General features: G+C 37.8%; 1 protein-coding gene across 5 annotated transcripts; it reads left to right on the top strand.

Annotated features, from left to right (window-relative positions):
* The first annotated feature begins 21869 nt into the window (after nt 1–21869).
* On the top strand, nt 21870–66741 carry LOC111167648 (uncharacterized). 5 transcript variants are annotated; one of them, XM_022560697.2, is made up of 6 exons: nt 21871–22011; nt 23789–23832; nt 24630–24688; nt 30195–30321; nt 30580–30675; nt 37693–66741. In XM_022560697.2, the coding sequence occupies exons 3-6, from the start codon at nt 24674–24676 to the stop codon at nt 40029–40031; spliced, it is 2577 nt and encodes an 858-aa protein (XP_022416405.1). In that variant the 5' UTR covers nt 21871–22011; nt 23789–23832; nt 24630–24673; the 3' UTR covers nt 40032–66741. The 5 variants fall into 5 exon arrangements, with proteins under 5 accessions (XP_022416404.1, XP_022416405.1, XP_022416403.1 ...); XM_022560695.2 differs by having other exon boundaries at nt 30565–30675; XM_089912937.1 differs by having other exon boundaries at nt 23612–23832; nt 30565–30675.
* Nucleotides 66742–72089: the final 5348 nt, after the last annotated feature.

The following is a 72089-nucleotide window of genomic DNA, read 5'->3' as shown; positions in this document are numbered from 1 at the left end:
TACGGAAACGGATGCTGCCGGGAGGAATCTAGGAGTCCTGAAGAGCTTCCAACCCTTCAAGTGAAGCAGAAGAGAGAACTAAGGCCTCACGGAAGCTGCTGCACTCCTACCCTGCTGCGTGGCGTATCAGGGTGCTCCTTCGAAGCTAGGCCTCACTTGGAGTTTCCCCTTAGCTATACAACAGGACAGGATGAGCTCTGACCGAGAAACTGCAGTACCCCGGTTCCGTGTGAAACCGTCTTCTCCCTCTCACAGCCATGCCTGCCGTGAGTAGAGGCCCGGCGACAGCAGTGTTTCTCAGGGAGCTTCAGGGCGCAATAGAGGAGTCTTCAAGGTGCGAAAACAAGGCTAGTCCCGTCAGGCACCGGCTCCAGGTTGACACGGAGCGTAAGTATCTGTGCTTTCTATCCAAGTCCAAAGCGACCTAGTACATACTTGATTCAAGCGTTCTTCACAGGGTGCTCTGTGTGTACCAAACTGCCGAGATCAAGGAATGCCTTTGGTCTCCTAGGGTCCCTTGCATCTACTGAAAGCCTGAAGTGTTCCACAGAGACCTGTGCTTTAGTGGAAGTTGGAAGGCAAGCCGCCTTTCCCCCTGAGATACGGTGATTTCAGGTATGAGTTCCTAGAAGGGCATGTAAGCAGAGAGTTTCTCCCAGTGTATCTCAGACTAGGGCAACGAGGCCGACTTGCATGGTATGCTGGACTTGCGAGAACCGTGTTCCTGAAGCCGTTGGTGAGCCGAAGATATCTAGCTCCCCCCCAGGAGAGAGTGCAGTGCGTTACGCTTCACTCGGCCTAGCCAGGGGCACCCTGAAGGGCCTACGTGTCTGAGTGTGGCCCAGCAGGCCCAGGGGAGCCTGAGGGTACTCAGAGTTCTCGTAGGGAAACGGGTGCTGACGCGAGGGGGCCAGGAGTTCTGACAGGATTAGTACCTTTACACGAGGGAAGGAGGGCGACCAAGGCCTCAAGGAAAAGGCCGCAAAACTACCCTTTGGATGGCAAATCAGAGCCTTAGGTAGAGGCTACGGCCCACCTTGGGATCCCCCTTCGCTCTAGAGCAGGGCAGGATAAGCTCCCGCCCGGGGCCTGAAAGCACCCTCTTCCTTTCGAGAAAACTCAGTTTCTTCCAGAGCCATGCCTGCAGTGAGTACAAGCCCAGCAACCAAAGCGTTGTTCAGGAAGCTGCAAGGCCGCATGACTGGAGCTTTCAAGCCGGGAAGACCAGGCTTGCCTCAGAGGGCTGCCTTTTCCAGGTTTCCATGCAGAAGAAGCATCTGCGCTTTCTAACAAGTCCAAAGAGACCTGGCTGCTCGCTGGGTCCTTCGAGGATCACCTTCTCTATGCAGGGTGCTCTGCGTGTAGCGAACTGCTTAAATGAAAGAATGCCTTAGGTGTCGTAGGCTCACGTGCATCTTCCAAATGCCTGCAGCGTTACCCTAGAGACTGTGCTCTAGAGGCACTTGGACGGCAAGCCGACTTACTCCTTGAGGTAGGTTGACTTGAGGGATGAGGTCCTAGAAGGAACTGTGAGCAAGACGTTTTGCTCAGTGCAGCTCCGACTACAGAAATGACACAGCCTTCCATGGCCTGCTGCACAGGCTACCGCAGTGTTCCTGAGGCTGTTGGTGTGCTGAGGAAATCTAGCTCTCCCGAGGCAGTGTGCAATCTGATGCCCTTCACTCGGCACACACACGAGTATTCCTGTCTCCTGGTCTGAATGTTGCTCTTCAACTCAGGAGAGCCTCGGGGTACTCAGTGTCATTGTATGGAAACGATCAGTAATCAGACTAAATCAAATTAAATCAAGTTTAATTAATAATCAAGTCAAAAACTTCCAAACAAAGAAAAGCCCAGGACTAGATGTCTACACTAGTGAATTTCACTAAACATTTAAAGAAAAATTTACACTAACCCTTCTCAAACTCTTCCTAAAAAATTAAAGAGGATGGAACATTTCCTAACTCATTCTAAGAGGTCAGCATTGCCCTCGTATCAAAGCCAGACAAATACAGTATAAGGAAAGTACAGACCAACATTTCATATGCATGTTGATGCACAAATTCTTAAGAAAATACTATCAAACCAAATTGAGCAACTTATTAAAAGTATTATGCACCATGACCAAATGGGATTTAATTTTATAATGCAAGGATGGTTCAGGATATAAAAATCAATGTAATACACCACATTAACAGGACAAAGAAAAAAATCACATGATCATCTAAATTGCTATATAAAAAGGATTTGATAATATTTGAAATCCTTTAATAATATAAAAACTCAACAAACTAGAACTAGAAGGGAACTACATCAAGAAAACAAAAGCCATATATGAAAACCCACAGCCAGTATCATAGTCAATGGTGAAAGACTGAAAGCTTTTCCTCTAAGATAAGAAACATGACAAGGATACCCTTGCCACTTCCATTAAATTGACAATACTTCTATTAACCAGTACTGTGAGTCCTAGCCAGAGTAATTAGGCAACAAAAAGAAATAAAAAGCATGAAAATTGGAAAGGAAGTAGTTAAGTTATCACTCTTCACAGGCAACATGAACTTATAAGTGGAAAATCCTAAAAATTCCACATTAAACTAATTAGAACTAATAAAAAGTCAGCAAATTCAGTATGAAGAATACAAAATTAACATGCAGAAATCAGTTGTGTTTCAATACGCTGGTAATGAACAATTGAAGTGGAAATTTAAAAAATTAAATTTAGGGGCTTCCCTGGTGGCGCAGTGGTTGGGAGTCCGCCTGCCGATGCAGGGGACGCGGGTTCATGCCCCGGTCTAGGAAGATCCCACATGCTGTGGAGTGGCTGGGCCCGCCGCTGAGCCTGTGCTTCTGGAGCCTGTGCTCCACAATGGGAGAGGTCACAACAGTGAGAGGCCCACGTACCTCAAAAAAAAATTAAAATTTAAAAGTAATTCCACTTACAGTAGCATCAAAAAAATAAAATTAAAATATGTAGGAATAAACAACAAAGGTGGTGAAAACTTGTAGACTGAAAACTACAAGGTGGCTGAAAGATGTTAAAGAAAACACAAATAAATAGAAAGATATCCCATGTTCATAGCTTTGAGGACTTATTACAGGCATACCTCGGAAACATTGCAGGTTCAGTTCCTGACCACCATAATAAAGTGAACATTGCAATAAAGTGAGTCATATGGATTTTTTGGTTTCCCAGTGCATAAAAACTATGTTTACACTGTATAGTAAGTGTGCAATAGCATTATGTCTAAAAAATATACATACTTTAATTTAAAAAATTTTATTGCTAAAAAATGCTAACCATCATCTGAGCCTTCAGCAAGTGGTAGAAGTAACGTCAAAGATCACTGGTCACAGATGACCACAACAAATACAATAATAATGAAAAAGTTTGAAATATTGTGGGAATAACCAAAATGTGACAGAGACATGAAGTGAGCAAATGCTGTTTAAACATGGTGCTAATAGACTTGCTAATAGACTTGCTCAATGCAGGATTGCCAAAGTGCAATAAAACAAGACATGGCTGTATTGTTAAGGTGACAATACTACTCAAAGCTATCTACAGATTCAATACAATCCTTATCAAATTCCCAATTAAGGCAAGAGATAGATGGGCCACCAGGCTGAGCAGCTGGAATCTGTCCCCTGTGGACAGGTACTCCAAGATAAAGATAATGGCAGGAGCAAGGAAGAGCTGAATCCCGCTTGGATAAAAGATAAAGAAACCACATATTTTTCATATTTCTTATCCTTGAGGTCAAGGAAACCTCCCCAACTACATATGTTCAGAAATACACCCTTGGGGGGCCAAGAAGGGAGGGAGTGCCACCCCATAATAGGTGGTGTCAACCTCCCCATAGGCCTCTGTGCTGGAATCCATCTTGGCAAAAAGATGCGCATGCATGTTGGACAGGGCCCTAGGAAAAGAAATGAGATAAATGGCCAAAGGTAAACAAAGACCCAGAAGAACTGCCCCATATAAGTGATTTGAATAACTTTTCTGGTGTGCTCCTCCTCATTAGGGAGGACACCCACACCATTTCTCTCCAGGTATGTATCTCTGCCTTGCTTCTGTTTTAAATAAACAAACTGTTTCTCTGTGTGTTCTCCCACATGTTGTGTTGTGTCTCTAACAATAAACTTTTTTTTCTGTTTCTACAGTTTTTGCCTCCTTAAGAAATTCATTTTTCAATGGGGACAAGAATCAGGGCAACTTTGCTTCTAGCCTCTAGCGCCTGGTGGACTGGTGGCTAGGATTCCTGGTTTTCACCCAGGCTACCCAGGTTCAATTCCTGGGCAGGGAACTAAGATTTCACTTTAAGCCGCCACTCACTGCTGTCTCCTCAAGATCACAATGACTGTTTTTTGCAGAAATAGAAAAATTAATCCTAAAATTCATATGAAATCTCCTAGGTTCATCTCCTAGAATTCATATGAACCCTGAATAGCCAAAATAATCTTGAAAAACAACAAGTTGGAGATCTCATACTTGCTGATTTCTAAACTTACTACAAAGCTATTGTAATCAAAATAGTGTGGTTCTGTCATTAAGTCAGACAAGTAGACCAATGGAATGAAATGGATATCCCAGAAATAAACCCTTGCACACATGGTCAAATATTTTTGACAAGGAAGCCAAGAGCATTTAATGGGACAAGAACAGTCTTTTCAACGGATGGTGTTGTGAAAACTGGATATTCACATACAAAAATAAAAATGAAATTGGTCCCTTATCTTATATACAAACATTAACTCAAAATGAATCAGAGACTTAAATGTAAGCTCAAAAGCTATACAACTCTTAGAACAAAACAGGGGGAAATCATGACATTGGCATTGGCAACGATTTTTTGAATATGATACCAAATGCACAGGCAGCAAAAGAAAAAATAATTGGAATTCATAAAAATCAACAAGTTTTGTACATAAAGCATTATCAACAGTAAAAAGGCAACCCATGGAATCAGAGAATATATTTGCAAATCATGTATTTGATAACGGATTGATAGCCAGACATATAAGGAATTCTCAAAACTCATTAACAGAAAACAATCTTATTTAAAATGGGCAAAAGACTTGAATAGCCATTTCTCCAATGATGATATACAAATGGTCAATAAACAAGTGAAAAGATTTTCCATATCATTAGTCTTAAGGAATACAAATTAAAACCACAATGAGATAACACTTCATACTCATTAGTATGGTAATTATTCAAAAACAAAACAAAAAACCACTGGAAAATAACAAGTGTTGATGAGAATGTGGAGAAATTGGAATGTTTGTACATTGCTGCAAAGGTGTAGCTACTGTAGGAAAAAATATAGTCGGTCCTCAAAAAATTAAACAGCATTACCACATGATCCAGAAATTCCACTTCTGGGCATATACCTAAAAGAATTGAAAGCGAGAACTCGAATATTTATATACTCATGTTCACAGCAGCATTATTCATAACAGCCAAAATGTGGAAGCAAACCAAGTGTCCATTAACTGATAAACGGCTAAACAAAATATGATATACACATACAATCAAGTATATTCAGAATGAAATTCTGAGACCTGCTACCACATGGATGAATCTTAAAGACACTATGCTAGGTGAAATAACCAATCATAAAAGGACAAATATTGTATGATTTTACTTATACAAGGTACCTAGAGTCATCAAATTCATAGAATCAGAAAGTAGAATGGTGATGTCCTGGGCCTGGGTTGCTCTTCTCCACTTGAAGCTCTATACTCATTAAATAATAACTCTCCATTTTTACACTCACCTTCCATGGAAGCCACAGTCACTTGACCGGAAGCAAGAGAGCAACATCCAAACGCAGAGGCACAGGGCCAGGTCTGGGGCTCCCCACCTGGTTTCTGCTTCTAAGGACAAGTTCTGGGGACTGGGGATAAGTGGGGAGAGCCCAGAGAACTAGGTATGATCTGCTGGGTTTGTAGTCCTTGCCCTTTTCCAGTACCACTTTTCTTCTTCACCCTCTATAGTCCCATTCTCACCAATTTCCCTCTATCCACACTGATTCCTCCAACACACACGTATGCATGTATGCATGCATATAAACACCCTCATCTTCCCCACTTTCCCAGTGGGATCTCAGGGCTCTGGGCATTTGCAGGAGGGGTTGGAGGTAGAGGGAATCTAGAGGTCTCTCATTCTTCCCCCCACAGTTCCCTTCCATGATGGTGGGGTTTTAAAAGAAGCCTCACTTAGAGGGGGAGGCAGAGAAAGGGATGTGTTGGGAGGAGTGAAATGCATGAAGAGCTCTGGGATAAGGGCAGGGAGTAGACTCTCCTCTTTTCGCCCATGTCAGGCAATTTAGAGAAAGTGCCAAACAACTAAGTGATGCACCTTTTCACGTCTCTGCCTGACAAACCCCTTCACATGCCCCGGTTATCCTGGAGATCTGATCCCTGCAGGAATTTTTTCCTACATCCTGGGAAAGACAGGGTGTGGGGTACATATCTCTTCCATTATATAAATGCTAAATAACTCAGAATGATTCTCCAAAGAGCTAAGGCCAACTTATATCCCACCAGACTTCTAAATAGCCTCCTTTCTGGTGGTACATAACAGGATTTTGGTATTCTTTCTCACTAGTTCTTGCTCTTGCCCTCCATTTCTTTGATTATCATTGTCTTGGTCTAGTTAAACTGGGAGAGATGAACATTTTCATATATTGAACTTTTTAAAAAATAAGAAGTAGTGACTTTATAAAGGAAAGAAGTGCACATTGCTTTGCATTCTTTATTACTGAAATTTCCTTAACAATCTAGCTGATACAAAAGAGGAACTAGTTCAATAGTCTGACTTGTTCTCTTTGAGCAAATCAAAGGAAAATTGTTAAAGGCCTCAAGTTATATACAGTTATTTTCTATAACTGTAACAAAATCTCCTATACAGGGACTTCCCTGGTGGTCCAGTGGTAGAGAGTCTGCCTTACAGTGCAGGGGATGCGGGTTCGATCCTTGGTCAGGGAACTAGGATCTCACATGCTGCGGGGCTACTGAGCCCACACACCTCGACTAGAGCCAGCGTGCCACAAACTACAGAGCCCACATGCTCTGGAACCCGCGTGCCACAGATAGAGGGAAGCTCGTGCACCACAGCGAATATCCCATGTGCTACAACTAAGACCCAACGGAGTCAAAAATAAATTAAATAAATAGATAAATAATAAATAAATCTTAAAAAAAAATCTCCCATACAGGGCTCTTGCTTTTCCTGCCTAGGGGCTTACTACTCCATTCATCGCATGGTTTTCTTCTTCACATGGTTTCCTCCATGTCATCCTTCAAATCTCAGTTTAAGTGCCACCTCTTCAGAGAAACCTTCTCCAACTACCTTGAGAATTCCCGTCCTTGTCTTCTGCTCCCAACATGGTCCTTATCTCCACCTATAGACTCTAAGTTCCAGGAAGGCAAGCTATGTCCTGTGTATCACCAGGAATCAGCTTTTTAGTAGTATCTGGCAGATGTAGATAGTTTTTCTTTACTGAGGAAATATTTTTAAATACACATCATCAGTGAAACAGAGACAAGATCCCTGTCCTCAGGAAGCTGACCTTCTGTTGCAATAGACACAATTAGGAAATTTTATGAAGCGAAAGAACTAAGGGAAAAAGAAAGATAAGAGTAACTAAGGAGTGTAATGCTACTATGAACACTCGCCAACTCAATTAGCTTTACTTCTATGAAAATATATTTCCTGAAATAACTAGAAACCTGGAGGTAAGTCACTCAGGATTTGGTAATTCAATGAACTAATGACAACAAGACTCTTATATCTACTCATCATGTTGGCTTAACCTTAGAGCTCTTCTTATGGTTATGAGAGACTACACTACAGTCTATAATAATGACTAAAGGAAGCAAAGGACAGTTTATTTCTTTTGAGTATTTTTCTGTAATAAAGAGTCCGACACCATTTTTTAATGTTTGATGACAGCTTTTAAGCTTCACCTCTCTCTCTACCCTTTGTGCCCACATCTAGGTAAGCTGATAAGAAAGCCTGAGTGATTCTTTTTGGTACTGGCAGCAAAATGTACCCTACTGAGGCTTGGAAATTTTCACCCTAACCCACTCTCTAACCGCCAATAATAACCCAGGCTGGTCTCCTTTCCTTGCTCTCTCAAGCCATTTTAGATCTTGAGAGGCCTGTTCTTTTCTCCCCAAGGACCTCATTTATGTAAGTAATAAACTTTTCATACAATCTTGGTGTGTCTGTGACATCATTGATCTTTACATCCAAATCAGTATTTGGATGGGGGACCATCTGTCTCTGCAGACCATACCACTGTCTGTGAGGAAAAGATTTCTGAGAACTCTCTAGAGCCTGTTGCTCATAGTTGATTGCCCGAATCAAGTCACATTTTCACATGTAAGAAAATATCTGTTAAAGGAAAGGAGGTCAACATGATTGGCTTTAGACCAATGACTATTAAAGCCTTAGGCAAGGTCTTGATCCCCATACCTTGTGCAAAATGAAGCAATAGCATCCTCCAGTGGAACAGTCATTCCCAGATAGTTCCAGGCTCAAAATTAAATTGGCCCCTTTGGATTGAGTAAGCTGTGAGCATTCTTGGACAATTAAGGCAGAAGGAGATTGTTTGGGGAAGAGATATCCTGGGCTCTCTTTCCTCAGAGAATTGTAGCTTAAGTGATGGAGAATAAATATGCTGCTATTCATTCCCAAGCTGTGGAATGGTCACATGGGTCTATCGAGAAATATTTACGTATATAGACACAAAAGTGTGGTGTTAATAAAACAAAAATTTAACTTTTGACAGATGGTTTTATGATTATTTTATCAATCTGTCTAAAAGTCCTTCACACTGTATATAGGCATTGAAACAAATGTTTAACTGACTCTAAATTCAGGGTTTATTTCCAAATCTTACCTAGACGAGGAAGGCATCTAACTCAGATGGTCCTAGTGGCAGAATTCCCCATCTTATAAAGAGCTATCAGATTTCTAGAAAAATATCCATAAGTGAGAGACCAAGATTGATGAATGTACTAAGAAAATATGAATGTATATGTTGTATTTATGTTTTTATAACTGTATAGGGAAGGCATAATGTTAAGTCTGTACTTGAACAAAACAACTATTTGGGATGCATAGAAACAATAACATCACAATTTTAAAAAGGGGAAAAAAGAAAAGATAACATTTCCCCGTGGTCATATAATTTTAATCAGAAACTATACAATTCAAATGCGCAAGGACTTGCAAAAAAATTCAGATTTAAAAATACTGTGAATAAATAAATAACTGCCCAGTTTTACCTCTTGAATAGGAAGTCCTAGTCTATGAAAACAGGGACAAATAGTAATCCACCCCAGAACAAAAAGAAATAATATTTGAGGTAGATAACTAATCATCCACCATTGACTAGGCAAGTACAAGTTTTAGAATTCAACTTAATTTACTAAAGTTTTAAAAGTATGTATTTTAACTTAAAATTTCAATAAAAGTTGAAATAAGTAAATAATAATTTCAATAAAAGTTATCTAGTATACACTAAATTAGAAATATCTGTATTTATGAGTCAGGAATTTTTCATTGACTTTCCTTTACATTTAACATGTATATTGATGATATAAATTGTGACAGTGTGGATTCAGATCTTTGGAGTGTGTGTGTATGTGTGTGTGTGTGTGTGTCCAAAAATCGTTAAAATAAAAGTGTAAATGAAAAGGTATGAAAAAGAAGTCCAACTGCAAGTTGATCTTATACAAAGAATATATAAAATGTGATTCTGAGACAAGTTGGGGCCATTTCTTGGCACTTTACTCTGTTGCAGTTACCTTTTTTAAAACTTTACTTAAAGGAGAACTAGTAGCCAATCATTCTGCTTCAATTCACATTTTAGCTTATGTCTGAAAATAATTTTTGCCATTTTGCTGCAAGAGTATTTTTCTATTTGCTAGTTCTAGGGTATCATTCTAATTCAAAGCATTAACATTAGCATAAAACAATGACAAAATATTCAATCATTTTTTTCCCTCCTGAAAACTGCTATGCTATCTACACTGAAAATAGAACATCCAGGTAGGCTTTTTCTGTAAAAAGGATAAAAACACATCACAAGGGATCATAACGTACACATCCTAAAGCAAACAACCTACCTGAGGTAACTATTAGTGTACATATTTAAAATAATTTCCCTTATTAAAATTTCCATGGTCAGAGAATGTGTTTCAGACAAACCATTATTTTCTTCTTGCATTTCACTACTTTACACATTATGCCAAAAAAATTGTTAATATCACAAATGCCTATTTTCAAAGTCCAGCTTCTCAGCATTTTTATTGATCACATTTGGAAAGCCTTATGCTACTATTTAAAAGTCATCATAAGCTAATTCATTTGGTCAAGTAATTCTACATCATTAGTTTGAAATAATTAAATGGCTACAGCATCAAGAGATTGAATTTTAATTGTAAACTACATAAATGACAAAACACTTCATACTACTTTCTAAAAAATACTGAAGACTAACAAAAGAGATCCTGAGAGGGCTTCCCTGGTGGCACAGTTGTTGAGAGTCCGCCTGCCAATGCAGGGGACATGGGTTCATGCCCTGGTCCGGGAAGATCCCACATGCCGCAGAGCGGCTAAGCCCGTGAGCCATGGCTGCTGAGCCTGCGCGTCCGGAGCCTGTGCTCCGCAACGGGAGAGACCACAACAGTGAGAGGCCCATGTACTACAAACAAACAAACAAACAAACAAACAAAAAAAGAGATCCTGAGAATTACATCAGCACCCCAAGGTAAGCATAGAGCATCATGTATGGAGTTTGAATAAATTTCAAAAGATATGTTCATACAGCTTAAAAACAATGAAATTCAAAATACAATAAACAAAAATAAACTTCTGGTTTCCATCTGATATGTAAAAAGCCTGAAAGTCATCACTCCCATCCTCACAACAAGAATAAAGCTGAACAAACTGAAACCCAACAACTCTTCTTAGATCTACCAGAAAATTGAGATCATAAGACAAACTATTGTCCTGGAAACTGAAGAAACAGGCAGTTATAGAAAATTATAGCTTACCAAGAGCAGAAGACCAGAGCTGAAGTTGGTATATTTAAACTGTAATTGATGAATTGCTGGAGGCTCAGTGTGAACAAGATTTAGAGTTTAAAACCCTAAGGACCCTAGTGTTAGGGAGACTCCCAGACTTTCCATAGTTTCTCTTGAAAGAACCCTACCAGTTTCTCACTATGAAGATCAGAGAAAGATCCTCTAATGTTTCCCACAGAGAGAGAGGAAAAGTCACCATTTTTGAAATATGTCTCTTCTCCTTAAACAAGACCTGCCCTTGAAGGAAACTATTTACTAGAGTCTAACGTAATGGGGTTTCACCAAAGCCTAACGAACCTGGGAAAGGGAAACACCCCACTCCAATCCTCTTTAGACTTCGACAAAGAGGACGGGAAATACATAACTCAGGCTCAGACATAAGAGTCTGAGACCTAATCATAAAACTATAGAAGGCTTGCCCTCCTCCCACTATCATATCACTAGGGCTCCTGCACAACAGCAGAAGATTATAGATCATATGCCCACAAATTTAATAACCTAGATGAAATGGACCAATTTCTTAAAAGACACAATCTATCAAAATACACACAAAGAGAAATATATAATTGAATAGCTCTATATCTATTAAAGAAATTGAATCAATAAATAATAACCTTTCTAAAAAATGCTCCAGGCCCAGATGGCTTTACTGGTAAATGTTACCAAACACTTACATGAAATGATACCAATTCTCTACAATCTTTTCCATAAAATAGCAGAAGACACACTCCTAACTCATTCTATGAGGTCAGCATTACCCTAATACTAAAACCAGTCAAAGACATTAGAAGACAGGAAAAGTGCAGGACACAGGAGTATAGATGCATAACCCCTCAACAAATTATTAGCAAATTGAATTACATAAGCAATTATGTACCATAATCAAGAGGTATTTATCCGAGGTGTGCAAGGCTGCCTCAACATTTAAAATCAATTAAAGTAATCAATGATATCAACAGGCTAAAGAAGAAAAGCATATGATCATATCAATACATAAAATACACTTGCATAAAATACAACTGACAAAATCCAACACTCATTCATAATAAAAACTCAAAGGAAATAAATTATGGAGAGGACTTATTCAACTTGATAAAGAACATCTACAGAAAACTGACAGCTAACATCATACTTAATGTTGAGAAAATAAATGAGCTCCCCCAAGATAGAAAAAAGGAGGAAATGTCCTCTGTCATCACTCCTATTCAACAATGATACTGGAAATCCTGACTAATGGAGCAGCAGAAGAAAATGAAATAAAAGACACAGAGATTGGGAAAAAAGAAACAAACTACTTTTGTTCATAGATGACATTATTGTCTATGTCAAACAATTGAGCAAAAAATGTCCTGAACTAAAAAGTGATTGCAGCAAGGGTGCAGGATTTAAGGTTATTATAGAAAAGTCAATTGTCTTCCTATAAACCAGCAATGAGTAACTGGAATTTGTAATAAAAAACACAATACCATTTGCATTCACCAAAACAATAAAATATTTAAGCATAAATCTAACAAAACATGTACAAGTTCTATATAAACTACAAAACTCAGATAAAATAAGTTTAAGAAGAACTAAATAAATGGAGAGATGTTCCATGTTAATGGATAGTAAGTTTCTTTCTTCAGACCAGCCATTCCTTCATTGTCTGTTAATCTTGTTTACAATAATCTAGACAGAAATTTTCTCAAAATGATGATGACTGTCAGATAATCTCTAGGCTTAGGAGGAAACAGAACACTGTCTAGGAAGGTAGCAAAAGATTCACTTTGGTCTTTCACCATTTCTTCAAATAGCCAGTCCTTATGCCAGTTTTTACCTGTTCATTTTATTTTTAAACATCTTTATTGGAGTATAATTGCTTTACAATAGTGTGTCAGTTTCTGCTGTAAAAATAAGTGAATCAGCTATATGTATACATATATCCCCATATCCCATCCCTCTTGCATCTCCCTCCCACTTTCCCTATCCCATTACTATAAGTGGTCACAAAGCACCAAGTTGATCTCCCTGTGCGATGCAGCTGCTTCCCATTGGCTATCTATTTTACATTTGATAGTGTATATATGTAATTGCTACTCTCTCATTTCGTCCCAGCTTACCTTTCCCCCTTCCCTTGTCCTCAAGTCCATTCTCTATGTCTGCATCTTTATTTCTGTCCTATCCCTCGTTTTGACAGAACCTTTTTTTTTTTTGATTCCATATATATGTGTTAGCATACGGTATTGTTTTTCTCTTTCTGACTTACTTCACTCTGTATGACAGACTCTAAGTCCATCACCTCACTAGAAATAAATCAATTTTGTTTCTTTTTATGGCTGAGTAATATTCCATTGCATATATGTGCCACACCTTCTTTATCCATTCATCTGTTGATGGACACTTATGTTGCTTCCATGTTCTGGCTATTGTAAATAGTGCTGCAATGAATATTGGGGTACATGACTCTTTTTGAATTATGGTTTTCTAAGGGTATATGTCCAGTAGTGGGATTGCTGGGTTGTATGGTAGTTATATTTTTAGGTTTATAAGGAACTTCCATACTGTTCTCCAGAGTGACTGTATCAATTTACGTTCCCACCAACAGGGCAAGAGGGTTCCCTTTTCTCCATACCCTCTCCAGCATTTATTGTTTCTAGATTTTTTGATGATGGCCATTCTGACTGGTGTGAGATGATACCTCACTGTAGTTTTGATTTGCATTTCTCTGATGATTAGTGATGTTGAGCATCCTTTCATGTGTTTGTTGGCAACCTGTATATCTTCTTTGGAGAAATGTCTGTTTAGGGCTTCTGCCCATTTTTGGATTTGCTTGTTTTTTTGATATTGAGCTGCATGAGCAGCTTGTATATTTTGGAGATTAATCCTTTATCAGTTCCTTCACTTTCAAATATTTTCTCCCATTCTGAAGGTTGTCTCTTCATCTTGTTTATGGTTTCTTTTGCTGTGCAAAAGTTTTTAAGTTTCACTAGGTCCCATTTGTTTATTTTTGTTTTTATTTCCATTTCTGTAGGAGGTGGGTCAAAAAGGATCTGGCTGTGATTGATGTCAGAGTGTTCTGCCTATGATTTCCTCTAAGAGTTTGATAGTGTCTGGCCTTACATTTAGGTATTTAATCCATTTTGAGTTTATTTTTGTGTATGGTGTTAGGGAGTGTTTTAATTTCATTCTTTTACATGTAGCTGTCCAGTTTTCCCAGCCCCACTTATTGAAGAGGCTGTCTTTTCTCCATTGTATATTCTTAACTCCTTTATCAATAATAAGGTGACCATATGTACGTGGGTTTATCTCTGGGCTTTCAATCCTGTTCCATTGATCTATATTTCTGTTTTTGTGCCAGTACCATACTGTCTTGATTACTGCAGCTTTGCAGTAGAGCCTGAAGTCAGGGAGACTGATTCCTTCAGCTCCATTTTTCTTTCTCAAGATTGCTTTGGCTATTTGGGGTCTGTGGTGTATCCATACAAATTGTGAAATTTTTTTGTTCTAGTTCTGTGAAAAATGCCATTGGTAGTTTCACAAGCATTGCATTGAATCTGTAAATTGCTTTGGGTAGTATAGTCATTTTCACTATGCTGATTCTTCCAATCGAAAAACATGGTATATCTCTCCATCTGTTGGTATCATCTTTAATTTCTTTCATCAATATATTATAGTTTTCTGCATACAGGACTTTTGTCTCCTTAGGTAGGTTTATTCCTAGGTATTTTATTCTTTTTGTTGCAATGGTAAATATGAATGTTTCCTTTATTTCACTTTCAGATTTTCCATCGTCAGTGTATAGGAATGCAAGAGATTTCTGTGCATTAATTTTGTATCCTGCTACTTTACCAAATTCATTGTGTAGCTCTGGTAGTTTTTTGGTAGCATCTTTAGGATTCTCTATGTATAGTAGTATCATGTCATTTGCAAACAGTGACAGTGTTATGTCTTCTTTTCCGATTTGGATTCCTTTTATTTCTTTTTCTTCTCTGATTATTGTGGCTAAAAACTTCCAAAACTATATTGAATAACAGTGGTGAGAGTGGGCAACCTTGTCTTGTTCCTGATCTTAGTGGAAAAGCTTTCAGTTTTTCACCATTGAGGATGATGTTGGCTGTGGGTCTGTCAAATATGGCCTTTATTATGTTGAAGTAGGTTCCCTCTATGACCACTTTCTGGAGAGTTTTTATCATGAATCGCTGTTGAATTTTGTCAAAACCTTTTTCTCCATTTGTTGAGATTACCATATGGTTTTATCCTTCAGTTTATTGATATGGTGTATCACATTGATTGATTTGCATATATGGAAGAATCCTTGCATTCCTGGGATAAACCCCACTTGATCATGATGTATGATCCTTTTAATGTGCTGTTGGATTCTGTTTGCTAGTATTTTGTTGAGGATTTTTGCATCTATGTTCATCAGTGATACTGGCCTGTAGTTCTCTTTTTTTGTGACATCTTTGTCTGGTTTTGGTTTCAGGGTGATGGTGGCCTCGTAGAATGAGTTTGGGAGTGTTCCTCCCTCTGCTATATTTTGGAAGTGTTTGAGAAGGATAGGTGTTAGCTCTTCTCTAAATGTTTGATAGAATTTGCCTGTGAAGCCATCTGGTCCTTGGTTTTTGTTTGTTGGAAGATTTTAAATCACAGTCTCAATTTCAGTGGTTGTGATTTGTTGGTTTATATTTTCTATTTCTTCCTGGTTCTGTCTCAGAAGGTTGTGTTTTTCAAAGAATTTGTCCATTTCTTCCAGGTTGTCCATTTCATTGGTATATAATTACTTGTAGTAATCTCTCATGATCCTTTGTATTTCTGCAGTGTCAGTTGTTACTTCTCCTTTTTCATTTCTAATTCTGTTGATCTGAGTCTTCTCCCTTTTTTTCTTGATGAGTCTGGCTAGTGGTTTATTAATTTTGTTTATCTTCTCAAAGTACAAACTTGTAGGTTTATTTATCGTTGCTATGGTTTCCTTCATTTCTTTTTCATTTATTTCTGTTCTGATCTTTATGATTTTTTTCCTTCTGCTGCCTTTGGGTTTTTTTGTTCTTCTTTCTCTAATTGCTTTAGGTGTAAGGTGAGGTTGTTTATTTGAGATTTTTCTTGTTTCTTGAGGTAGGATTGTATTGCTATAAACTTTCCTCTTAGAACAGCTTTTGCTGCATTCCATAGGTTTTGGATCATTGCGTTTTCATTGTCATTTGTTTCTAGATATATTTTGATTTCCTCTTTGGTTTCTTCAGTGATCTCTTGGTTATTTAGCAGTGTATTGTTTAGTCTCCATGTGTTTGTATATTTTACAGTTTTTTTCCCATAATTGATATCTAGTCTCATAGATTTGTGGTCAGAAAAGATAGTTGATATGATTTCCATTTTCTTAAATTTGCCAAGGCTTGATTTGTGGCCCAAGAAATGACCTATCCACGAGAAAGTTCCATGAGCACTTGAGAAGAAAGTGTATTCTTTTGTTTTAGGATGGAATGTCCTATAAATATCAGTTAAGGCCATCTTGGTTAATGAGTCATTTAAAGCTTGTGTTTCCTTATTTATTTTCATTTTGGATGATCTGTCCATTGGTGAATGTGTGGTGTTAAAGCCCCCTACTATGATTGTGTTACTATCGATTTCCCCATTTATGGCTGTTAGCATTTGCCTTATGTATTCAGGTGCTCTTATGTTGGGTGCATAAATATTTACAATTGTTATATCTTCTTCTTGGATAGATCCCTTGATCATTATGTACTGTCCTTCTTTGTCTCTTGTAATAGTCTTTATTTTACAGTCTATTTTGTTTGATATGAGAATTGCTACTCCAGCTTTATTTTGATTTCCATATGCATGGAATATCTTTTTCCATCCCCTCTGTTTCAGTCTGTATGTGTCCATAGGTCTGAAGTGGGTCACTTTTAGACAGCATATATACAGGTGTTGTTTTTGTATCTTTTCAGTTAGCCTGTGTCTTTTGGTTGGAGCACTTAATCCTTTTACATTTAAGGTAATTATCGATATGTATGTTCCTATTACCATTTTCTTAATTGTTTTGGGTTTGTTTTTGTAGGTCATTTCCTTCTCTTGTGTTTCCTGCCTAGAAAAGTTCCTTTAGCATTTGTTGTAAAGCTGGTTCAGTGGTGCTGACTTCTCTTAGCTTTTGCTTGTCTGTAAAGGTTTTAATTTCTCCATTGAATCTGAATGTGATCCTTACTGGGTAATCTTGGTTGTAGGTTTTTCCCTTTCATCGCTTTAAATATGTCCTGCTGCTCCCTCTGGCTTGCAGAGTTTCTGCTGAAAGATCAGTCCTTAACCTTATGGGGATTCCCTTGTATGTTATTTGTTGTTTTTCCCTTGCTGCTTTTAATATTTTTTCTTTGTATTTAATTTTTGATAGTTTGACTAATATGTGTCTTGGCATGTTTCTCCTTGAATTTATCCTGTATGGGACTCTCTGCACTTCCTGGACTTGATTGACTATTTCCTTTCCCATATTAGGGAAGTTTTCAACTATAATCTCTTCAAATATTTTCTCAGTTTCTTTCTTTTCCTCTTCTTCTTCTGGGACCCCTATAATGTGAATGTTGGTGCATTTAATGTTGTCCCAGAGGTCTCTGAGACTGTCCTCAATTCTTTTCATTCTTTTTTCTTTATTCTGCTCTGCAGCACTTATTTCCACTATTTTATCTTCCAGGTCACTTATCTGTTCTTCTGCTTCAGTTATTCTGCTATTAATTCTCTCTAGAGACTTTTTAAGTTCATTTATTGTGTTGTTCATCATTGTTTGCTCTTTAGTTTTCCTGGGTCCTTGTTAAACGTTTCTTATATTTTCTCCATTCTATTTCCAAGATTTTGGATCATATTTACTATAATCATTCTGAATTCTTTCTCAGGTAAACTGCCTATTTCCTCTTCATTTGTTTGGTCTGGTGGGTTTTTAACTTGCTCCTTCACCTGCTGCATATTTCTCTGTCTTCTCATTTTGTTTAACTTACTGTGTTTGGGATTTCCTTTTTGCAGGCTGCAAGTTCATATTTCCCATTGTTTTTTGTGTCTGCCCCCAGTGGGTAAGGTTAGTTCAGTTGCTTGTGTAGGCTTCCTGGTGGAGGGGAGTGGTGCCTGTGTTCTGGTGAGTGGGGTTGGATGTTTTCTTTCTCGTGTGCAGGGCCGCGTCTGATGGTGTGTTTTGGGGTGTCTGTGAACTTAGTACGATTATAGGAAGCCTCTCTGCTAATGGATGGAATTGTGTTCCTGTCTTTCTAGTTGTTTGGCATGGGGCGTCCAGCACTGGGGCTTGCTGGTCGTTGGGTGGAGCTGGGTCTTAGTACTGAGATGGAGATCTCTGGGAGAGCTCTTGCTGATTGATATTACGTGGGGCTGGGAGGTCTCTGGTAGTCCAACGTCCTGAACTCAGCTCTCTCACTTCAGAGTATCAGGCCAGAGCACCAAGACCCTGTCAGCCACACAGCTCAGAAAAAAAGGGAGAAAAAAGGTAATAATAATAATATATTTTTTAAATTATTAAAATAAAAAAATATTTAAAAAGGAAAGAAAAAGAGAAGGAAGAGAGCAACCAAACTAATAAACAAATCCACCAAAGATAACAAGTGCTAAAATCTATACTAAGAGAAACCTAAAAATCAGAAGCAAATCAGTCACAGAAAGCAAACCCCAAGTCTACAGTTGCTCCCAAAGTCCACTGCCTAAGTTTTGGGATGATTCATTGTCTATTCAGGTATTCCATAGATGCAGGGTACATCAAGTTGATTGCGGGGATTTAATCTGCTGCTCCTGAGGCTGCATGGAGAAATTTCCTTTTCTCTTGTTTGCAGAGCTCTTGGGGCTTAGCTTTGGTTTTGGTCCCACCTCTGCATGTAGGTTGCCCTCAGGCATTTGTTCCCGCCCAGACAGGATGGGGTTAAAGCAGAGGCTGATTAGGGGGCTCTGGGTCACTCATGTTGGGGGGGGAGGGGTACGGTAGTTATAATTAGAATGTGGGGTGAGCCTGCGGCGGCAGAGGCCAACATGACATTGCAACAGTCTGAGGCACACCGTGTGTTCTCCTGGGGTACTTGTCCCTGGATCATGGGGCCCTGGCAGTGGTGTGCTGCACAGCCACCCAGGGTGGTGTGGATAGTGACCTGTGCTTGCACACAGGATTCTTGGTGGCTGCAGCAGCAGTGTTAGCATTTCATGCCAGTGTCTGGGGTCCAAGCTGATAGCCACAGCTTGTGCCCATCTCTGGAGCTCATTTAGGCAGTTCTCTGTCTTTTGTGGGCACACAGGGAAGGAATCCCCTTTCCTCATGCACCCTGAAACAATGGTCTCTTGCCCCTTAGGCAGGTCTAGACTTTTTCCTGTACTCCCTCCTGGCTAGCTGTGGTGCACTAGCCCCCTTCAGGCTCTGTTCATGCAGCCAACCCCAGTCCTCTCCCTCAGGTTTGACCTCCAAAGCCCAAGCCTCAGCTCCCAGCCACCCCCCCCCCCGGTGGGTGAGCAGACAAGCCTCTCAGGCTGGTGAATGCTGGTTGGCACTGATCCTCTGTGCAGGAATATCTCTGCTTTGCCCTCTGCACCCCTATTGCTGCACTCTCCTCCATGGCTCTGAAGCTTTCCCCCTGCCCCCCCATCCCCGTCCCTGCCAGTGAAGGGGCTTCCTAGTGTGTGGAAACTTTTCCTCCTTCACAGTTCCCTCCCAGAGGTGCAGGTCCTGTCTCTATTCTTTTGTCTCTGTTTTTTCTTTTTTCTTTTGCCCTACCTAGGTACGTGGGGATTTTCCTGCCTTTTGGGAAGTCTGAGGTCGTCTGCCAGCATGCAGTAGGTGTTCTGTAGAAGTTGTTCCAAATCTAGATGTATTTTTGATGTATTCGTGGGGAGGAAGGTGATCTAAACGTCTTACTCCTCTGCCACCTTGAAGGTCCCCTTGTAAGTTTCAATATTGTTAAGAAGTCAGTTCCAACTAACTTGATCAATAATTTCAACTCAATTTCAGTCAGAATCACAGCAACTTATGTTGTAGACACCAAAAACTTGATTCTAAAGTTTACATTGAAATGGAAAAGATCCAGAATAGCCAACTCAATATTTAAGAACAAAGTCATAGAACTGACAATACCTGACTTCAAAAATTATTATAAAGCTACAGGGTCAAACCAGTGTGATACAGGAGAAAGAATCAACAGAAAGATTATTAAAGCTGAATAGAGAGCCCAGAAATATATTCACACAAATATTATCGACCAAGCTTTGACAAAGAAGCAAAGACAATTCAATGAAGAAAAGATAGTCTTTTCAACAAATGTGCTAGAACAATTAGACATTCATGTGCAAAAATAAATAAATGTAGACACAGACCTTATACTTTTCACAAATATTAACTCAAAATGGATGATAAATTTAAAACTAAAATGCAAAACTATAAAACTTTTAGAAGATAACACAGAATAAAATGTCTAGGTAACCCTGAGCTTGGCAATGAAATTTTAGATAACATCAAAAGCACAAACCATGAATGAATCGTTTGAATTCATCAAAGTTAAAAACTTCTGCTCTGTGAGAGAATGGAAAGACAAGTCACAGACTGAGAGAAAATATTTGCAAAAGACAGATCTACTAAAGAAATTTTATGTAAAATATACAAATAACTATTCAAATGTAATATCTTCACAAAGGAAGATCCACTTATGGCAAATAGGCATATAAAAAGAATCCCAGCATCAGATGTTATTACAGAATTGCAAATTATGATATATCACTACACTCCTATTAGAATGTACAACAGCCAAAACACTGACAACACCTACTGCTGGTGAGGATATGGAGCAAGAGAAGTTTCATTCATTGCTGGTGAGAATGCAAAATGATACACCCACTTTTGGAAGATAGTTTGGCAGTTTTATAAAGCTGAACATAATTTCCACTATACAAGCCAGATTAGTAATTGATCACAATTATTAATTGATAATGATTTCCTCATTTTGGGTTGTACATACTTTCAAGTATTACTTGTATAATTTTGAACAACTAGCTTACTCCCTCCTCCTCCCTGCTGCTGATCACAGAATTTACTCTTTTATGTTAATACTGGCTCCATTTTCTAATATTTGTTCTATTTCACAGTCGTATTCATAACAGATAGTTGTGTGTAACTTCAATGCTCCTGGCAGCTTGATTTTAAAAGGTACACTTCTGGAGGGGCAGTAAATTCTCCCTAACCCTCCTCCCCAAGGTTCCCAGCCCTAGCCACACGTCTTTTACGGTATGTTAAAAAGAAATTCAAACATTCAGAATAATAGAAATAGTAAAATGAGCATCATGTACACAGATTTAACGATTCTTAACCTTTTGCCATATTTGTTTCCTCAAACTGTTTTGATAAATTTTTCAAAAGTAAATTACAAATACATGATTTCATAATTGTAAATATTTCAGTATGTATCTTTAAAAAATAAGAGCAATTTCCTACATCGTCCAAATATTGTCACACTTACCAAAGTAATGTTAATTTTCCTTAATATTTCTTATACCTAGTCCATATTTATATTTCCCAAATTGTTGTCTATTGCACTGTTATTTTTTTCCAACCAAGATCCGATGGAACACCACACTGCAATATGTTGTTATGTCATAAAGTTAAAGTCTAACTCATACCACTGCGAATTCAGGCAAAGTCGCCACGAATCAGCTCCAAACATTAAGACTTTCAGTTTACTAACCAAGCGGAAATGCTTCAAAAATTACTTCCTACGCTCTCAAAGACTTATGGGAAATGTAGTCTTGAATGTTATGGGCCCACATCTCAGGCCTCAGGGAATGGGTTTTCAGAGCTCACTCTGCGCATGTGCACGTCCCGACCCGCCTGCTGCCGTACGACCTCTCCGGCCTAAAAGGAGCGAGATCTTCCCGTCTTTGGGTCGGTGCTGAAGCCAAGGCTGCCCACTGGAGGTGAGAGCACGGGGTCCGGTTCCGCGCGGCTTGGGGTCCTGCTGGGTCCGGTAGGCTTGTGTGCGGGGGACGGGAGCGGGAAGTCCCGGGAACCTCTAGGCGGGCCCGCCCCTCCCCCAGCCCGCTAGCCCGGGCAGGTCCGGCCCTGCCTGCTCCAGGAGTGCAGGTGAGGCTGAGTCCTTGTCTAGAGGAGGTGTTTGGTGCCGGCCAGGCGCGGGCGGAGAATGCAACTTTATAACGTTCACGATGAACAGGAGGCTACTAATAGTAGCTTGTGCAGTTATTCTGAGAATTAAATAAGGTGTCATCTACAAAACATTTTGTCAAGTGATTGTAATAATCACTGTGTAAGCTGTTATCATAAGACACTTTGTTTCCTTTGTCTGGTATTTCGTTTAACCCTCACAACAAGTCTACTTGTCTTTATAAACACTCCATTTTTTAAAAATGAAAGGAATTTAGTGTGTGCGGAATGATATAGCCCAGGATACAAGCTGGTAGGTGAGAGTTAGGATGCAAATACAAATAGATTTTACTCCCTATCTCTTGCTCCTTCTGATATCCTCCCTGCCTCAGACCCAGAATTGCAACCTACGGAGTAGCTCCTGGCAGCCTGTCCTCAAATTCCCAGGGACATGATTGTGAAGTGAATGCAGACAGAATGTCGCCATGTGGGAAATATATACTGGGATTTGTGGATTCTCAGAGTGAGGCCCTTGAACCTTACTGAACTGTCCAGGCTGTTTCCATTCTCAAAAGAATAGTCTGATAATGTAACGCAGTGCTGGCCAGTAGAAAGATAATGCAAACCAAATGTAATTAAATTTTTTTCAGTAGTAGCAGTAAAAATTAAAAAGGTGAAAGCTGTTTCCATTCTCAAAAGAATAGTCTGATAATGTAACGCAGTGCTGGCCAGTAGAAAGATAATGCAAACCAAATGTAATTAAATTTTTTTCAGTAGTAGCAGTAAAAATTAAAAAGGTGAAGTTAATTTTACTGGTGTATTTAATTAAGTACATCCAAATTATTATTTAGACTTGTGTCACTAGCCACACTTCGGGTGTAGTAGTTGAACGCAGCTAATGGCTCCATACTAGATAGTACATTTCTAGTGAATGCCCAAAGAGATTTTGAGTGTTAGGTGAAGGTTTCAAATAAAGTGAATTTGTTTCTCTGGCCCCTTTGGGGCAAAGTAGCTCTTTTAAAGCAGGAAAGAACAAATGCCACTTGGAAGAACAGCTCTTCTGACAGAGCTTCAGAGCAGAGGCAAAAAGTTCTAGAAAGGAGAGGGTTCTGAGTTGCTCCACCAGAAGCAGTTCTTGATCCTTGTATAGCATGAGTCAGATTTGGTCAGTCAGACTTGATGATGTTGTTGCATCTAGAAGCCATCACAGACTGTGACAGTGGACACTTGTGGACCAACTTGCAGAAGGTGGTAACCTGGGATTGAGAGGTATGGGTGACTGTCAAGCTACACAGGAAAAGGCACTTTACTGGATGGCTGGTAAGGACATGATGTCCAGGGAAGGTATAAGCAGCCAGAGTTGATGAAATCCTAAACAGCACCCCATTTCCTTCATTTTCCCCTCACTCTTTTCAGATTCTGAGCTGCTCTCACACCATGAGCATTAGATGCCACATTTGGTGATGGACGTTAACATAGAGAATTTTTTCTATGTATTTGAACATAGAGAATAATAAAATGGTAGTAGAAGAAGGTTTTCTATATTGGACACTTTTGGAAGCCCCAAAATACTGAAATGAATGTTTTTTGTAGAGTCACCAGGGCAGAACCAAGCACAATGATATTTACTTACACAGGTAAGTACTATAAGCATCTTATCAAAATATCTTTTTTTTTAGAAATAGTAACTATTTTAGAACAAAGCATTAAAAAACATATTTCTTGCATAGAGCATTCCATCTTTATTTCAGCTCTAACTCAAGTTGTAAACTCAACAAGAACTTGATTAACAATCCAGCCTGAGTAGTTTTTTGACAACATTATTATTATTATTTTTTTTTTTGCGGTACATGGGCCTCTTACTGCTGTGACCTCTCCCGTTGTGGAGCACAGGCTCCGGACGTGCAGGCTCAGCAGCCATGGCTCATGGGCCCAGCCGTTCCGCAGCATGTGGGACCCTCCCGGACCGGGGCACGAACCTGTGTCCCCTGCATCGGCAGGCAGACTCTCAACCACTGTGCCACCAGGGAAGCCTGACAACATTATTTTTAATGAAGGTAGAGGATGTCACCCCTGGTGTACCTGAATTTGTTTAACCAATCCTCTGTTGTTTTACTTTTGTTGTTGTTGTTTTTATTGTTGTTTATTATTAGAAGGGAATATAAATTGTTAATTCATTGATAAAAAGCAGTTTACCTTACTCAGTGAAAATGCAAGGTTAAGACCAGCATAATCATATCAGAGATGCACATGTTCAGGTGGTGCTACCTTTGTATGGTCTTTCATGTCCCTTCTCAAGAATGTTGAAAGGAACATTCTCCCATGGGGAAGCCTTTTCTCCGGCTGGTGTTATGAGATTGTTAGGCAGATGAATATAGGAGTTGTAAGGCAGAGTAGGTTTTTCATGACCCTGTTTCTTTTTCCTCTTCCCCAGCTGAACCTTCACAGTTCTTTACATTTTTCCAGAAGCAGTAGAAAATGAACATAGCTCAGGTGAGTTCAGTTTTAATAACCTGTTTGTTTTGCATTGGATTTTATAAGGGTTTAAGTGTCTATACATTAACATGGAAAAGTAGAAATAGAAATGAATCAGATGTATTCAGGGAACGTGTAGAAATACAGTTGACCCTTGAACAACACAGATTTGAACTGCACAGATCCAGTTATATGTGGATTGTTTTTTTTTGTTTTTAACGATAAACTATGGTACTACACGATCTGTAGTTGGTTGAATCCAGGGAGGTGGAACCGCAGATAAGGAGAAACTGTGTATACAGAGGACTGACTATAAGTTATATGCAGATTTTCAACTCTGCAGAGTGCAGGTGCCCCTAACCACCGAGTTGTTCAAGAGTCAGCTGTACAGATGCATAACAAAGCAAAGAGCAAAGGTGGTATTGGATATAAGCAGATCCTCTGATATTACAAATTTATCAAATTGGAGCTCCAAATTTATTTCTGAGGTTTTTGGTAGCCATGTCAGAGTGTCAGATAGACAACACTTCTTTAAAGGTTCACATTGGTGGGAAGATAAAGCCAACTGATTCCTCATAGAAAGTAAAGACAGTCGAAGATAAAAACATATCTTTGTTATTCTTCAAATAGGTGACTTAGTTAACAGCTTCCTGGTGATAACCCTAGGATTGATAGAATGTTGCCTTCACATGTTCTTCAATAAAAGTAGAAGGCATAAAGCTAAATGAGGACTCGGTTAGTACTGTTTTTTTAGAAACTCAGACATGGGTTGAATTAGACATTTTTCTGATGAATCAACTGAATATTCTTAAATTTACTCTCCATAAATATCTCAAGTACCCATGATATTCAGCTTTTTCAGCAGACAGTTTAAAATTCTGTTCTCTTTCAAATGTTTCAGCGCTTCCCATTCACACTTCAATTCTCTGCATGATGCCTTGGTTCCTCTCACCACTTGCCTGTGATCTCCAGTGACCAGACACTTGATTATAATCAAATCCATTGAGTTTTGTCTAATCATTTCCCTTGGACTTCTCTGTAGTGCTTGCATCTACTTCTCACATTATCATTCTGGAAAGTTTCTCTGTTAGTGTCTGACACCCTCCACTGGCTCTTTCCTTCCCCTGCTAATGTCTTCATGGAGTCATCTTGTTTTCCATGTCCTTTTACATGGCTTATCCCATTTCCATGCTTGGCCCTTTAATCTTCTCTTTTGTCTCAGAATGATTTCATCCTCTCTCATTTTTTTAAAAAAACAGCTTAATTGAGATTCAAATCATATACCATACAATTCACCCTTATTTAAAGTATAAAAAAACTCATTTTTTTAGTATGCTCACAGATGTGTGCACACATCACAATCAGTTTTAGGACATTTCCATTACCTTAAAAAGCAACTGTATACACTATAGTGTATATACACTACATACAACTATCCCCCTCCTGTAATCCCATTACACCCCTTACCCCCAGGCCACAAGCAACCACTAACTTACTTTCTGTCTCTACAGATTTGCTCAATGACTTCCTGTATTATTTCTTATAGGGCCGTTTTGTCTGTGACAAATTCTGGTTTTTCTTATCTAGGAAAGTTTTAATTTTTCCATTTTTGCTGGGTGTAGAATTCTTGGTTGACAACCTTTTTCTTTCAGCACTTTGAATATGTCATACCACTGCCTTCTGTCATCCATGGATTCTGATTAGTAATCAGCTTTTACTACTCTTGTACATGATGAGTCACTTCTTTCTTAATGCTTTTCAATATTGAGTTCTTGTCTTTTTGACAGTTTGATTATCCTGTGTCCAGGTGTGGATCTCTTACTCGAGGTTTATACTGCTTGGAGTTTGTTGAGTGTCTTGGATATGTAGATTATTGTTTTTCATCAGATTTGGAGACTTCTTGGTCAATATTTTTTTCAAGTGTTCTTTCAGACTTTTTCTCTCCTCTCTGTCTGGGACTCTCATTATGCATATGTTTGTAAACTTGATGCTACCCCATAGTTTATTTTTTGTCATTATTTTATCTTTGTTTCTCATATTGTAGAATTTCAATAGGCATATTGTCCAGTTTGTTCATACTTACTTTCACCTGCTCAGATCTTCTGTTGAACCCTTCTAGTGAAAGTTTTGTTTCAGTTTTTATACTTTTCAACTCTTCAGCTTCGGTTTAGTCTTTTTTATTTATCATTTCTGTTTCTTTACTGATATTCTTTAAGTAGTGAAATATAGTTCACATACTTTTCCTTTGGTCCTTAGACATTATTTCCTTTACTAGGTCTTTGGCCATATTTAAAATAGCTAATTTAAAGTCATTGCCTAGTAAGTCTAACATCTTCCTCAGGAGCAGTTTCTATTGATTACACTTTTTCCTGCATATGTGTCTTACTTTCTTATTGTATTGATAATTGGACATTTTAAATAAAATAGCAACCTCAGGAATCTGAGTTTCTCCCCTCCATTGTGGTCATTGTTGAAATGTATTTGCTTAGTGACTTTTGTGAGCTAATTATGTACAGCCTGTATTTCTTGTCATCTGTGGCTGTTGAAGTCTCTATAGAAATTCCTTAAATGCCTGGAACCAGGAGGTCTCCCAGTTTTTGCTAAGGGGCTCTGTGCATGTTGGGGCATTCTTTCAACAGTCAGACAGGCAGTTTACAACTCTGTATCAGCCTTCACTTCCTTCTTACACCAAACCTCAAGATTACCTAGAGGTGAGAGCTTAGGGCCTTCTCACATCTTTCTGGAGCATGCTCATAGCCCTGGGCATATGCACAGTTCTGTGCATGTATGTGCCCTTTTAGATTCTCAGGAATATATGGGAGTTTTTCAGAACCTTTATAGACATCTCATTCCTTAGCTTTTCCTTTTAAGCTTTTTGATTAGGCCATTGGTTGCCCCAACTGTTAAACACTGCCTCAGGTAGCCACTAAGTTAAACAAATGCCTTTAAATGTTTTTGACAAATGCCTCTGAGATAAGACTTTTCATACTATGTGAGCTCTGAGTTAGCTCAAATAAAGACATACTTGCAAGTGAGGTCTTTCAGGGAACCTCCAAACAGAAGCAAGTAATGAGTTTTCTTGGAGTGAGGCTTTGACAGAACTCCAACCCACTTCTGCTCCTGTGGTTGCCAGGCTGCTAATTTTAACTGTGATTGCAGACTGTTGGTTCTTAAACTACTTCAGAGGTGGCGAGAGAGGAATGGAAACAGGGTAAGTTAGAAGGACACAATATCACTTTCTTAGTGTGCTTCAGCCTTTTTTTCCCTTTGTATAAATGATCCGTAGATTGCCTTTATTAACTTCTACAATTTTTGCCATTTTTTTCATTGCTTTTATGGAGGAGAAAATTTTCTTGGATCCCACTTCATCATTTTCACTTATGTCACTTGTTAGCTTATTTTTTTTAATTCAGCTGAGTTTTATTTTTTAATTCGTCTTCGAGGCAGAGAGGCAGAGATAAGGCAGAGGGAGAGAGGAAGAGGGAGAGATGGAGGGAGAGGGAGAGGGAGGGAGAGGGAGAGAGGGAGAGAGTGATGGAGGGAGCGAAAGATGTCTCTCCCTCCCTCCCTCTCTCCCTCCCTCAGATATTAAAGAGATTGGCAAAAATGAAGACAGTGACACTTTTCTCATTAATTTTTTTCATTTTGGGAAATACAGTTAACTTGTCTTTATTTTTCTTTTAGATTAAAAAAAATTTATGAGAAGTGTTTCTGTTCTTTTATTCATTTATTTTATTGATAGTTACCAACTGCTAACACTGAGCTTCACACAGGAGGTAACTACTAAGTAACACTGAAGACATGAATGAACAAATAATTGCATAAATAACACTGGGGAAAGGCTATTTCTGTCCTTTTACCTCTTAATCTAGTTCTGTTTCTTCCTTTTTTTTTTTTTTGCGGTACGCGGGCCCCTCACTGCTGTGGCCTCTCCCGCTGTGGAGCACAGGCTCCGGACGCGCAGGGTCAGCGGCCATGGCTCACGGGCCTAGCCGCTCCGCAGCATGTGGGATCCTCCCGGACCGGGGCACAAACCCGTGTCCCCTGCATCGGCAGGCGGACTCTCAACCACTGCGCCACCAGGGAAGCCCTCTTCCTATTTTTAATTGTGATAAGAACACTTAACATGAGATCGACACTTTTTTTTGCGATATGCGGGCCTCTCACTGCCGCAGCCTCTCCCGTTGTGGAGCACACGCTCCGGACACGCAGGCTCAGCGGCCATGGCCCACAGGCCCAGCCGCCCCGCAGCATGTGGGATCCTCCCGGACCGGGACACGAACCCGTGTCCCCTGCATCAGCAGGCAGACTCTCAACCACTGCACCACCAGGGAAGCCTGAGATCAACCCTTTTAATACACTTTACATGTACAATACAGTATTGTTAACTATAGGCACAACGTTGTACAGCAGATCTCTAGAACTTAATGATTTTGTATAACTGAAACTTCATACCCATTGAATTAGCTACTTACTATTTCCCCCTTCTGCCAGCCTCTTTGAAGTCTTTTGCTGTGGAAACTTTCCCTTTTCTCAGTTTCTAAGACTCTGTTCTCTCATAATTACTTTCCAGAAAACTTCTCCTCTGGCTTTGTGACCTCTACTTTTTCTGCCAGCCTCTTTAATATTCATGGTTTCTCAAACGCTGTTTTTTGATACTTTTCTTTCCTCAATCTGTATGTGCTCAAGTTGTTGTCTGATTGCCTTGGATAACTTCAATTACCACCTAAATTGCTAGTAGTTCCTTAAAGCTTGTCTTCATCCTTGACCTCCCTTCTGTGTTCTAAAACTATGTGTATACTCGCTTAAGGGACTGTTCCAGCTTTATGTTTCACAGACCCTTTAGTAGCAACATGAACAGATCTATCTCACTAAAACTTCTAACACATTTCTTTCCCTTTATTTCCCAAATATCAGTGTTTGGAACCAGCATTAAGGAAGCTGCTCATACTGCTAGATGGGTAGCTACACAAGAAAGTAGTTATCAGATTGGTTGCTGTTTCTGCTGTCTGATTATATCCCTGTTCCTATATCTGTTACTTCAGTGTTGATAGTGTTCTTTCACACCCATCCTTGGTACGTTGTTCTTCACTCTTCATGAGTTCTATACATTTATTTATACATAAATTCTATCATGTCTAATATCTCTACAACTTATGTATATCTCTAACGTGTCTCCCATTATTTACAGTGATGATGTCCAAAGAGAGATAGACATTCTAGAATTATCTAGAATACCCAGTATAATCCCTTGGGATATAGAAGAAGAGTTGTAAGAGGTCTCTTTATATTGAGTTTTTTTAATCTTAAAAAAATCTGTAATTCGTAAATATATATAAATGAATTAAGTTAAAAATGAATTGCTAAAATCTTTTTAACAAATTGGGTAACTCCAAAGTTAGAGACAAACTAGGTCAAAAATAAGCATTCTTTATAATGATTTGGTTTAAAGCCTTAAAAGTAAACAGGATAAATAATAATTTTCAACTAATTTTGAACTTTTGAACAAAATTTGTTGTTACAGGGATCAGTGTCATTCGAAGATGTGACTGTGGAGTTCACCCAGGATGAATGGCAGTATGTAGGCCCTGCTCTGAGGACCCTGTACAAAGATGTGATGCTGGAGAACTACAGCCACCTCGTCTCATTGGGTGAGCATACCTTACCATGTGACTCCCTCTGGAATATTTTCTTTTTTTTTTAAATTATCAAAACACATAAACCATTTATAGAGATTGTTGTTCAGGTTTTGATTAAGAAGTTTAAGGTAACTGAGACCTTTACAGAAACAGAAACAGTGTGTCATTACTTTCCCTTTGAAAACTTCAAATGAGCACATTCATTTTGCTTCACCTTCAGAAATGCCCATGGTTCTGGTCTATATATAGCTTTAGTTGTTACATTTGCAGGGTACTGCATTATCAAACCCCAGGTGATCTTCAAGTTGGAGCACGGTGAAGAGCCCTGGCCCTCAGAAGAAGAATTCCTAAACCAGAAGTATCCAGGTGAGTGAGCATTGACACAAGGAAGTACCTGGGGTAGTTAGACTTTAGAAGGGACCACTTTTGAAAGTTTATTTTATTTTCTTTTAAACAGCTTTACTAAGATACAGTTCAATATACAATTGTATATATCATACAATCCACCCATTTAAAGTGTACAATTCACTGGCTCTTAATAGACTCACAGATATGTATAAACATCACCACAGGGCTTCCCTGGTGGCGCAGTGTTTGAGAGTCCGCCTGCCGATGCAGGGGACACAGGTTTGTGCGCTGGTCCAGGAAAATCCCACATGCTGCGGAGTGAGCCATGGCCGCTGAGCCTGTGCATCCGGAGCCTGTGCTCCGCAACGGGAGAGGCCACAACAGTGAGAGGCCCGCGTACCGCAAAAAAAAAAAAAAAGAAAAAAAAAACCCATCACCACAGTCAGTTTTCTTCACCTCAAAAGGAAACCCTATACCCTTCAGCTATGACCTCCCTCTCTCCCTGTCCCCTTCAGCCCTAGCAACCACTAATCTACTTTCTGTCTGTAGATTTGTTTATTCTGGACATTTCATATAAATGGAATCACACATTATATGGTATTTTGTGATTGGCTTCTTTCACTTAGCATTACAAGGTTCATGTTGTAGCTTGTGTCAGTACTTCATCCTTTTTATGGCAAAATAATATAACATTGTCAGGATATACCACATCTGTTTGTCCATTCATCAGTCAGTGGACATTTGGGATCCTGCCTTTTTGCTATTATTGAGTAATGCTGATATAAACATTTATTAACAAGTGTTTTCATGGGCATATGTTTTTATTTCTCTTGAGTTTATACCTAGGAGTAGAATTGCTGGGTTATATGGTAACTCTGAAGAACTGCCAGACTTTTCTAAAGTGGCTGCACCATTTTTCATTCCTGATGATAGCATGCGAGGGCTCTAATTTCTCCACATCTCCACCAACACTTATTTTTGTTCTAGCCATCCCAATGGATGTGAAGTGGTATGTTATTAAGGTTTTGATTTGCAATTCTGTATTAGTCAGCTGGGCTGGCATGACAAAATACCATAGCTTAAACAAAAGAAATTTATTTCTCACTGTTCTGGAGACTGGAAGTACAAGATCAAGGTGGCAATAGGGTTGATTTTTTTTGTGAGGTCTCTCTTCCTGGCTTGCAGATGACCTTCTCACTGTGTCCTCACATGGCCTTGCCTCTGTGCATGCATGGAGAGAGAGAGAGCTCTGATGTCTCTTCCTTTTCTTATAAGAACACCAGTCCTGTAGAATTAGGACCCCACCCTTATGAACTCATTTAACCTTAATTACCTCCCTAAAGGCCTTATCTCCAAATACAGTTACATTGGGGTTAGGGCTTCAACATATTGAACAAATTGTCCATAACAATTTCCGTGATCACTAATTCTGTCAAGCATCTTTTCATGTGCTTAATGACCTTTGTCTAAACTAATAAACAATTCCAGGAATTTCAAAAGTTATAATTTCAAAATAATTCCTGGAGTAAAAAAATGAAATCACCTTAAGTGTATTTATTGAAAGTTTATTTATTGAAAGTTTGTGAAGCCATTTTTTTTTAACACCTTTATTGGAGTATATTTTCTTTACAATGTTGTGTTAGTTTCTGCTGTACAACAAAGTGAATCAGTTATATGTATACATATATCCTCATATCCCCTCCCTCTTGCATCTCCCTCCCACCCTCCCTATCCCACCCCTCTAGGTGGTCACAAAGCACTGAGTTGATATCCCTGTGCGATGCAGCTGCTTCCCACTAGCTATCTGTTTTACATTTGGTAGTGCATATATGTCAAGGCTACTCTCTCACTTCATCCCAGCTTACCCTTCCCCCTCCCCGTGTCCTCAAGTCCATTCTCTATGTCTGCGTTTTTATTCCTGTCCTGCCCCTAGGTTCATTAGAACTTTTTTTTTTTAAGATTCCATATATATGTGTTAGCATACAGTATTTGTTTTTCTCTTTCTGACTTACTTCACTCTGTATGACAGACTTTAGGTCCATCCACCTCACTATAGGTAACTCAATTTCATTTCCTTTTATGGCTGAGTAATATTCCATTGTATATATGTACCACATCTTCTTTATCCATTATGAAGCCATTTAAATAGCCATAACATAATGATTGACATTATTTAGATGAAGAATATCTCCCAGTCACTAAATGTAAATGATTGGATCATACTGATTGGCTAAAAAAGTTGTCCCTAAATAAGTATCTTAGAAAGATTGTAATAAAAAAATGATAAAGTTATTCAGTCAATAAAAATAATTCAGAGTTTCATATTCTATTATTCAAGTTTGAATTTAGGCAATAAATACATTAACTTAAAAGAAAGTCCTCTAGCTCAGGAGCACAGGTTAAAATAAACCTTTAAGCATTGGAGTGACTGCACCAAAGAATACTATATTAGTGATCATAAAACACAAAATAGGGGGCTTCCCTGGTGGTGCAGTGGTTGAGAGTCCGCCTGCCGATGAGGGGGACGCGGGTTCGTGCCCTGGTCCAGGAGGATCCCACATGCCACGGAGCGGCTAGGCCCGTGAGCCATGGCCACTGAGTCTGCATGTCCAGAGCCTGTGCTCCACAGCGGGAGAGGCCACAGCAGTGAGAGGCCTGCGTACCGCAGAAAAAAAAAACCAACACAAAATAATGGAGTTCTAAGAACTTAAAATTCACTAGGAGTAGGATATTATATCTCATTAAATAATAAGATACTGTGGACATTAAAATGTATGCCTATAGAAGATATAAATGATAATTTTATTAAAATGAAACATTTGTGTATATGTATGCTGAAATCAAATAACAAGTCTTTCAGCTTCCCATAGAATATAATCATAAGATAGTGAAAATATAGTTAGTCTAAAAAGAAAATACCAATAAACCGAACAAGTTAAAATCACCACAGATAATATTTTCTCTACATAGTTTGATAAATCTAGAAATTGATAAAATGAGTAAAAAAAAAATTATTTGGACATGAAAATTTAAAAAATTATCTGTTTAAATAATAGTACATAAAAGAAAACCAAATGCAAAATTGCATGACATTTATAAAATAGTAATAAATGTTACATGTTAGAAACCTTATGAGATAGCTAAATAGTTAACAGGTAAATTTTTAGTCTCATATTTATGTTAATAAATTAAGCAAAAACAATAACAAAAATATACTAATGAAAACAGAACTTAAAAGTGAAGTTAAAAGTTAATAAACTGGGGACTTCCCTGGTGGTCCAGTGGTAAAGAATCTGCTTTACAATGCAGGGGACACAGGTTCAATCCCTGGTTGGGGAACTAAGATCCCACATGCCATGGGGCAACTAAGCCCAGGCGCTACAACTACTGAGGCCACGCACCTCAGCTAGAGAGCCTGAATGCCACTAACTACAGAGCCCATGTGCTCTGGAGCCCACATGCCACAACTAGAGAGAGAACCCGCATGCCACAATGAAAGATCCCACATGCTGCAACCAAAGATCCCGCATGCTGCAACCAAAGACCCCGCATGCTGCAACGAAATATCCCGCATGCTGCAATGAAAGTCCACATGCCACAATGAAGATCCCGCATACCACAACTAAGCAAAATAAAACAAAAAACCGACGCAGCCAAAAATATTAAACTGGAAAACTGAAATTGTAGAATGGTTCTTAGAATAAAAATCAAATAGATTAAACTTTAGCTAACCCTAACAAAGACAAAGGAAAGGAAGAACTGAATAAGTTCAAGTGGGGGTATATTAGTAAAGATTTAATGCAATATCAAACTAAATCCCATTCATAATGAAGAGTGATGTGGGAAGGACTTGCTCTTCCAGATATCAAGGCTTTATGTAAATCTCAGGGTAGTTAAGTATTATGGAGCCCGAGAGTGGGATAGTTTAATAAATTAGTGAAACAGAAGAGAAAGCTCAAGAAAAAAAATGTACTTTATATACAGCTGGTCTTTGACAGGTGGCACTACCCCACAGAAAAGTGGAGAAAGAATCCCAAGGTAACCTTATGGATCAAATCAAAAAACTGCATTAAGGTGGCTTAAAAACCTGATTATCAAAGCAAAACTAAAAATATTCTATATGATAAGGAAAACATGTTTATGACTCTGTTTAAGGAAGGCATTAATAAGATATGAAAAGCATTAACCAGGGAAAAGATGGAGTAAATGTATTCTTTCCTACTGCATCCACTAAGTACAGTTAAATATGTATATTTATATATACATATGTATGCATATGCATACATATGTATGCATATATATAGTACATATATATATAACAGATATAAGATGCTTAAAGTTTTAAGGAAGAATGAAGATGGCATCTTAACAATATAGAGTCTTCCAATTGATAGACAACATATTTATTTAGGATTTATTTAGGATTTCTTTGAATTCTTTTATCACTGTTTTTGCAGCATACAGATACCAAGTTTTTTGGGGCTTTGTTTTTTTAGTGCTATGGTAAATCGTGTTATTTACCTGGTTTCACATTTTAATTGACCATTGTTTGTATGTGATTGGATTTTGTATATTGGCTTTATATTTTGCCCTTGCAAAACTTATTAGTTCAAGGAGCTTTTTTAAAGAGCTTCATGTGATTTTTCTGTGTAGACCTACTCAGTATCTTCATTTTTATTCTTGCCTTATTGCATTGTTTGAGTAGAAGTGCTAAGAGTAAACACCCTTGTCTTTTTCCCAATCTTAGGGTTAAAGTGTTCACTCTCTCACTCTTAAGTATGATGTTAGCTGCAGGCTTTTTATAGATTCCCTTTATTAGGTTAATGAATGGATTTTGAATATTGTGAAATTTTTTTGCCAGAATTTGTATGATTTTGTAGTTTTAATTCCATAGATGATTAATGTAATGGATTATATTGATTGGTTTTTTAAAAAACATGCTAACAGTTTGCATTCTTGGGATGAATGTCACTTGATCCTGATTTATTATTTTTATATATTGCTGTTCTTTTGTCTACTTTTTTTTTTTCAGGACTTTTGCACTGATGTCATTAGGGATATATTGGTCACTAGGTTTCTTTTCTTGAATTATTTTGTTTGGTTTTGCTGTGAGGATAGTACAGGCCTCAAAATATTTAGGAAACATTCCCTCATCTTGTATTTTCTAGAAGAGACTATATAAAATTGGTATTATTTCTTATTTAAATGTTTGGTGGTACTCACTAGTTAAAACAGTCTGATCCTAGAGCTGTTTCTTGGAAGTATATGTTTTTTTGACCACATATTCAGTTTCTTAATTACTGATCTATTTGGGTTATTTCATTTTTCTTGAGTGAGTTTAGTTGTTTTGTTTTATTTTTCAAGACGTTTGTCTATTTCATGTAAGTTGTCAAATTTATAGGCATAGAGTTTCTCTTAATCTTTTATTATCTCTTCAATGTCTGTTGTGTCGGTAGTTATATCCCCTTCTGCATTCTTTCTGATATTGATAATGTATGTCTTTTTTCTTCTTTTGGTTTTTATCATTAAAAAAATATGTTTAAATAAATAAGCTTTGGTTTGATTGATTTTTCTCTGTTGTTTTCCATTTTATTGTTTTCTCTAATCTTTATTATTTTTTCTTTTGCTTTCTTTAGATTCACCTTCTCTTTGTCTAGTTTCTTAAAGTAGAAGCTTAGGTAATTGTTGGAGGGCTTTCTTTTCTCATATAAAAATTTTAAGCTATAAATTTATTTCTGAGTACTACTTTAGCTGCATCCCACAAATTTCTATATGTTTTTGACAGTTTTGTTTTCATATATGTAAAATACTTTAATTTTCTGTGAGACTTCCTCTTTGACCTATGGGTTAATTAGAAGCTTATTAATTTACAAATATTTTGTATTTCTCCAGATAATTTTGTGTTACTGATTTCTAGTATGATGATTTCTCTATGGCTTGAGATTATACTTTATGTGACTTCTTTTATATTTGTGAATATTTGTCTTACAGTCCAGAATATGGTCTATCTTCATGAATGCTTCATAAACATTTGAGAATAATGTGAATTCACCTGTTTTTAACTATGCTGTATTCTTGAGTTTGAGGGTGTAATTTTTACAAGTCCTACTTCATCTTTTCTAGCTGTAATATTGGGCCTACCATATATTCCTGCTTCTTTTCTTGTTTCTGTTCTTTATTTTCCTTCTCTCCTTCGTGTACCTGCTATGAGTTGCTACCAGTGCCCTAAAACAACAGATTTGTTACTCTTGACTTTGCAGAGTCCATAGAGTCAGTAGGAATATGGTTCCAGGCAGAATTTTGGTGGTGGCTGCTGTTACCATCTCATAGAGTGTCCCATGAATTGAACTTTCTCAGAATTCATGATCTTTCTTGTGAGCTGTTGGTTTGGCTCATAGAGGAAAATTTTGGAAGAGTGTACGAATCCTTTATATCTGTAGCAGAACCATAGGGAAGAGTGTTCCTTTTTCTTTTTGGCTTGAGTAGGGTGAATATTGTCAAAAAGTTTTCTGTTCTGTGGGACCACCTTTTTCTCAAATGTTTGACTGAGAAGGAACAGATTTTTCTTGAAGCTCTTATTATCTCCCCCTATTGTTGACTTTGTTTTTTAGGCTCCTCCAGCACAACAGTACCCCATATAAGATATATCGGAAGCAGAAAGAAAAGCCTTGGAATTCTTTGCCATGTCATTTCTAAAGTTCACCTCTGTTCCATTTTGTAGCATCTTCATTTGTTTGTTTGTATGTTTTTTTTTGTCCAGGAAATTTTAATTGTAAGAGGGTGGACCTTGGAAAAATGAGGCTTCTCCATCTCGGCCAGCACTGGAAATAATATCTTTTTTTTTTTTTTTTTTTTAATAACATGGATGAGGAGAGATTGAGTGTATGTGTCTGTCTTTCTCTGTGTGTGAATTATTAATCTTTGGAAATATGACTAGAAACAATAGATACAATAAATAACAAAACATATGACCTTAAGCTTCTCTCCATAAGAAATGTAGGGTTCATAAGATGTTTTCAATTTTTCTCATTTTAGGATGTTACAGAGTTGATGTCCATATTGAGGAGAACCAGGAAAAACAAGAGAAACCTCTGTGGCAAGTAGTATTCACTGATAACAAAATATTGAGTAAAGAAGAGCAGAAAGCTTTAGAGAAACCATTTTATCTTAGTATAACTCCAGATTTTTCAGGAAAAATGCCCTCTAAACGTGACTCATGTAGAATGAATTTGCCGGTTGTTTCTGAATTAATTCTTAGTGATAGGAATTATTCACGAAACAAGACTGACTACATAAATGTATGTGAGAAGTTGCAGCTGGATATTCAGCGTGAGAAAACTCATACTGGAGAGCAGTGTTACAAATATAATGAAAATATGAAAGCTCTCAGTTATGTGAAAGATCTTCATAAATTTCAAACTCTGGAGCAATCTTTTGAATGTGATGAATATGGAAAAGTTTTACATGATAAGACCATCTGTGTTACAGCTAAGAGTTCAGTAAAAGGAGAGGAATCCTGTAAGGATAATGAATTTAGGGGAAATTGTGATAAAGCAGCTCTTTTTAACCACATGAGAACTGGCACAAGGAAGAAATGCTTTGATCTTAATGAATGTGGTAAATCCTGTGAATACAATGAGGTTCACATGGCTTTGGCACACTATGAATGTAATGAAAGTGGGAATAACTTCAGTAGGAATTCACCCCTCACTCAGCCTCAGAGAACTGTTACAGGACAAGGTGCCTTTGAAAGCAGTAAGTGTGAAGAAAACTTGAGCCAGAGCTCAGGCCGTATAGTACATCAGAAGACACAAACTAGAGATACATTCTGTGTTTATAATGGATTTACAAACACCTTCTACCGGAAGTTAGACTTTACAGTACATCAGAGAATTCACAAAGAAGAGAAATTCTATCAATGTGATAAATATGAGAAATCCTCCCATCAGAACTCAGCCCTCAGTGTACATCAGCAGTGTGACACAGGAGAGAAGTCATTTGAACTTAGTGAATGCAGGAAATCATTTTACCAGAAAGCACACCTCATTCAGCATCAGAGGACCCACCCAGGGGAGAAACCTTATGAATGTGAGGAATGTGGGAAATCCTTTTGTTCATATTCACATCCTATTCATTATCCTGGAACTCATATGGGAGTCAATCTGTATGACTGTAATGAATGTGGGAAAACTGTCGCTGATAATTCAACCCTCAGAGCACATCAGAGAATTCACACAGAGGAGAAACCCTTCAATTCTAATGACTGTGAGAGGTCTTTTGCCCATAATTCAGCCTGCAGAGCACATCAGAGAATTCACACAGGTGAGAAACCATATGAGTGTAATGACTGTGAGAAAACTTTTGCCCATAATTCCACCCTCAGAGCACATCAGAAAATTCACACTGGGGTGAAACTCTACAAATGTAATGAATGTGGGAAAACTTTTTCCCAGAAGACACGTCTTAGTACACATCAGAGGATTCACACAGGTGAGAAACCCTATGGATGTAGTGAATGTGGGAAAACCTTCTCCCAGAAATCATACCTCAGTGGACATGAGAGAATTCACAAAGGGGAAAAACCTTATGAATGTAATGAATGTGGGAAAACTTTTGTCTATAAGGCAGCCCTCATTGTCCATCAAAGAATTCACACAGGAGAAAAACCCTATGAATGTAATGAATGTGGGAAAACTTTCTCCCAGAGGACACACCTCTATGCACATCAGAGAACTCACACAGGGGAGAAACCTTATGAATGTAAGGAATGTGGGAAAACTTTTGCAGATAATTCAGCCCTCAGGGCACATCAGAGAATTCACAAAGGGGAGAAACCCTATGAATGTAGTGAATGTGGGAAAACTTTCTCCAAGACATCACACCTCAGAGCACATCTGAGGACTCGCACAGGGGAGAAACCCTATGAATGTAATGAATGTGGGAAAACTTTCTCCCAGAAGTCGTATGTTAGTGCACATCAGAGAATTCACACAGGGGAGAAACCTTACGAATGTATCATATGTGGGAAACCTTTTGCCCATAATTCAACCCTCAGAGTACATCAGAGAATTCACACAGGTGTAAAATCCTACAAATGTAATGAATGTGGGAAAACTTTCTCTCAGAAGTCACACCTTAGTGCACATCAGAGAATTCACACAGGAGAGAAACCCTATGAGTGTAATGAATGTGGGAAAGCTTTTGCCCAAAATTCAACTCTTGGAGTACACCTGAGAATTCACACAGGTGAGAGACCCTACAAATGTTATGAATGTGGAAAAACCTTTGTCCGTAAGGCAGCTCTTAGAGTACATCACACCAGAATGCACTCCAGAGAGAAAACCCTTGCATGTAATGAATTTGGGATGTGCTAAGGGAAGTTACACCTTATTAACACAGTAGAAAAGCTCAAATCACATAGACTGGCAAATTATTTTCCTTAACTGTTTCCTTTTCCACTGAGCACATAGCTTGTCTTAGTTTCCCAATTTTTCCTTCGTCTGGGTGGGGCTGGTCATGGAGTATGATGCTATTACATTTAAGTAATAAATGGCCTTAATAAGTCACCTTACATTCTTCCTATCCTGTGTTATACTGGAATTGAGAGATTTCCATGGCAGACTTGGGTGCTGTGTATTAAATATGGCAGAGCACAAGGTGAAAGAAGCTAGAGTCAATAACTGAGTGAAACAATTCTCCACTGACAGATCTTCACCAATTGTTTTTTGGGGTTTTTTTGTTGTTTTTTTAAGCCAGAATTAAGTTTTTATTCTGTTGAGCTCTTAAATATTTTGGCCTGTTGTTTAAATGCATATAGCTTAGCCAACTGTCTGTTGAGTTGGATGAAACCAATGAATATAATAAATGTCAGAAGACCTTTAAGAATTTAACCTGTAGGTTTGTATCAGAGATTTTTCATGGGGAAGAAAACTTCTGTCAATATCCTAAATGATCAGAAGGCTTCAATAAAAATCAGAAATCTCAGGGAAAAACACAAAAGTCTTTTCTGCAGAGTAAACTTCTTTAAACATCAAATAGTTAAGATTAGACTAAAATCTTATATTTTGATAAATGACATTTTTTAACAATTACTGAGTTTGCTTCAGATAAATTTTTTCTGAGGGAATATATGAGTTTCAGAATTGAAAATAAAATTCTCAGAACTGATGTACCAAAATTTGTGTTTTATATGTAATATCAAGTTTTATAGAAACTATGTAAGAATATATTTTCCTGTACACAAACTCATTATGGAATGTGAAGTTTTTGAGATGGAGGGATAACTTGAATTCTGTGGACAACACCAATAAATATTTGACTAGTCTCCGAGCTATGTGGTACATCTGTATGAGTCTGTGTAACAGAGGATTCATTATTGCTGGTGAGTTCTAGTAGAAGGCAGTAGCCAAACCTGCTCTGGGCCTGTCCCTTTCCTTTTTTTGAGTGACAGTCTATGTCCTTCTGTCTTTTGCTCTAAAAGCTTGATGCCATATATATGTATCTAATATAGCCTGCCTGCTATGTCTGAATATTAGTCTGGCCTTGTTTTTCTGGGACATCCATCAGATTTCTCAAGCATTCTTGTGTGTTTAGGGGGAGGGGTGGGTGTTGATTCTTAAAAGGTTTGGGGGCCTACATTTTATGCCACTCTTGTGGTTCATTTTGTAATTATAAAGCAAGTCCTCTTATATGCATGTAGCCTGAGCATCCTGTCTAGGGTGCTTTTCCAATCTCAAGATGCTTGCTCACACTGCAGCATTGCAAACCATTGATATTTTTGGAATTGGAATGAGAATAGGGACTACTTCCATGTCATATGCACTGCACTGGTATTGAAAAGCAGACTCACTTTTGGGGAAACAATATATTATATGTGCTATAGTCTTGGCCAAGAAAATATTTGATCAATCTGCTGTCATTTCAAGCTGCATGGTTTGGTCAGCACAGAAAAGAAAGTAAATGAAATCCTCATTTTAAAACCTGAACCACTAAGAATTTCTACCATGAGCATGTTGCTTTCTGCAAATATTATCTGGTAGATTGAGCATGAGGACAATAAGTTTATTCCCTGAATTTTCTATTCCATATATGTTAATACTTTGTGAGGGAAAATGATGGTATATCTTTAGCATTAATTGGATAATAGACATTTCTTTGACACTGCGTTGCTATCACTTAACTTAGTGGCATCATTGTCAAAGAAAAGATCCAGGATCAAGAGTCCACCATTGGATGAGTGCTGTATCATACCACCAGGGCTAGCACACAAGAGATTGGACCAGCACTCGTGGTGGCAGGAGAGGTCTAGCCACTAAGAGAATATGTTTGCCCCTCCTCAGTCTCTGACACCTTGATGCAACTTTAGCTTATTTCACAATGCCAAAAAGGGAAATAATAGTCAAAAAGCATATCTTTCTACATGCTTGATTTTTTCAGAAAATTATAGACAAAAAAATTAACCTGGAGCATTTTTTAAGAAATTTAAAATTAACTTCAAATAGTTCTAGATATAAAGAAAAGTTACAGGGATAGTTCCTATATACTGCTCACCCAATTCCCATTATTAACATTTTATATTACTCTGGTACATTTGTCATAACCCAGTAACATTGATACATTATTAACTAAACACTAATTTTTCAGATTTCACTGGTTTTTCCCCTAATGTGTTTGTATTCCAAGATCCCATTCAGGATACCACATTTAATTGTCATGTCTCTTTAGCTTCCACCGGTTTATGACTGTTTCTTAGACCTTCCATGTTTTTGTTACCTTGACAGTTTTGAGGAGTACTTGTCAAGTATTTTGCAGGATATCCCTCAGTTTTGGCTTCTGATAGCTCTATATTTGCATTGCTGTTACAAGTTTTTTGTTGGAAGACCACAGAGATAAAATGTCATTCTCATCATATTAAAAATATATGCTATCAACATGAATGATCACTGAAAAGGCTAATCCTGATCACCTGGTTGAGGTAGTGTCCCTAAACTTAAAAGCATCTGTAGCAAGCATCATACATGCTACTTGGTAAAAATGTCTTTTATGAATTATTAGTCTGTCAATTGTATATAAAATAAGATCAGAATCCTTTTTATATGTTTTTGATTTTCATGTTAGGAACAATATAAACGCAGATTGGTTAAAAGTGATAACACCCAGAAAAAGAGCCTCAAGCTGATTCAGATCACAGTCCACATTTTTGGTTTTTAGTGTTTACCGAAGTATGAATGAATCATTGCCCTTTTCTTTGCTCCTCAGGACTTCGGGATTTTATTTGTCTTAATATCTCATCATGAGAGTGATGCCACACTCTTCTTACCTCCTAATTACAGGAGTTAAGACTGAGTAACGAATGGACTGAAAGAAAGTTTGTCTGCATTTCATGCACCAGTTAACCCAGAGGTTATTTATATTAACCCAGATAATGTCGGGAGATACAACGAATGACCAGCCATGGTAACTAAGAAATCTCCGATGATAGAAGAAATAAGTCAGGCTTGAGAGCAAGATGGGATATCAAAAACCAACTGCTGGTATACAGTTTCTGAAAAGTACTGATAAATTTTGTGGTGCTAGTAAGATTTAAAAGGAATGGCCATGTTATAATTAGAAAAGTTTAGACATGTAGGCTATAGGTGGATGACATAATGAGATAGATGTAGGAGCAGATGGTGACTCCCAGATAGTTGCTTAATAGTAAACTATGGAAAGATTATAGAGAAGCAAGAGTTACTAACGAAGCAAGAACATGTGGCCATATGTTATTGCACACATACAATGGGTGTTGTGTTGGGAGGTGGAGATATTGAATAATATCCTCTGAGCTGAGAAGGAACTTTGAGACCAAAAAACGCAGTAGGCAGTTCCATACAATGCAATTATGAAGTTTACTGTAGGTAACTTACAGGTAGAAAGGATGGGGTGGACGGAAAATCCAGAGGCATTTGCAGCTGCACTGTGTACCACCGAAAGGGATACAGGGAAATTTAATAGAATCTGACTACCAAGTGAGAAACATGTCCACACAAACTGGAACCAGCGGTTTTTCCTCCCCCTGGGGGGGGGGTCTCATGACCATTAACCATCTGCATCAGTAAAAGGCATTCTTCTAGTTTTCATATCAGATGAGGCACGGGTAAAAGTTTATAGGGAACTCATCTGACTTAGGCACGTTCCTTGTGAGTTAGGCTAAAGCTCAGCCACATGGAAAAGGAAGGGGGTGGGACTGCAGGCTTAAGATGAAGCTGACAAAATGGAGTAAGTGTGGCTCAGCCACATATTTCATACCTAACATCTATATGACCTGCACAATCTTATCCACTATTCTTCTGCAAATACCCTAGGGCCAGATGTCAGGAGGTAGCCTGCATGCCTATACCTCAACAGCAATATACACAACACCAAGTACAAAGGATCCCTGCTAGATAAAGAATAATGCCTAACAGGGCAGTTCCCCATTTGCCAGGAAAGGAGGTCAACCAACAGGTGAAGGTGTATGCAAAAGAAATGTCTCTACGTGATTAGGGTTAGGTAGCAGTCCAGTCTCCATGTGCCAGGATCACCCCAGGTTTTGACACTTTTCCTGGAGGAAAATAGCAGACATTTTGTCCCTTTATTTCAGAAGTTTGCTGGGAGATATATGCGAGAACTTAAGTAGGAGCCCATAAGGGGAGCCCTACTTTAGTCCCCCATCTGGTTTCTGTGGGAGAGATCACCTTGATTATGGCTGGGCCTTCACTTAGATAGGTTGAGGAAATGTTGATAGTATGCTGCAGACTAGCCCTTCCCTCCAAGGTATAAGGATGCTAAGACACTTGGAAGGAGGATATCATTTAAGTCTCCAACCTTAGATAGTCTCCCCAAGTGGGAGGTCCTGTGGCACTCTGTTTTCTGTGTTTTTTTTTTGTGGTACGCGGACCTCTCACTGTTGTGGCCTCTCCCGTTGCGGAGCACAGGCTCCGGATGCGCAGGCTCAGCGGCCATGGCTCACGGATCCAGCCGCTCCGCGGCATGTGGGATCTTCCCGGACCGTGGCACGAACCCGCGTCCCGTGCATCGGCAGGCGTACTCTTAAACACTGCGCCACCAGGGAAGCCCCTGTGGCACTCTTTTAAGACCTGCATCCCTTTGGATGAGTCTCAGTCCTCCTAAGACTTTTACAGTAGCTTGCAGAGCAGGTGTAGTCGGTCTCTCACAAGCAGATATGTGGCCTGTGGTGGGCTCAGTGTTTAACAGCCAGATGGCCTCTAATAGTCTTGGAGGTCATCCCCTTAAAGACCCATCTGGAGAAACCTTCAATGTCTCTTTCAGTAACCCATTCATTCTTAATACCAACCCTGCAGCTGTGGGGTTATACGACAGATGAAAGGTTCATAAAATCTCGCAGGCTTTAGCCCGTTCTTGTGTGTCATGTCCAGTGAAATGGGTCCCTTAGTTGCTTTCAATGCAAGTGGGTAGTACTTTCCATTGTAATACTTTCCAACTTGGTCAAACCCCTAATAGTGGTTACTTGATTTGCCCTTTTACTGGCAAAAGTCTGTGTCAGCCCAATTGCTGGGTCCACACAGGTCAATGCATTCTTGTGTCCTTCTGTTAAGGGCAGGGGCCAATATCGTCCACTTGCCATCTGGTCACTGGCCTAGTAGCTCATCCGATATGACCAAAGGTGTGTCTCAGGGGTTGTCACTGCAGGTACAATGATGGAAGTTCCTATCTACTGCCTGTAGGTCACTGTATTTTAAAGGCAGGTGTAAACTTTTGGCTTCCCAAGTGGTACTGAGGCCTCGATGTCCTGACTTCCCATGAAGCCACTGCCACATCTGAGAGTCTGTGACCCTTCCAGAACAGCTGTCACCATGGCTAAGGCATCTGATTCTTGATTCTCAGGCAGTGTAGTTAGAGAATGTGCCGAGACATACCATATCATGATGGTGGTACCAGGTTGTGTGCACACGTCCCAGTTTGTCTGTATCAGTTCACCACAGGGTCCATCTCAAGATAGTCAAGCTTTTCTGATGCCATTGTGGCATCCATGGTCAGACCCTCCTGTACAGCCCAGCTGTCTGTGGTTATGTAAAGGGGCATAGACTTGTGAGTGATCACAATCCTTACCACCCTCAGTTCATCCATGATTGCTGTGCTTAGTACCTTCAAACCAAGTGATGTCAGAATCCAGGAAAACTGTTGAAGCATGTCTAGTGAGGGTATTGCCTCAACTGCTGCCATTGGTGAACCATGTCTCCAGAGGGAGGCATGGGGTCCTGGTTCCCTCTCTGACTTGGCTGAGAGGGGGAGCGATGGGTGATGTCTAAGGAGCCACGTCCGGATCTACATAAGACACTGGCCCATGGAGAGCATGTAATTCTTCAGACAGCAGGCTTGAGTTGTACACACTACGTTGTTGCAGGTATGTGTGCCACTTTTGCAGTGCAATTACTTGGGCACAAGCACTTTTTGGTTTGGGGAATGTCCTTAATCCATCCACTTGATGGGAGGGAAGTTCCAACAGACTCTGGTAAGTCCATGATGAAGCCTTCTGTTTGCTGCAGGGCAGGTAGATTGTTTTTCAATAGGACTATACCTCACTTGGGCTTTTGTAGATTCTGATGGAATCTACAAAAAAGAAACTAAAAACTAATAAGCTACAAGTTATCCTTAACTAATAAGTGGATAAAGTCTCTACTATTAGCAAGTTAATCAAGGTTGAAGGGTAATAGCAAATGTCTCCCTATATACTAGTAGTTGTAATCTAAAATTGTAATTTAAAAATTACAATTTACAGTAGCACTGAAAACTATCAGATACTTATGTAAGTATATTATGTAAATATGTAAGATATTTCTACTGAAAACTACAGAAAAAATTGCTAAGAGTAATTAAAGAAGACATAAATATTGAGATATACCATGTTTTTTGGTCAGAAGACTCAATATTAAGATTTCAAATCTCCCAAATTATATATTATTATATGTATATAATACATACATTCAGTCCCATCCAATGACTGTATTATATACTTTCATCCAATCAAAAGCCCAGGTGACCCTTTCATAAAAATTGACAAGTTCATAGTAAAATTTGTATAGAAATGCAAAGGACCTAGATTGGTCAAAACTACTTTGAAATGAAAAATGAAATGAAAAGTAAAGTTAGAGAATTAACATGACCTGATTTTGAGGCTGCTTGTAAAGCTATAGTAATCAAGACAGTGTGGTATTTGTGTAAAGATGAACAAGTAGAACATGAAATAGAATTGAGTCCAGAAATAAGCCTGCACATATGTGGACAACTATCTTTTTAAACTTTAGTCCCTACCTTGCACTATATTTAAAAATGAATTCAAAATAGGTCATAGATCTCAATGTAAAAACTAAAACTAAAAAATTTCTAGCAGAGAACATTTTTTTTTCCTAATGTAAGGCAAACATGTCTTAGATATAATACCTAAAGAATAATACATAAAATAAGTTAGAAACTGGACTTTGTCAAAATTATAAAGCCTCTGCTCTTCAAAAGACACTATTACATGAATGAAAAGCCACAGCCTAATAAAAATATTTTCAAAATTTATATCTGATAAAGGACTTGTATTCTTATAATATTAAGAAAATAACCCAATTTTTAAAAATATGGACAAAAGATTAGAAAAGATAATTCATTAAAGCAGATATACAGATAGGAAATAAGACTGTGAAAAGATGCATGTAAACATTAATTTTTAGGGAAATGTAACCCAAAAGCTCAGTGACATATTACCACATAACTATTTGAATGGCAGGGATTAAAAAGAATGACTATATTGACTGCTGAAAAAGTTGCACAGAAGCTGGAATTCTCATATATTGCTGATGTTAATTTTTAAATTGGCATAGTTTTAAATTGGTAAATTTAAAAATGGTACAGTAGGGCCACTTTGAATGTTATCTTGGTAGTTTCCTAAGAAGATTAACATATGCCCACAATTTGTCCCAGACATTCCATTCCTAGGTACTTACCCAAGCGAAAAAAAAATGCATATATCTATACAGAGACTTGTACATGAATATTCATAGCCATTTTATTTTTACTAGGAAAAACTGGAATGAACCCAAATGTCCATCAACTGGTGAATGTGAAAATTATGGTATATCCATAATATGTAATATGTCCATAATATGTAATAATGCAATGTACTACTGACCAGTAAATATGAGTGGACTGATGATGATACAGCCTGCAACAGGATGAATCTCAAAATAATCACAGTGAGTGAAAGAAGCCAGATAAGCGAGAGTATGTAATCATGATTTTACTTATATAGAATGCCAGAAAATGCAAACAAATCTATAATGATAGAAAATTAGTCAATGATTGCCTAGTTTGGTAGGGAGGAATAGAAGAGAAGCATTGCCAAGGAGGGATTGCCTGGAAGATTTTGGGGGTGATGTATAGTTTTACGATCTCTATTTTTGGTGATAGTTTTTTGTGTTTATGCATATGTCAAATATCATCTGTACTGTACACTTCATATGCAGTTTGGTGTACATATTTATACCTCAATTCTCTTTAGAAATGAAAGACTAATTGAAATTACTCATTGAACTCAACCTATGTTATTTTCTTTTCAAGGGTTTCAGACAAGATGGGTGGGGTAAGGGGCAGTGGCAATCATAACTGTGATGGCTAAGTTGGCCCAAAGATCTATTTGAATTCAGTCAAAATGAAGATATGAAAAATCACTTCACTTAAGAGTAATTTCTCTTTTTAACTTCTAATGTAAACAATTATGGATATGCCCTTTCCCTCTCTTTTGCCTTTTGATCTTAGAAATTAGGCAATCTCTGAATATTAACCTTCATTAGAGTGACAGGAAAATGTCCTGTGAGGTCTGAACAAACTGTGGAACTTACCGCCTAGGTCTAATAACTTTCCCAGCTTCTTTCTCCTGGACACTGTGCTACCACACAGAGTCATTGCAGACATAGGGAAATTGATACTTCCTCTTAGAGCTATCAAGGGACTGAAGAATGAGTGAAATTGTCTCTTTTTTATAGATTGAGGTATAATTGACATATAACATTTTCAGATGTACAGCGTGATTCGATATTTGTATATATTGTGAAGTGATCACCACAATAAGTCTAGTTAACATCCATCACTGTTCATAGTTGTAAATTTTTTTCTTGTGATGAAGACTTCTAAGATCCACTTGTTTAGCAACTTTCAAATACACAATACGTATCATCAACTATAGTCACCATGCTATAAATTATATCTTTATTAATTTCTCCCACCCTCCACCCCCTGCCTCTGGCAACTACCAATCTGTAGTCTGTATCTATATGCTTAGTTTTTGTTGTTTAAGATTCTTTTTATTTTAAATTCTACATATAAATGATATCATAGGGTATTTGTCTTTCTCTGTCTCATTTATTTCACTTAGCCTAATGCTCTCAAGGTCCATCCATGTTGTTGCAAATGGCAAGATTTCATTCTTTTTATGACTGATAATATTCTATTGTGTGTATATATATTCTTTATCCATTCATCCATTCATCTATATATTCTTTATCCATTCACCTCCATATCTTGACTTTCTAAAATAATGCTGCTGTGAACATGTTGGTGCATATATCTTTTCAAGTTAGCGTTTTTGTTTTCTTCAGATATATACCCAGAAGTGAAATTGCCTGATTATATGGTAGTTTAACTTTTATTTTTTGAGGAACCTCTATGCTGTTTTCCATAGTGGCTGCACTAATTTACATTCTCACCAAGAGTGCACAAGTGTTCCCTTTTCTCCATAACCTCATCCATACTTATTATTATACTTCTTGTCTTTTGGATAATAGCCGTTTTAACAGGTTTGAGATGGTATTTCAGTATAATTTTGATTTGCATTTCCCTGATGATTAGTTATGTTGAGCATCTCTTCATGTACCTGTGGGCCATCTGTATGATTTCTTTGGAAAAATGTCTATTAAATTCTGTGCATTTTTCCTTGAGATTGTTCTTTGGCTAAATAGTTGTGTGAGTTCTTTATATATTTTGAATATTAACCCTGTATCAAATATATGATTTGTAATTATTTTGTCCCATTTAGTATGTTGCCTTTTCATTTTGTTAATGATTTCCTTAGCTGTGAAGTTTTTAGTTTTATGTAGTCCTATTTACTTATTTTTGCTTTTGTTGTATTTTCTTTTGGAGTCAGATCCAAAAAATCATTGCCAAGACTGAGCTCAAGGAGCTTAACACCTAAGTTTACATCTTTTAGATTTATGGATTCAGATTTACATTCAATTCTTTAATCCATTTTTAGTTATTTTTGTGTATGGTGTAAGATAGTGGCCTAGTTACATTCTTTTGCATGAGGCTGTCCAGTTTTCCCAACACCATTTATTTATTTGATCTTTCCTTTAAAATTTTTAAAAATTTATTTATTTTTAATTGAAGTATAGTTGATTTACAATATTATGTTAGTTTCAAGTGTACAGCACAGTGATACTGTATTTTTGCAGATTATATTCCATTATAGGTTAGGACAAGATAATGGGTATAATTCCATGTACTGTACAATGTATCCTTGTTGCTTATATATTTTATACATAGTAGTTTGTATCTGTTAATCCCATATCCCTAATTTGTCCCTCCCTGTTTCCTTCTCCCTTTTGGTAACCATAAGTTTGTTTTATACATCTGTGACTCTGTTTCTGTTTTGCATATACATTTGTTTATACTAATTTTTAGATTCCACATATAGTGATATCATACAGTATTTGTCTTTCTCTGTCTGACTTATTTCACTGAGCATAATATTCTCTAGGTCGACCCATGTTGCTGAAAATGGCAGAATTTCATTCTTTTTATGGATGAGTAATACTCCATTATATATATATTTCACATCTTCTTTATTCGTCTGTTGATGGGCACTTGGGTTGCTTCCATGTCTTCACTATTGTAAATATTGCTGCTATGAACGTTGGGGTGCAAGTATCTTTTTGAATTCGTGTTTTCATTTTTTCCAGATATATACCAGGAGTGAAACTGCTGGATAATATGGTAGTTCTATTTTTAGTTTTTTGAGAAAACTTCATAATGTTTTCCATAGAGCTAAACTGATTTACATTCCCAAAAAAGTGCACAGGGCTCCCTTTTCTCCACATCCTCTCCAACATTTGTTCTTTGTAGACTTTTTTTTTTGTTTTAAACATCTTTATTGCAGTATAATTGCTTTCCAATGTTGTGTTAGTTTCTGCTGTATAACAAAGTGAATCAGCTATATGTATACATGTATCCGCATATCCTCTCACTCTTGCATCTCCCTCTCACCCTCCATATCCCACCCCTGTAAGTGGTCACAAAGCACCTAGATGATCTCCCTGTGCTATGCGGCTGCTTCCCACTAGCTATCTATTTTACATTTGGTAGTGTATATATGTCAATGCCACTCTCTCATTTCATCCCAGCTTACCCTTCCCCTCCCCGTCTCCTCAAGTCCATTCTCTACATCTGTGTCTTTATTTCTGTCCTGCCCCTAGGTTATTTAGAACCATTCTTTTTTTTAAGATTTTTTTTAGATTCTATATATACGTTGTTAACATATGGTAGTTGTTTTTCTCTTCGCTCTGTATGACAGACTCTAGGTCCATTCATCTCACTACAAATAACTCGATTTCATTTCATTTTATAGCTGAGTAATAATCCATTGTACATATTTGCCACATCTTCTTAATCCATTCACCTGTTGATGGACACTTAGTTGCTTCCATATCCTGGCTATTGTAAATAGTGCTGCAATGAACATTGGGTACATGACTCTTTTTGAGTTATGCTTTTCTCAGGGTATATGTCCAATAGTGGGATTTCTGGGTCATATGGTAGTTCTATTTTTAGATCTTTTAAGGAACTTCCATACTGTTCTCCATGTGGCTCTATCAATTTACATTCCTACTCACAGTGCAAGAGGGTTCCCTTTTCTCCACACCCTCACCAGCATTTATTGTTTGTAGATTTTTTGATGATGGCCATTCTGACCAGTGTGAGGTGATATCTCATTGTTGTTTTGACTTGCATTTCTCTAATGATTAGTGATGTTGAGCATCCTTTCATGTGTTTGTTGGCAAATCTATATATCTTCTTTGGAGAAATGTCTGTTTAGGGCTTATGCCCCTTTTTGGATTAGGTTGTTTGTTTTTTTGATATTGAGCTGCATGAGCTGCTTGTATATTTTGGAGATTAATCCTTTGTCAGTTGCTTCACTAGCAAATATTTTCTCCCATTCTAAGGCCTGTCTTTTGGTCTTGTTTATGGTTTCCTTTGCTATGCAAAAGCTTTGAAGTTTCGTTAGGTCCCATTTGTTTATTTTTGTTTTTATGTCCATTTCTCTAGGAGGTGGGTCAAAAAGGATCTTGCTGTGATTTATGTCACAGAGTGTTCTGCCTATGATTTCCTCTAAGAGATTGATAGTGTCTGGCCTTACATTTAGGTCTTTAGTCCATTTTGAGTTTATTTTTGTGTATGGTGTTAGGGAGTGTTCCAATTTCATTCATTCTTTTACATATAGCTCTCCAGTTTTCCCAGCACCACTTATTGAAGTGTCTATCTTTTTTCATTGTATATTCTTGCCTCCTTTATCAAAGATAATGTGACCATATGTGTGTGGGTTTATCTCTGGGCTTTCTATCCTGTTGCATTGATCTATATTTCTGTTTTTCTGCGGCTACCATATTGTCTTGATTATTGTAGCTTTGTAGTATAGTCTGAAGTCAGGGAGCCTGATTCCTCCAGCTCCGTTTTTCTTTCTCAAGATTGCTTTGGCTATTCGGGGTCTTTTGTGTATCCATACAAATTGTGAAATTTTTTGTTCTAGTTCTGTGACAAATGCCATTGGTATTTTGATAGGGATTGCATTAAATCTGTAGATTGCTTTGGGTATTATAGTCATTTTCTCAATGTTGATTTTTCCAATCCAAGAACATGATATATCTCTCCATCTGTTTGTATCATCTTTAATTACTTTCATCAGTGTCTTATAGTTTTCTGCATACAGGTCTTTTGTCTCCTTAGGTAGGTTTATTTCTAGGTATTTTATTCTTTTTGTTATAATGGTAAATGGGAGTGTTTCCTTAATATCTGTTTCAGATTTTTCATCATTAGTGTATAGGAATGCAAGAGATTTCTGTGTATTAATTTATTATCCTGTTTACCAAATTCATTGATTAGATCTACTAGTTTTCTGGTAGCATCTTTAGGATTCTCTATGTATAGTATCATGTCATATGCAAACAGTGACAGTTTTACTTCTTGTTTTCCAGTTTGGATTCCTTTTATTTCTTTTTCTTCTCTGACTGCTGTGGCTAAAACTTCCAAAACTATATTGAATAATAGTGGTGAGAGTGGGCTACCTTGTCCTCTTCCTCATCTTAGTGGAAATTGTTTCAATTTTTCACCATTGAAAATGATGTTGGATGTGGGTTTGTCATATATGGCCTTTATTATGTTGAGGTAAATTCCCTCTCTGCCTACTTTCTGTAGGGCTTTTATCACAAATGGTGTTGAATTTTGTTGAAAGCTTTTTCTGCATCTATTTAGATTACCAGATGAATTTTTTCCTTCCATTTGTTAATATTGTGTATCACATTGATTGATTTGCATATATTGAAGAATCCTTGCATTCCTGGGATAAACCCCACTTGATTGTTGTTTATAATTCTTTTAATGTGGTGTTGGATTCTGTTAGTATTTTATTGAGGATTTTTGCATGCATCTATGTTCATCAGTGATATTCGCCTGTAATTTTCTTTTTTCTGTGTGACATCTTTGTCTGGTGTTGGTATGAGGGTGATGATGACCTCGTAGAATGATTTTGGGAGTGTTCCTCCCTCTTCAATGTTTTGGAATATTTTGAGAAGGATAGGTTTCAGCTCTTCTCTAAATGTTTGATAGAATAGACCTGTGACACCATCTTGTCCTGGGGTTTTGTTTTTTGGAAGATTTTTAATCACAGTTTCAATTTCAGTGGTTGTGATTTTTCTGTTTATATTTTCTATTTCTTCCAGGTTCAGTCTCGGAAGGTTGTGCTTTTCTAAGAATTTGTCCATTTCTTCCAGGTTGTCCATTTTATTGGCATATAGTTGCTTGTAGTAATCTGTCATGATCCTTTGTATTTCTGCAGTGTCAGTTGCTACTTCTTTTTCATTTCTAATTTTGTTGATTTGAGTCTTCTCCCTTCTTTTCCTTGACGAGTCTGGCTAATGGTTTATCAATTTTGTTTATCTTCTCAAAGAACCAGCTTTTAGGTTTATTGATCATTGCTATTGTTTCCTTCATTTCTTTCTCATTTATTTCTTATCTTATCATTATGATTTCTTTTGTTCTTACATTGGGTTTATTTTATTCTTTCTCCAATTGCTTTAGGTGTAATGTTAGGTTGTTTATTTGAGATTTTTCTTGTTTCTGAGGTAGGATTGTATTACTATAAACTTTCCTCTTAGAACTGCTTTTGCTGCATCCCATAAGTTTTGGGTCATTGTATTTTCATTGTTCATTGTTTCCAGGTATTTTTTGATTTCTTCAGTGATTTCTTGGTTATTTAGAAGTGTATTGTTTAGCCTCCGTGAGTTTGTGTTTTTTCCAGTTTTTTTCCCTGTAATTGATATCTAGTCTCATATTGTTGTGGTCAGAAAAGCTACTTGATAAGATTTCAATTTTCTTAAATCTACCAAGGTTTGATTTGTGGCCCAAAATATGATCTATCCTAGAGAATGTTCCATGAGCACTTGAGAAAAAAGTGTATTCTGTCGTTTGTGAAAGGAATGTCCTATAAATATCAATTAAGTCCATCTCGTTTAATGTGTTATTTAAAGCTTGTGTTTCCGTATTTATTTTCATTTTGAATGATCTGTCCATTGGTGAAAGCGGGGTGTTAAAGTCCCCTACTACGATTGTGTTACGGTCAATTTCACCTTTTATGGCTGTTAACATTTGCCTTATGTACTGAGGTGCTCCTATGTTGGGTGCATAAATATTTACAATTGTTATATCTTCTTCTTGGATCAATCCCTTGATCATTACGTAGTGTCCTTCTTTGTCTCTTGTAATAGTCTTTATTTTAAAGTCTATTTTGTCTGATATGAGATTTGCTACTCCAGCTTTCTTTTGATTTCCATTTGCATGGAATATCTTTTTCCATTCCCTCACTCTCAGTCTGTATGTGTCCCTAGGTCTGAAGTGGGTCTCTTGTAGACAGCCTATATACAGGTCTTGTATTTTATCCATTCAGCCAGTCTATGTCTTTTGGTTGGAGCATTTAATCCATTTACATTTAAGGGAATTATCCATACGTATGTTGTTATTAGAATTTTCTTAATTGTTTTGGGTTTGTTATTGTAGGTCTTTTCCTTCTCTTGTGTTTCCTGCCTAGAGAAGTTCCTTTAGCATTTGTTGTAAAACTGGTTTGGTGGTTCTGAATTCTCTTAGCTTTTTCTTCTCTGTAAAGGTTTTAATTTCTCCATCAAATCTGATTGAGATCCTTGCTGGGTAGAATAACCTTGGTTGTAATTTTTTCCCTTTCATTACTTTAAATATATCCTGCCACTCCTTTCTGGCTTGCAGAGTTACTGGTGAAAGATCAGCTGTTAACCTTATGGGGATCCCCTTGTATGTTATTTTTCCCTTGCTGCTTTTAATATTTTTTCTTTGTATTTAATTTTTGATTGTTTGATTAATATGTGTCTTGTCATGTTTCTCCTTGGATTTATCCTATATGGAACTCTCTGCTCTTCCTGGATTTGAATATTTCCTTTCCCACATTAGGGAAGTTTTCAGCTTTAATCTCTTCAAATATTTTCTCTCTCTCTTTCTTTTTCCTCTTCTTCTTCTGGGACCCCTATAATTCGAATATTCATGTACTTAGTGTTGTCCCAGAGGTCTGTGAGACTGTCCTCAATTCTTTTCATTCTTTTTTCTTTATTCTGCTCCTCAGTTGTTGTTTCCACTATTTTATCTTCCAGGTCACTTATCTGTTCCTCTGCCTCATTTATTCTGCTATTGATTCCTTCCAGAGAATTTTTAATGTCATTTATTGTGTTGTTCATCATTGTTTGTTTGCTCTTTAGTTCTTCTAGGTCCTTGTTAAACATTTCTTGTATTTTCTCCATTCTATTTCCAAGATTTTGGATCATCTTTACTGTCATTACTCTGAATTCTTTTTCAGGTAGACTGCCTATTTCTTCTTCATTTGTTTAGTCTGATGGCTTTTTACTTTTCTCCTTCATCTGCTGCCTATTTCTCTATCTTCTCATTTTGCTTTTCTTACTGTGTTTGTGGTCTCCTTTTAGCAGGCTGCAGGTTCATAGTTCACATTGTTTCTGGTGTCTGCTCCCAGTGGGTAAGGTTAGTTCAGTGGCTTGTGTAGGCTTCCTGATGGGGGGGTGACTGGTGCCTGTGTTCTGGTGGATGAAGCTGCATCTTTTCTTTCTGGTGGACAGGACCACATATGGTGGTGTGTTTTGTGGTGTCGGTGAAGTTATTATGATTTTAGTCAGCCTCTCTTCTAATGGGTGTGTTTCTGTTCCTGTCTTGCTAGTTCTTTGGCATGGGGTGTCGAGCTTTGGAGCTTGCTCATCATTGAGTTGAGCTGGGTCTTAGTGTTGAGATGGAGATCTCTGGGAGAGTTCTCGCCAATTGATATTACATGGGGCTGGGAAGTATCTGGTGTCCAGTGTCCTGAACTCATCTCTCCCATCTCAGGGGCTCTGGCCCGACACCTGGCTGGAGCACCAATACTCTGTCAGCCACACGGCCAGGTACGTGGGGAGTTTCTAGCCTTTTGGGAAGTCTGAGGTCTTCTGCCACTGTTCAGCAGGTGTTCTGTAGGAGTTGTCCCACATGTAGATGTATTTTTGATATATTTGTGGGGAGGAAGATGATCTCCACGTCTTTCTCCTCTGCTGTCTTGAAGGTCCTTGCCTATTTGTAGACTTTTTGATGATAGCCATTCTGAAGAATGTGGGGTGAATCTCATTATAGTTTTGATTTGCATTTCTCTAATAATTAGTGATATTTGAGCATCTTTTCATGTGTCTATTGCCATCTGTATGTCTTTTTTGGAGATGTCAATTCAGGCCTTCTACCTATTTTTTGATTTGTTTGTTTTTTTGATATTGAGTTGTATGACCTGTTTATCTATTTTTCATTTTAACCTCCTGTCAGCTGCATTATTTGAAAATATTTCCTCCCATTCCATAGATTGTCCTTTAATTTTATCAATGGTTTCCTTTGCTGTACAAAGCTTTTAAGTTTCATTAGGTCTGATTTGTTTATTTTTTCTTTTCTTTATTTTGTTTTAGGAGACAGATTCAAAAAAATATTGTCACAATTTATGTCAAAGAGTGTTCTGCCTATGTTCTCTTATAGGAGTTTTACAGTGTTAGGTCTTTATTCCAATTTGAGTTTATTTTTGTATATGGTGTTAGAGACTGTTCTAATTTCATTCTTTTACATGTAGTTGTCCAGTTTTCCCAGCACCACTTCTTGAAGAGACTCTCTTTTCTCCATTGCATATTCTTGCCTCCTTTGTCATAGATTAATTGACCATAGGTGTGTGTGTATTTCTAACTGTCAAACATTGATCTATGTGTCTGTCTTTGTGCCAGTACCATTCTGTTTTGATTACTGTAGCTCTGCAGTATAGTCTGAAGTCTGGGAGGGTTATACCCCCAGCTTTGTTCTTTTTTCTGAGGATTGCTTTGGCAATGCAGAATCTTTTGTGTTTCCATATAAATTTTGAGATTTATTTGTCCTAGTTCTGTGAAAACTGTCCTGGGTGTTTTGATAGGGATTGCATTAAATTGCTTTGGGTAGTATGGCCATTTTCATAACATTAATTCTTCCAGTCCAAGAATATAGTATATCTTTCCATTTATTTGAATCATCTTTAATTTCATTCATCACTGTTTTATATTCTTCAAAGTCTAGGTCTTTCACCTTCTTGGTAAAGTGTATTCCTGGATTTTTTTTTTGATGCAACTTTAAACAGGATTTTTTTAACTTTCTCTTTCTGATACAGTAAGTTCCCTAGATATGAATCTTCAAGTTGCAACTTTCAAAGATGTAAACGTGTGTTCACATGTCCAATCATGTAAGTTAGTTCATGTGTCTGGTGTACATTGTCACATGTATGCATCCTCTACAAGTAGTTGTGCTTTTGTGTAATGTAGTGTAAGATTCAAAATGTTATGGGGTGGGATAGGAAAGTGGGAGGGAGACACAAGAGGGAGGGGATATGGGGATATATGTATGCATATGGCTGATTCACTTTGTTGTGCATTGGAAACTAGCACAACATTGTGAAGCAATTACACGCCAATAAGTATGTTAAAAATAAAGAAAAGAAAAGAATTGACACTAAAAAGAAAAAAGTTATCTTTACTTTTGTGTTTGTTTTTTATGTATTATTTGTGTGAAAATTATTATAAACTTATTACAGTACAGTACTATATAGCCAATTGTGTTAGTGGAGTACATAGGCTAACATTGTTGGACTTATGAACAAATAGGACTTAGGAATGTGCTCTCAGAATGAAACTCATTATTATGTAGGGGATTTGCTGTATTTCATTATTAGTGTATAGAAACACAACAGATTTCTGTGTATCAATCTTGTATCCTGCAACCTTGCTGAAGTCATTTATTAGTTCTGACAGTTTCAAGGTGGACAGATACTCTCTATATAGAGTATCATGTCATCTGCAAATAGTGACAGTTTACCTTTCCCTTTCAATTTAGATACCATTTTATTTCTTTTTCTTGCCTGATTGCTGTGGCTAGACGTTCCAATACTATGTTAAGTAGAAGTGGTGAGAGGGGGCACCCTTGTCTTGGTCCTGAGTTTGCAGGCAGGCTTTCAGCTTTTCATGGTTGAGTGTTACATTGGCTGTGGGTTTGTGATAAATGGCCTTTATTATGTTGAGATATGTTCCCTCTATATCCACTTTGCTGAGAGTTTTTATTATGAATGGATGTTAAATTTTATCAAATGCTTTTTCTGTGTCTATTGAGATGATGATGTGGTGTTTGTCTTTTCTTCTGTTAATGTAGTATATCACATTGATTGATTTACATATGTTGAACCATCCTTGTGACTCTGGAATGAATACAAATTGATCATGGTATATGATCCTTTTTACGTATTGTTGGATTTGGTTTGCTAATATTTTGTTGAGGATTTTTGCATCTATATTCATCAGTGATATTGGCCTGTAATTTTCTTTTCTTGTAGTACCTTTTTCTGGTTTTGGTATCAGGGTGATGGTGGCTTCATAGGATGAATTTGAGAGTGTTCCTTCTTCCTCAATCTTCTGGAATAGTTTGAGATGGATCAGTATAAGTTTTTCTTTATATATTCAGTAGAATTCCCCTGTGAAGCCATCTGGTCCTGGATGTTTGTTTGCTGGGAGTCTTTCTTTTTAATTACAGATTTAATTTCACTTATAGTGATAGGTCTGTTTAAATTGTCTGTTTCTTCTTGACTCAGTGTTTGCAGGCTGTATGCTTCTAGAAATTTGTCTGTTTCTTCTAGGTTGTCCAATTTGTTGGCATATAACTGTTCATAGTATTCTCTTATGATTTTCTGTATCTCTGTGGTATCAGTTGTTATTTCTGCTCTTTCATTTCTTATTTTGTTTATTTGTGTCCTTATTTCTGCTCTTTCATTTCTTATTTTGTTTATTTGTGTCCTTTGTCTTTTCTTGGTAATCCTGGCCAAAGATTTTACCAATTTTATTTATCTTTTCAAAAAAACAGCTCTTGGTTTCATTGATCATTTCTAATTTTTTAAAATCTCTGTTTTATTTATTTCCTTTCTGATCTTTATTATTTCCCTCCTCTTGCTGACTTTGAGGTTTGTTTGCTCATTTTCTAATTCTTTTATGTGGTAAGTAAGATTGTTTATTTGAGATTTTTCTTGTTTCTTGTTGGAGGCCTGTATTACTATGAATTCTCCTCTTAGAACTGCTTTTGCTGCATTCCACAGATTTTGGAGTGTTGTGCTTCCATTTTCACTTTCTTCAAGGTATTTTCTGATTTCCTCTTTGATTTCCTCATTGATCCATTGGTTTTTTTAGTAGCATGTCATTTATTCTTCATGTGTTTGTTCTTTTCCTTTTTTTTTTTTTCTGTAGTCGATTTCTGGTTTTATACCATTGTGGTCAGAAAAAGTGCTTGGTATAATTTCTATCCTCTTAAATTTGTTAAGGCTTGTTTTGTGACTTAGTATGTGATCTATCCTGGAAAGCGTTCTATTCTTACTTGAAAAAAAATGAGCATTCTCCCTTTTCTGGTTGTAGTGTCCTGTAGGTATCTATTAAGTTCAACTCGTCTATTGTGTCCTTTAGGACCTTGGTTGCTTTATTGATTTTCTGTCTGGATGATCTTTCCAATGATGTAAGTGGGGTGTTAAAGTCTCCTACTATTGTTGTATTACTGTCAATTTCTCCCTTTACTTCTGATCAACACCTTTCTTTAAGGGACTTTTCTTTTTCTAGTGTATATTCTTGTCTCCTTTCTTATAAGTTATTTGACCATAGATATATGGATTTATTTCTGTGCTCTCTATTCTGTTCCACTGATATATGTTCCTGTTTTTCTTGCAATACCGTTTTGTTTTGATTACTATAGCTTGGTAATACAGTTTGAAGTTGGGAAGTTTGATGCCTCCAACTTTGTTTTTCTTTCTCAAGATTGTTTTGGCTATCTTGGGTCATTTGTGGTTCCATACAAGTTTTAGGATTGTTTGTCTATATCTGTAAAAAAGTCCATGGGAATTTTGATAGAGATTGCATTGAATCTGTGGATTGTTTTGGGTATTATAGACCTTTTAACAACATTAATTCTTCCAATCCATGAGAATGGACTATCTTTCCATTTATTCATGTCTTTTTAAATTTCTTTCATCGATGTCATAATTTTCAGCATATGATCTTTCACCTCCTTGGTTAAATTTATCCTTAGATACTTTATTTATTTTGATGCAATTGTAAATGGGATTGTTTTGTTAATTTCTCTTTCTGATAGTTTGTTTTTAGTGTACAGAAAAGCAACATATATTTGTATATTGACCTTGTGTCTTGCAACTTTACTAAATTCATTTATTAGTTCTAACAATTATTTTGGTGGTGAAATTGTGTCTTAAGTACTGAAGGATTCACTAAAATGGACATACAGTCTCAAAGACAGGTATTGAATTATTGTTTACCTGTGTCTGGTGAATGTTTCTTCTAGAGCAAGTCTTCTTTATTATTCCTAATCTAGAGATTTACTTTGAGCCACTTTATTTATTCTTTATTGCTAATGGTATTTATTTTTTTATTGCTGATGGCCATAAACTATGGAACTATGAAAATAACTAATGGGCCAATTGTAAAAATCTCCAGATACCTCCTTATTTTAATCATATATTGGAAAGACACATAGGGGTGAGTTACAATTCTTCCTGAGGCAAAATTTTTCTCCAGCTGCGAACCTGTGAAACCAAACAAGTTATGTGCTTTAAAAATATAATATTGAAACAGGCATAGGATGGGCATTCCCATTCCAAAAGGGAGAAACAGGAAAGAAGGATGGGGTGATGTGTCCCAAGCAAGTCCAAAATCTAGGAAGGCAAACTCCATGAGTGTTAAGGCTCTAGAAGAATCTTCTTTGGCTTAATGCTCTGCTTCCCAGACCCACTGAGGTAGCAATATTACCCTCACAGCTGGCTGGTCACTGCCCACATCAAAGCTCTCTGCAGTGGCTCCACCCATTCCATGGCTCTCTGCTGGGGCCTTGTCCATGCCATGGCTCTGTCAAGTGGTGATACTGCTAATAGCACTTCAGGGGGCCCCACCTTCATGCCTTTGCTTGGAGGCCATCTTCTCTGTTGAAACCTAAACAGTGGCCCCAATTTTCTCTGAAATACTGTTTTGGTCCTTTTTCCTTTTTTATTAAGTGTAGCACATATTCAGAACCTTCCATCCTGTTTTTTCTCTGTTTCCTTGAGTCCCAGTTTGTAGTGTTTCTGCTAGTATAATCCCATCTCTATTCCTGGATTCAGCTGAGTTGGCTGATTAACTCCATGGTTCACACCCACACTAATCTCCTTATCAATTATCTGCCAAAACCTTAATTTTCTCTTTAGAACAGCTTTCTCATTTTTTGTAAATTAGGTAGGATGAGAATTTTCCAGATTTTAAAATTTTGGTTCCTTTTTGCTTAAAGTTTGTCTTCACTCATCTCTTTCCTCTCACATTTTACTTTAAGCAGTCAGGGAAAACCAAACCACTCCTTTAATACTCTGCTTAGAAATCTCCTCAGCTAAATATTCAATTTCACCACAAGCAAGTTCTACCTTCCACAAAACCCTAGAACATAAACATAATTCAGCCAAGCTTCTTGCCACTTGTTAACAAGGATATTCCTTTCTGAATCATCCAATAACATGTTTTTCATTTACATCTAAGACGTCATCAGAATATCTTTTACTGTCAATTTCTACCAACATTCTGTACACATTTATTTATGTATTCACTAAAAATATGAAAGTTTTCACTACAGCTCTCCTCTTTTTTTTTCTGAGCACTCAGCAGGATTGTCTTTAAAAGTCCCTTCATGGCAATATCAAAAATTTCTGGCACAGACTTCAAAACTCTTCCAGCCTCTGCCCATTAGCCTGTTTCAAAGGCACTTCCACATTTTTAGGTATTTGTTATAGTACCATCCCACTTCTTCGTACTGACTTCTGAGTTAGTTTGGGCTGCCTAAACAGAATACCATAGACTAGTTGGTTAAAAAAACATAAATTTGTTTCTCACAGTTCTGAAGGCTAGAAGTCCAAGATCAAGGTGTTAGCTGATCTGGCAGCTGGTGACAACCCACCTCCTAGCTTGTAAATGTCAATCTTCTTGTTGTACACTCACATGGCAAAGAGCAGAGAGAGATAAAACAAGCTCTGTCATGTCTCTTCTTATAAGGATATTAATCTCATTCATGAGGCTCCACATGTTTGACCTAATTATCTCCCAAATACCCTGACCACCTAATACCATCACTTTGTAGGTTAAGATTTCAACATATAAATTTGGGGAGATGAGTACAAAAACATTCTGTCCATAGTACTTCCCAAAAGTCTAATTAAGCAACTTGGTTGTATTGTTGAAGATATCAGCCTTCTGCAAATTGCATTTAAGATGCCAAGAATAGAAGGCTTTGGCCATAGGACCTGGCTGGAAAATATTGGCCCCACTGGACTGTACTCAAGTTTCTCTCCAATGTAACCAAAGTATTGTTTAGAATGGTCTTATATAGGAAAATCTTCTGAATGTTTGATGCATATGAGAAATTATTATTGTTCCTCTGTTGGTAAAAAAAAAAGGAAATTGTTGGAACAAATAATTGGATTATTGAGATCTATGAACTAACATAGAATTAATGATTCTTGGTATGAGTAAGCTTAGTTTCTTTCCAAGTGAGAAAGCAACCCCATTCCCCAAACTCCCTCACATGGCCTTAAAATATGCCAACAATCTGGATGTCTACTGTCCAAATGGGGATTGTTTCTCTTGAATTCTCTGTATCTAATTTGGAACAAAATATAGGCCATTTTTATTATATTCTGCATTTACATCCTGATTTCTTAACTTCCTAGTCTCCTAATTCTATATTTTCTAAAAGAAGTAACCACATTCTCCTCTAAGCTATGGTAGTTAATCTAAGAAGCTACTTATCCTAGTTGTGCTGATACCAATAGAGTTTTTTGTATCACTTTTTAATTTTTTTTTGGCTTGTGGGCACTGTTTTCAATGGCTTGACTTTTGAAACCTGTATTGATTTTATACCTTTAAGAGACTTTTTCTGTATTTGTATATATCATATATTATATTTTAATATGTCATATATTATGTTTTTGAAGTCATATGAACTTTAATAATTGAATCACCAGAATTGCAGTGGTGTCTAGTATGTTGTGTGTTAAAGCATGCTTAATGTCTTTCTAAGAGAGAGCCTCAGAGACCTAAGGACATTTATCCATGCAGAACCCCATGAAGTCTGAATATATGAATTTGTCATACTCTCAAAAATAATCCTGTACAGGGTAACCTGTTAAGGAGACAAGGGACCTCCATGTACATTTTTTGAAACTTCATGTGAGTCTATAATTACTTCAAAATAAAAAGTTTAAAGAAGAACTCTCAAAAGAAATATGCTGATAAGTGTGAGACTCAGTAAGTTTGGAACATTCATCAGAAATATGCTGATTAGGCTTTCTGTGGTTGCCCTTGTTTGTTACTTAACTTGATTCAAAATCCACCTCATGCCAATTATGACAACTAACATATCAGTTACATAGTTTATTGGAACAGTAAAATTAACATTTGAGAGATATACAACATAAGATGAACAATAGCATTTTTATATTCTTAGCTTATCTGAAAAAGTAATTTTTAGGGCTAGTTGAAGATGTGGAAAGAGAGGTGTACTTGAAAGTAAGTGCTCTCATCTGTCACCTCTGCTTCTGCTTCCTGTGTTCACAATGAAGAAGCAATCAATGAAGAATTTGAAACAGCATGTATCCCAGTTCTATGTATCCGTCTCCTCCCATTGATGTGCAGTTTTTCCTCTGTTATAAATCAAGTGTCAATGAACCCAATAGATGGACAAGTTACTAAGCTTCTATTCTTCCCCAGTGATCTTTTCTGTTTATCATTATATCTACATCATGCTGTCTTGATGACTAGTTTTATGAACCTTGATTGGTAGTATGGCAAGTATGGCAATTCCTCCCATCTTCTTATTTTTTTTTTTAATTCTACAGAGGATTTTTAAAAACTATTCTTGGACCTTTGCCTTCTATATAAAGGTAATAATTAGTTGTCAATGTACTCAGGAAACCCAGTGGAAATTTTGTGGAAAAATGCACTGAATACATATATTAATGTGAGAATCAAAATGCTTACCCATAGTAAATTACTGCGTTATGAACGTAGAATAAATTTTCATTTAGCTCTACAAATTGCCATGTTTCTTGCTCACATTGATGGGTCAAGGGAATCAATAAATTATATCTGTCTTTCTTACTGAAGTACTTGAGAAGTTTAAGAGACAACAAGGGAGAAAATGTGAAGATCAAATCCTCATCTTCTAATTAAATGGCATGTGAAAGACAGACCTTACATGATTGTCATGTCACAACAGACATTCCACTAACTACTCCTACAGGGTTTCTAAGGTTTTCCATGGACATCTGAGACCCACATAAGACTCCAGGGGAGAGAGTTCTAAGCATCCAGAGATGTGTGCTCTCTGGAGATTTCAGAGGCACTCTGAGACTGTGAGGCTAACTACGTAAATGGAATGGTGTTCAGGAAGGTGGATTTTCTCCTGTTCCCTTGGTGAATAACTGGGAACAGTTATATAGGATGTGTATCAACAACCATCAGTATACTTTATACCTATTCTATCAATCAATCATTAATTGGTTATATTGATTGTATCATTAATACCCAGGATACACTTATGATATTAGAAATACTATTATTTACATTTTAGAAATGATGAAACACTTAAAAAATATCTTGGAGAACAATAATTAGTTTTTTTGAGGTGCGGGTATCCAAACTCATAGCTCTGGCCACAGAGCCTGCATTTTTTTCCCATGACCCTCAGAGTCTGGGAAGAAAAATACAGCATCTAGTTTAGAAAGACTCTGTGTTTGGTGAAGGCTAAAGGGGGAATAAGAGGATGAAGGGTCCTTAAGTTCCCTTTACTATGACTGGGCCAATATGAGGTCCACTTTGTTCTTAGACATTCCTGCCAACTGTTAACCAGATTGCTCAAGGGAACAGACACAGCCTGGACATCAAGGACAATGCTCCCCTTGGCTGCATTTTTTGTATCATCTAAATTGCTCAGAGGAGCCCTCTTTCCCATATACCTCCCGACATCTTGCAATGGGGGAGAGATTTCTGACGTTGTTTCCTTCTCGCATATTTTCTTCTCTTCTGTACTAAAAATGCACATATCCTTAAATAATATTATTTTGTATTTTGGAAAGTACTGAAACACTTCGGGGTTTCATTAGGTCCCATTTGTTTATTTTTGTTTTTATGTCTATTTCTCTAGGAGGTGGGTCAAAAAGGACCTTGCTGTGATTTACGTCATAGAGTGTTCTGCCTATGCTTTCCTCTAAGAGTTTGATACTTTCTGGCCTTACATTTAGGTCTTTAATCCATTTTGAGCTTATTTTGGTGTATGGTGTTAGGGAGTGATCTAATCTCATACTTTTACATGTACCTGTCCAGTTTTCCAGCACCACATATTGAAGATGCTGTCCTTTCTCCACTGTACATTCCTGCCTCTTTTATCAAAGATAAGGTGACCATATGTGCGTGGGTTTATCTCTGGGCTTTTTATTCTGTTCCATTGATCTATCTTTCTGTTTTTGGGCCAGTACCATACTGTCGTGATTACTGTAGCTTTGTAGTATAGTCTGAAGTCCAGGAGCCTGATTCCTCCAGCTCCGTTTTTCGTTCTCAAGATTGCTTTGGCTATTCAGGGTCTTTTGCGTTTCCATACAAATTGTGAAATTTTTTGTTCTAGTTCTGTGAAAATTGCCAGTGGTAGTTTGATAGGGATTGCATTGAATCTATAGATTGCTTTGGGTAGTAGAGTCATTTTCACAATATTGATTCTTCCAATCCAAGAACATGGTATATCTCTCCATCTATTTGTATCATCTTTATTTTTTTCATCAGTGTCTTATAATTTTGTGCATACAGGTCTTTTGTCTCCTTAGGTAGGTTTATTCCTAGATATTTTATTCTTTTTGTTGCAATGGTAAATGGGAGTGTTTTCTTGATTTCACTTTCAGACTTTTCATCATTAGTGTATAGGAATGCAAGAGATTTCTGTGCATTAATTTTGTATCCTGCAACTTTACCAAATTCATTGATTATCTCTAGTAGTTTTCAGGTAGCATCTTTAGTATAGTATCATGTCATCTGCAAACAGTGACAGCTTTACTTCTTCTTTTCCGATTTGGGTTCCTTTTATTTCCTTTTCTTCTCTGATTGCTGTGGCTAAAACTTCCAAAACTATGTTGAATAAGAGTGGTGAGAGTGGGCAACCTTGTCTTTTTCCTGATCTTAGTGGAAATGCTTTCAGTTTTTCACCATTGAGGATGATGTTGGCTGTGGGCTTGTCAAATATGGCCTTTATTATGTTGAGGAAATCTCCCTCTATGCCTACTTTCTGCAGGGTTTTTATCATAAATGGGTGTTAAATTTTGTCAAAAGCTTTCTCTGCATCTCTTGAGATGATCATATGGTTTTTCTCCTTCAATTTGTTAATATGGTTTATCACATTGATAGATTTGCATATATTGAAGAATTCTTGCATTCCTGGAATAAACCCCACTTGATCATGGTGTATGATCCTTTTAATGTGCTGTTGGATTCTGTTTGCTAGTATTTTGTTGAGGATTTTTGCATCTATGTTCATCAGTGATATTGGCCTGTAGTTTTCTTTCTTTGTGGCATCCTTGTCTGGTTTTGGTATCAAGGTGATGGTGGCCTCGTAGAAGGAATTTGGGAGTGTTCCTCCCTCTGCTATATTTTGGAAGAGTTTGAGAAAGATAGGTGTTAGCTATTCTCTAAATGTTTGATAGAATTCACCTGTGAAGCCATCTGGTCCTGGGCTTTTGTTTGTTGGAAGATTTTTAATCACAGTTTCAATTTCAGTGCTTGTGATTGGTCTGTTCATAGTTTCTTTTTCTTCCTGATTCAGTCTTGGCAAGTTGTGCATTTCTAAGAATTTGTCCATTTCTTCCAGGTTGTCCACTTTATTGGCATAGAGTTGCTTGTAGTAATCTCTCATGATCTTTTTTATTTCTGCAGTGTCAGTTGTTACTTCTCCTTTTTCATTTCTAATTCTATTGATTTGAGTCTTCTCCCTTTTTTTCCTGATGAGTCTGGATAATGGTTTATCTATTTTGTTTATCTTCTCAAAGAACCAGCTTTTAGTTTTATTGATCTTTGCTATCGTTTCCTTCATTTCTTTTTCATTTATTTCTGATCTGATTTTTATGATTGCTTTCCTTCTGCTAACTTTGGGGGTTTTTTTTGTTCTTCTTTCTCTAATTGCTTTAGGTGCAAGGTTAGGTTGTTTATTCGAGATGTTTCCTGCTTCTTAAGGTGGGCTTGTATTGCTATAAACTTCCCTCTTCGAACTGCTTTTGCTGCATCCCATAGGTTTTGGGTCGTTGTGTCTCCATTGTTATTTGTTTCTAGGTATTTTTTGATTTCCTCTTTGATTTCTTCAGTGATCACTTGGTTATTAAGTAGTGTATTGTTTAGCCTCCATGTGTTTGTATTTTTTACAGATCTTTTCCTGTAATTGATATCTAGTCTCATGTCGTTATTGTCGGAAAAGATACTTGATACAATTTTAATTTTCTTAAATTTACCAAGGCTTGATTTGTGACCCAAGATATGATCTATCCTGGAGAATATTCCATGAGCACTTGAGAAAAATGTGTATTCTGTTGTTTTTGGATGGAGTGTCCTATAAATATCAATTAAGTCCATCTTGTTTAATGTATCATTTAAAGCTTGTGTTTTCTTATTTATATTCATTTTGGATGATCTGTCCATTGGTGAAAGTGGGGTGTTAAACTCCCCTACTATGCATGTGTTACTGTCGATTTCCCCTTTTATGGCTGTTAGTATTTGCCTTATTTATTGAGGTGCTCCTATGTTGGGTGCATAAATATTTACAATTGTTATATCTTCTTCTTGGATTGATCCCTTGATCATTATGTAGTGTCCTTCTTTGGCTCTTCTAATAGTCTTTATTTTAAAGTCTATTTGTCTGATATGAGAATTGCTACTCCAGCTTTCTTTTGGTTTCCATTTGCATGGAATATCTTTTTCCATCCCCTTACTTTCAGTGTGTATGTGTCTCTAGGTCTGAATTGGGTCTCTTGTAGACAGTATATATATGGGTCTTGTTTTTGTATCCATTCAGCCAATCTGCGTCTCTAGGTGGGAGCATTTAGTCCATTTACATTTAAGGTAATTGTTGATATGTATGTTCCTATTCCCATTTTCTAAATTGTTTTGGGTTTGTTATTATAGGTCTTTTCCTTCTCTTGTGTTTCTTGCCTAGAGAAGTTCCTTTAGCATTTGTTGTAAAGCTGGTTTGGTGGTGCTGAACTCTCTCAGCTTTCGTTTGTCTGTAAAGGTTTTAATTTCTCCATCAAATCTGAATGAGATCCTTGCTGGATGGAGTAATCTTGGTTGCAGGTTTTTCTCCTTCATCACTTTCAGTATATCCTGCCACTCCTTTCTGGCTTGCAGAGTTTCTGCTGAGAGACAGCTGTTATCCTTATGGGGATCCCCTTTTGTGTTATTTGTTGTTTTTCCCTTGCTGCTTTTAATATGCTTCCTTTGTACTTAATTTTTGACTGTTTGATTAATATGTGTCTTGGCGTATTTCTCCTTGGATTTATACTGTATGGGACTCTGTGTGCTTCCTGGACTTGATTAACTATTTCCTTTCCCATATTAGGGAAGTTTTCAACTATAATCTCTTCAAATATTTTCTCAGTCCCTTTCTTTTTCTCTTCTTCTTCTGGAACCCCTATAATTCGAATGTTGGTGTGTTTAATGTTGTCCCAGAGGTCTCTGAGACTGTCCTCAGTTCTTTTCATTCTTTTTTCTTTATTCTGCTCTGCAGTAGTTATTTCCACTATTTTATCTTCCAGGTCACTTATCCGTTCTTCTGCCTCAGTTATTCTGCTATTGATCCCATCTAGAGTCTTTTTCATTTCATTTATTGTGTTGTTCATCATTGTTTGTTTCATCTTCAGTTCTTCTAGGTCCTTGTTAAATGTTTCTTGCATTTTGTCCATTCTATTTCCAAGATTTTGGATCATCTTTACTATCATTATTCTGAATTCTTTTTCACGTAGACTGCCTATTTCCTCTTCATTTGTTAGGTCTGGTGCGTTTTTATCTTGCTCCTTCATCTACTGTATGTTTTTCTGTCTTCTCATTTTATCTTACTGTGTTTGAGGTCTCCTTTTTGCAAGCTGCAGGTTCGTAGTTCCCGTTGTTTTTGATGTCTGTCCCCAGTGGCTAAGGTTGGTTCATTGGGTTGTGTAGGCTTCCTGTTGGAGGGGACTAGTGCCTGTGTTGTAGTGGATGAGTCTGGATCTTGTCTCTCTAGTGGGCAGGTCCACGTCTAGTGCTGTGTTTTGCGGTGTCTGTGGACTTATTATGATTTTATGCAGCCTCCCTGCTAATGGGTGGAGTTGTGTTCCCCCCACCCATGTTGTTTGGCATAGGTTGTCCAGCACTGTAGCTTGCTGGTCGTTGAGTGAAGCTGGGTGCTTGTGTTGAGATGGAGATCTCTGGGGGATTTTCACCATTTGATATTATGTGGAGCTGGGAGGTCTCTTGTTGACCAGTGTCCTGAAGTTTGCTCTCCCACCTCAGAGGCACAGCACTGACTCTTGCTGCAGCACCAAGAGCCTTTCATCCACACGGCTCAGAATAAAAGGGAGAAAATGTAGAGAGAAAGAATTAGAAGAAGTATGAAGAAAGAAAGAAAGAAAGAAAGAAAGAAAGGAGGGAAGGAAGGAAGGCAGGAAGAATGAAAGAAAGAAGAAATGAAGGAAAGAAGGAAAGAAAGAAAGAAAGGAGGGAGGGAGCGAGGGAGGGAGGAAGGAGGAAAGGAAGGAAAAAAGAAAGAAAGAAAGAAGATACAGTAAAATAAAATAAAGTAAAATATAATAAAGTTATTAAATTAAAAAATAATTATTTAGAAAGAAGAAAGGGATGGATAGAACCTCAGGACAAATGGTGGAAGCAACGCTATACAGACAAAATCTTACACAGAAGCATACACATACACCCTCACAAAAAGAGGTAAAAGGGAAAAAATCATAAATCTTGCTCTCAAAGTCCACCTCCTCAATTTGGGATGATTCATTGTCTAAAGGAGGGAAGGAAGGAAGGAAGGAAGGAAAGAGAGAAAGAAAGAAAGAAAGAAAGAAAGAAAGAAAGAAAGAAAGAAAGAAAGAAAGAAAGAAAGAGAGAAGGTAAAGTATAATAAATTTATTAAAATTAATTTATTAAGAAAAAAATTAAAATAAAAAATGGACGGATAGAGCCCTAGGACAAATGGTGGAAGCAAAGCTATACAGACAAAATCTCACACAGAAGCATACACATACACACTCACAAAAAGAGGAAAAGGGGAAAAAATCATAAATCTTGCTCTCGAAGTCCATCTCCTCAATTTGCAATGATTCGTTGTCTATTCATGTATTCCAGAGATGCAGGGTACATCAAGTTGATTGTGGAGCTTTAATCCGCTGTTTCTGAGGCTGCTGGGACAGATTTCCCTTTCTCTTCTTTGTTCTCACAGCTCACAGGGGCTCAGCTTTGGATTTGGCCCTGCCTCTGCGTGTAGGTTGCTGGAGGGCATCTGTTTTCTGCTCAGACAGGACCAGGTTAAAGGAGCCGCTGATTCGGGGGCTCTGGCTCACTCAGGCGGGCGGGGAGGGAGGGGCACGGAGTGTGGGGTGAACCTGTGGCAGCAGAGGCTGGCATGATGTTGCAGCAGCCTGAGGCACGCCGTGCGTTCTCCCAGGGGAGTTGTCCCTGGATCCCGGGAACTTGGCAGTGGCGGGCTGCACAGGTTCCCGGAAGAGGGGTGTGGATAGTGACCTGTGCTCGCACACAGGCCCCTTGGTGGCGGCAGCAGCAGCCTTAGCGTCTCCCACCCATCTCTGGGGTCCGCGCTTTTAACCGCGGCTCGCGCCCATCTCTGGTGTTCGCACTTTTAGCCGCGGCTCGCGCCCGTGTCTGGAGTTCCTTTAAGCAGTGCTCTTAAACCCCTCTTCTCGCGCACCAGGAAACAAAAAGGGAAAAAAAAGTCTCTTGCGTCTTCGGCAGCTCCAGACCTTTTCCCGGACTCCCTCCCGGCTATCCGTGGTGCACTAACCCCCAGTCCTCTCCCTGCGCTCTGACCGAAACCCGAGCCTCAACTCCCAGCCCCGCCCGCCCCGGTGGGTGAGCAGACAAACCTTTCGGGCTGGTGAGTGCCGGTCGGCACCTATCCTCTGTGTTGGAATCTCCCCGCTTTGCCGTCCACACCCCTGTTGCTGTGCTCTCCTCCGTGGCTCCGAAGCTCCCCACTCCGCCTCCCGCAGTCTCTGCCCGCGGAGGGGCTTCCTATTGCGTGAAAACCTTTCCTTCTTCACAGCTCCCTCCCACTGGTGCAGGTCCCGTCCCTATTCTTTTGTCTCTGTTTTTTCTTTTTTTCTTTTGCCCTACCCAGGTACGTGGGGGAGTTTCTTGCCTTTTGGGAAGTCTGAGGTCTTCTGCCAGCATTCAGTAGGTGTTCTGTAGGAGTTG

Source organism: Delphinapterus leucas, chromosome 6, assembly GCF_059928025.1.
Source record: "Delphinapterus leucas isolate spDelLeu-1000000601 "Yukka" chromosome 6, BTC_Dleu_Yukka2, whole genome shotgun sequence".
In the NCBI taxonomy this organism is placed as follows: domain Eukaryota; kingdom Metazoa; phylum Chordata; class Mammalia; order Artiodactyla; family Monodontidae; genus Delphinapterus; species Delphinapterus leucas.
Note: the sequence above shows the minus strand (reverse complement) of the source record. Positions and strands in the feature narration are given on the sequence as shown.

Excerpts from the sequence above, each read along its gene's own strand:
- LOC111167648 (XM_022560696.3), top strand. Across the intron at positions 30,322-30,564 it reads CAGCCACCTCGTCTCATTGG|TTGTTACATTTGCAGGGTAC; the intron begins GTGAGCATACCT and ends ATATAGCTTTAG. Across the intron at positions 30,676-37,692 it reads CCTAAACCAGAAGTATCCAG|GATGTTACAGAGTTGATGTC; the intron begins GTGAGTGAGCAT and ends TTCTCATTTTAG.